Here is a 72,089-nt window from a genome sequence, read left to right as displayed (position 1 = left end):
AAGTTCTGTGATGCTGCAGTCAGACAGTAATGCCCAACAGACTAGAACACAACCTTTACAATGAAACAGGAGGGGAAAAAAAGTGTTATTATATATGTTTATGTAAAAGAGAGAAGGGAACTACTGTATCTTCCATCCGGAATTTTATTAAGAATATTTTATAATGGAATTTAATAATGTGTAGCTATTTAGCGTCTTTTATCTTGGAAGGCTACATATATATTCTCAGTGGAATAAGTGGCAAATACAACAAGTACTTCTGAATTGTGAGATGGTCTTTTCCAGCATGATTCTATGATTCTATGTATTCAGGCTGCTGGTGGCTGCAGTGAGCAGTGGAAAAACTATACAAACTCTTTTCAGTATAATGTTCCGAATGCAGAAACCTGCAGAAATACTTAAATGTGAGTGCAGAAAATTACACCTAAACACATAACTAACTGTTTTATTATTAGAGCATTGATATTTTTTAATCTGGGTCACTAAATGGGATTAATAGAGGAAAGATTTAATTCAATACTTCTACAATGTGAATCACTGAAAATAGGGTTTTAGTTTTATAAACAGAAGTTAGCAATTTCTCTCACAGATATACACTTGTATAAACATTCATACTGTGCAGAAAAGCAGTATTTTTCTTTTAATTAAATGTTGCTGGCACCAATAGTATTTTAATGGTGTGAGAACTGTAAAAATATAAATATAAAACCTGTCATATGAATAAATTAAAATCTTTTAGCAAAGAAGATTTGAAATTGTAGCTTATGTTTTGATGGAAATAACTATGTGAGGTAGCGGATTTAAAGGTCAATCAAACAGGTGTGTATGAACCATCAGTTACAAAAAAAAATAGTGAAAAAAAAAGAAGTTTTTATGACACTATTGAAAAAGTTGTCATTGCAAAATTATTTGTGGAAAAAAATAACCCAAGGAAACTGAGTCCTAGGGGCCCAGAGAAGTTCTTCTCCAGGTACACTGGTGGGGATTCTCACACCTAAATTTGGATTATCTTCATCATAAGGCCCCATGTTAATATTTACTATTCCTAATTGCTTCTGTCTCATTTCCTGTGCTGCACAACTGTTGACTGTGGTTTTATCCTTCTTTAAAAATTACTGTGAGGTTATGGGGAAGACTCCTTACTGTTGCAGGACTCACTGGTATCCCCAAGGAAAATAATATGGATGGCCTATGAGGACAATAGCAAGGAGAATAGGAAACAAGGCAGTTATCAGATATTTTTAAAAACAGTTAAAAATAGTGTTCTGCACTTTAAGAAAATTAGTCAGTGAGTGATAGTGCTGTTGAGGTGATGTAACTCAGCTTTCTGCTTCTTCATTTTCATATTATGTTCTTCTGGAACTGGCAGAGCTGGATTGCTCTTACCTCAAGTTGCTTGTGCAGTATCATTTCCGCTCATTCAGCTGAAATACCTTTTTCCCTTAAGAAGATGCATTACTGCTCCCTTTTAGCTCAGACTCACAACTGTTATGAGGAATTGTTTGGAGTTTTAACAGTTAGAGTCCACATGTGAGGAAAAAACAGTTCCCTCCAAACAAACTCATAGTTCCCTGGAGATTATTCCCTGGATCCAGATTACTAACAGTGGGAGGAAGGCCAACACAAAAGCATAAAATATAATGGAATGACTAAAACATTATGGCATGGTTCTTCAGATAAATTTCCATAACCCAGTATTCATGGATGTTGATTCTTTGTGGCGCAAGATGTGGTATAAGATGTTAATTATTTTATTTATAATTGTTGAAAATATTCATTTAAGTTTCAAAATAAATGTGTTTATGCCTTCTTGGCTTGTTCTGACTTCCATTGTCAGAATTAATTTATTCATGTTTGTGTTCTCTCACACTTGTTCCATATTTCTGTACCATGAACAGGATCTACAATATACACCAGCATAGCACTAAGACAGTTGAACTGTAGCTACAAGTAGATCTGTTATAGAAAATAAAATTGCACACTAGAATGAAAAATGCATGTAAATAACATAAATAGTACAATACTTGGTTTATAATTTTGAGCAGTTAGTAAATGGAACAAGTCATGGAACAAAACATGGAGAAAAGCTGTCTAATTAATCTAAGTAATCAAGATTACTTTTGGTTTCTGAAAAATATTTTTATATCATCAACCTAAAATTGCTCATTCAGAATGCTTCTATATACTCTGAGCTATTATTTGTGCATGTACAGTAAAGGATTAAGTGATATATACTGTGACAGGGAATTGTTCATTTATAGTCCTTGGAGTTTGAAGATGGCAAAAATGTGGCTTTACAATTCAAAATGTGGACAAATCCAGACCTTGTGTATATTCTTCAAAAGAAAAAAATAAAACTATTGGTCACAATGTACAAATTCATCTGCACCATGAACTTATTATCAATGTTTATTGCAATTCGGTTAAAGACAGTATGTAACTACTGGAGAAACATGCCTGATCCTTTTTTCTTTTTAATAAGATTCCTTTCAAATTGTAAGACTATATAATGGATCCTCCCTTTATAACATAAAAGAACAAGAGACATGGATTTACTTGGAAACTGATTACTTCAGCTTCAACACCCTCATGGACCTGCAAGAACAAGCTCTGAGGATAGCAATGGGCAAATACGGAAGAATCATCTGCAATCTCTCTGTCTGGGTGAGGGTGTTGTCTTCTGATGAATTTAAAAACCCCAAATCAAATTATGGCCCAAAAATGGCATTCCACTCACATTCCTCTTGTGAGGCACAAGTGCTTTAGTGTTGCATCAGATTAGAGAACTTGTTAAGACAAAATACAGATGTTTTGTTGGCTTGTTTATGGGGCTGCTATTCAACTGGATCAGCAACTTGGAGACAAGGACAACTCCACATGCTCACTCTTCCACCTCACTTCAGGAGCAGAAGGAGGGAACAAGGTCCAGAAAAGGAAAGAAAAAGTTTGGAATGCCCTTGGCTATCAGGGTCAGGATGTGACTGTGAAAGTACAACTCCATCCGAAGAGATTTTGTTTCAAAATTCAGTGACCTTTGATGTAGCAAGCCCTGGGCTTCAGAGTCTAATTACTTGTTCCTGGCCCCAAGCCCTGAACAAAATCTCAGTAGCACTGGAGAACCTGACTTGAAATTTCCTGCCCAAGTCTGATCCCAAACAAGGGGAATTCCTCTAATAGACACATAGAAATATCTTGCTAATATCACAAAGTAGGCATAAAGTGCTACAACTGTATTGCCTGGTCACAAGTCCATAAGACCTTATATATAAATCTTCATTGGCCCACAGGCAAGTCAGGAACTGAAGAGTTAGAAGAAACTCAGGAGACTGCATGCCCTTTGAGGCACGACTTTGTGAAAACTGAACATTCAACAGGCATTCAAATTGCAGTTTATTTGTTGAATAGAGCTGGGAAGATGGGCACCTGTCCATTGGGAACTGCAGTGACACTGATGTCAGCGACTCTACACATACATAACTGCAGAGATTTCAGACAGCAGTAACCTGAGCTCAGCAGTAACCTCATCTTTCTAAATCCAAACCACCCAGCGTTTACTGGGGGGGTTCAAAAGTGGGCCTGGGAGTTTACTGCTTGGGCTGGTGTCAGGTAGAAACTTTCAGTGGCTGTGACCAAAGCTGGACAAGAATCAGAGGAAAGTAGATTGGTAAAATCCAAGGATTTTGTTATCAATGCACTCAAGTATCCAAACCCTTTTACAAAAGGCTTTCTATCTGTTTTCTCCCAGGTAATATTGTTTTGCTTCAATGTAAAAGTTATTTAAGAAGCACTTTGAAATACAAATATTTTGAAGTAAAGTTCAAGTTTTCTCTTATATTTTAAAGGCTATAAGGAAAAAAACCAACATACTAAGACTCTTTCTAAGCCAACAGAAAGACAAGAATTTTCCACCTTGCTGCTTAATTGGCGATATAATAGTTTAGAATGTTCTTTTAAGAAGTTTGGACACACTAACCAATATTATCCCATCCAAATGGCATTAGTGCTTTGTTATCATTCATTTATACTGCACTCGGTATAATTTCTAGGCATTTGTTATCATTCATTTATACTGCACTAGGCTAATTTCTAAAATGTCTCCAAAATGTAAAACTGGCACTTAGATGAAGACATAAATGAAGCATTTGAAATAATTTTAAAATCTGAAATAAATTAAAGTTATCCTCCTACAAAATATAACACCTCATTTTTTGTAATAGAGATTGGCTTTTTTTTTTTTTTTCTGGTCTGGCATCATCAAGGTGTAATTGAACACATTCTGGATGAAAATGATGTTCCCAAGTTCTGCACATGATGAATTTGCAAGTTATAAGTATGCAAGCGTGAAATCTGGCACTTATCAAGCTGTACATTTGTACTTACAAATTCACTCAAGATTTATAACCATTACTAGCACATGATGTCATCAGCCATTCCACATATTCCCTACCTCATTTTCCCAAGGTAGGATTTAAGTTTTTTTGAGGAATGTTGAACTGGCAATGAGTACTGATAATGAACAACAAATAGCAGGGACTATGTCAAATTATTCTTAATACCAGAACACTATTCCTTTGCAGTTAATACTCTGCAAAATGTTAATGCGTCAGCAACTTTGTTACCATGGAAATGTATTTTCCACAATATTACAAGGTTTTTCTCTTACCTATAATTTCAAAATTTCTAATGCAGCAAGAAGGTTACCAGCTCATGAAACTGCCCTCCAATGAATCATCATAACATCAAATCCTAATCAAACAAAATTCCTTCGAAGATCACTAGAAAATTTTATATAAGATGGTCAGGGAGGTCTTGGCCCATTTTCCTTCTAAATAATTTAGCCATTGATTTATGGTAATGGGCTAAATTCTGCTCAGTCGAATTTTGGTAAATCTGGAGTAACCGTATGGATATCAGTGGGCTTCTTTCTGGACAGTCACCAGTGCAAATAAGAGGAGAAGAATCTGGCTTCTGTGCATAAGGCTGCTATTTATTCAAAATATGCTCCTACAGGCTGTTCACATTCTTCTTTCAAATATTTTAGTTGTGACTCAGGGATTTGAATTCAATGTGAAACAAATCGCAAATAATATCAGACTTGTAATGAATGACAGAAAAAATATGGAGTTCATTCTGAACAGCGATTTGAATAAAGGGCAGAGACATTTTTTTGCTGCCACATAAGGGACAGTCATGAATCATGACTTACACTATACCCTGTCAATGACTTATGGGAATTTTATTTCTTATAGGGAACTGGGGAAACATTTCATGGAAGAATTACTGACACATGCCAACATCTTCTATGACAACGTGTTGTGCAGCAGTAAATGAACAGTGGTTATTGCCCATTAGCAGGTGTGCCAAATACTATATCCACCATGATATAGTTCACCATGGAACACTGCTCCTTCCAGCAGATAATACCAACCTGTGGCTAGTGGTAAAGAGGATGTGTTATTTCAGGCAACTGAAGCTAACTACATTTTAGATGGGATCACTTTGCTTTTTTCCTCCTGGAAATCATGAAGTTATCTCAACTTTTATTTGCTCCTTCTAGTTAAGTTGCTTATAAAACTTAATGTAGGCAAGGAAAGTGTGAGTTTGTCACAGTAAAAGCCCCTTTGTCACAGTTTGTCACAGGAGCCCCTTCTTTCTAAAGCCTCAATTTTAAATGCACAGCATTTGTCTATACTTCCTATATTGACCCTGAACTGGATGAGATCCTCATTCTGAGCAAGCAGCAGTGTTTAAGTAGTTCTTGGTAATTCTCTGAGGTAAATAATTTATTTAATACACTTATCTTTAATTCTGATCACAGATGGTCCAGTGACAGACTTTTAAAAAATAACTGTCAGTGACTGGCTTTAAAAGTTTTAGTACTGAAAACTTAAATATCAGTGAGAGAAAGCTTCTATAGACCTATTCTGATTTTGCAAGCATACTGAAAGATCATGACTTACTGACTTACCTCATCTAATGTTATGCCTCAGTGACAGCAGAAAAGCACTTTCAAAGTCAGTATATTTCTGGGACTGACCTCTAGAGAGTCTGTTGACTATAGAAGGGGATTAGAATGATTCCATTTGTACCATAGTAAGTACTTAAATTTGCTGGAATGAACTGTGACCAAACTGTCTGAAACAAAATTTTATTTATACTGGAAATGCCTATGCTTACAGATATCGATATTTATAGACATTCAAAACTACCACTTCAGAGAAGTGTCATCATCTTTTTAACTCACACCTAGATACTTCCATAATTTACCATGTCATGTCATCAAAATAAAGCGTTATGGTATATCACATGAGATATCGTCTGGTTAGGAAACACAGAGTCATGCAAATAGTGTGGTTTAGGTCTGTAAAGCATGTAGGATTTTCTGGATGGAAAAGCTCACTGTTCACTCAAAAGTTTGGGGGGTTTTGTTGTTTCGTTTTGATTCGGTTTGGGATTTTTTTGTTGCTTTTTTTTTTATTTGCAGTGAAAATGCAAAAGATGTTCCTCAAAACTTTCTTCTGTGAATATATTTGCCAGCTATCTATCTAAATAAGTATGATACTTAGCTTTTTCCCATATAACATATTAAAATCTATTAAACATAATAAGCATGACATACTAACTAACACTAACTGAATTGCAAGGTCTGTGAAGTATGAAACCTTTTCTTACTGTATCTGTTTGAATCACTAGTTCTCTTTGGGTAAATGTGATTGCAACCCACAATACTTTAAAACGCTGAATTCATGGCTCAGATAGCCAACTGCTGTGAGCACTTCAAGACAGCCATTTTAACACTCCTGGGAAAGAGATCTCATTTTATGACCCCTTTTGCTGTGACCCCTTGTGGTTTTGGCTGTTAAAATTCTGCAAAAATTTCCTTCCTTCCTTCCTTCCTTCCTTCCTTCCTTCCTTCCTTCCTTCCTTCCTTCCTTCCTTCCTTCCTTCCTTCCTTCCTTCCTTCCATCCTTCCTTCCTTCCTCCCTCCCTCCCTCCCTTCCTCCCTTCCTTCAAACCTCCCTCCCTTCCTTCCTTCCTTCCTCCATCCCTTCCTTCCTCCCTTCCTTCCTCCAAACCTCCCTCCCTTTCTTCCTCCAAACCTCCAACCCTCCCTCCCTCCCTTCCTTCCTTCCTTCCTTCCTCCAAACCTCCCTAGCTCCAAACCTCCAACCCTCCCTCCCTCCATCCCACTTTTCCTCCTTCTCTCTCTCTCTTATTCATTTTTTTAATTTGAAGCTGGACCTCTACTGTAGAAACCCTCCATTATATTCTGACTGTTCAGCTTGGACACAGCATTGTACAGCTCTGTTTCAGTTCAGAAGAGCAGAAATTCACAGCAGTCAACTCTGTGCTCAGGCTTTCTCTCTGGTCCTCATATTACTTTTTTTTTTCTTTTTTTCTGCATACATCTGGTAAGGTAGTTTTCTAAATTTGTCACTATTAGAGCAATGCAAACTATTTATGAGAAAATCTCCAAAACACATGGAACTCACCTGCTTCCATGTTTCATTACAGATCTGAAATTCAGCCCAGCTTCATCAAACATTTTACAAAGTCCACAAATCTTTCAAATACACCTGGCTGAGGTATAATTCTGCATGTAAGTTATCCAAAATTAATTTATCCAAAGCCCAAATGCATGTGAAATCAAAGGAACTTCTTCAGTTTTTAGGTTTTTGCTCTTTAATTCCTTTTTGCTCTGTGCTGGCTCAGTTTATTTGAGCTCTAACTGCAAAATAAAACTTTTCCTTCTCCCCAAACTTTTACCCAGTTCTTCTCTGTCTGCCAAAAATGTGATCAACAGGAATAGCTCTGAAGACCTCACCTCAGGCAAAGCTCCCATTTCCATTTTCCTCAAGGGCAGCTTAACCTGGCTAAGGAGAGTGATAATGAGCAAGAAATAGTAGAGGCTGCCACAAGTATTTTTAACTCCAGAATGCTACTTCTGTGTAGTCAGCAGCCTGATGTGAAATGCACCAGCAATTTTGAAACTGTGAAAAAGATGATTCCCAACAAAAAAGTTAGTATTTGCCTGCAGTTACTATTTACTGTTTAACATGATGTGGTCAGCACAATATAAGGCACAAATAAATGTAATATCTAACCAATAAAACAGAACATGGATAAATATAACAATAACGTATCTGAAAGTTTAGTGTGTCCAGGTTGATCTGGTAGGGAACTGACTTAGCAAATCAAATTTTTCTGTGTGCTAAAGTACCACACTAAAATACAGACACTTTCTATTCCATTCAGTTCCAGAGAGAATCTTATACCTCTTATATCCCAAAGCCTTTGTAAAGAGCATGATGTCAAGTAAATAGTACCTGTCACATGCCGTTTATCTTTCTGCAGTGCAAGGACATTGTCAATGCATGTGATTGCATTTGGGTAACAGCTTTAGGGAAGGAGAGTGAGAAAACTGAGTGATAAATGTGCTGCATGTATCGAGCAGAAAAAAACGGGTTGTATGAACTCCATGTTATAGACAGGACAACATGGGTCACTGGCGGGTTTTTTTTTAACATTTTTTTTCCTGTGAGAATTAATTCCAGAAACTTGGACCAATCTTTTGAAAGGAATGTTTTCTTCTCTGCACAGACAAGTGTTACCTTCTGGATAGAAAACACTGCTGTGCCTGGGGAGGGGATTTTGCATCCCAGGTTCCCATCCTGGTGCCAGAGAGATTCTTTGAAAGCCTGTCCACAGTGCCAGCTGCAGACAGATTCTCCCCTCCTGCATTAACCCCAGAACCAGAAGGGCGGTTCTGGATAAACTGCCAAATCAGTCCTGGAAGAAGAAAAGTCACGTTCACACACAAAGGGCAGGGTATATTAGCTTGGGCATGGCGCCAAGTACATGCAGCTATACTGCTTCCAGATGCAAACTGGTGAGTCCACAATGTCCCACTCTGCATTTTCATGGACTTACTATTTTGGATCTTTGGACCATGTGCTATTTTGTCCTTACCTATCCCAAGCGCAGGTCATCAATCATCTTGCAGGAAAGGGGAAAGACTTTCAACTCACTTCTTTTTATTTTCTTCTTGTGGAGAGAGAGGACATTATCGGATAATTGCATAGCTTGTGTTGTTGGGTTATGCTACTGCATTTAGGTGCAAATTCCTACAGCAGATGGCTTAGGGTGAAGGTGTATCACGTTACTGAATTCCAGATGGGAGGTGAGAAACTATTATAAACTCAGACCAAGGTCATCATCTACTAAAAGAAGTGGAATCTTGTCAGAAAGCATGAACAGATAAAAAGGGAAAACAGTTGTGCTCTTGTCATTGCTGCATCGAACATCACATTTTTAGAGGAAATTGGAATAGAATGGAATGGAATAGGATAGGATAGGATAGGATAGGATGGGATAGGATAGGATAGGATAGGATAGGATAGGATAGGATAGGATAGGATAGGATAGGATAGGATAGGATAGGATAGGATACGATAGGATAGGATACGATAGGATACGATAGGATAGGATACGATAGGATAGGATACGATAGGATAGGATACGATAGGATACGATAGGGTAGGATAGGATAGAATAGTTTCATTTGGCAGGGACCTACAACAATCATATAGTCCAACTGCCTGATCACTTAGAATCGTAGAATCATTGGAATTAGTTGGAAAAGACCCTTAAGATCATCAACTCAAATGTTAACCTAACACTACCAAGTTCACCATCAGACCATGCTCCTAAGCATCCCATCTACATGTCTTTTAAATGTCTCCAGGGATGGTGACTCAAAAACTGCTATGGGCAACCTGTTCCAATGATTGAGAACTCATTAGGGAAGTCATTTTTCCTAATATACAGTCTAAACCTTTGCTAGCACAACTTGAGGCCATTTCCTTTCATCCTATCACTTCTTACTTGGGAAAAGAGACTGATACCCAGAACTGAACACATTATTCAGGGTGCAGCTTCACCAATTACAAGTGAGTTATGGGCAGATGAACAATCAATTCACTAGTCCTGATGGCCACACTATTGCTGATACAGGTCAGTATGATGCTGCTTTCTTGTACACCTGGACACAAGTTGGCTCATGTTCAGCTGCTGTCAATGTCACTGTCATTGTCAGCAACCCCAGGTCCTTTTCTGCCAAGCAACTTTCGAGCTTCTCTTCCCCAGGCCTGTAGAGTTTCATGGGGTTGTTATGTCCCAAGTGCAGGACTCAGCATTTTGCCTTCTTGAACCTCATAAAAGTGGCCTCAACCCATCAATCCAGCCTGTCCAGATCCCTCTGAAAAGTCTTCCTACCCGTCAGCATATCAACACTACTGCCCAGCTTGGTGTCATCTGCAAATTTCCTGAGGGGGCACTAGACGCCCCCTTTTTAAGGATCTTAAACTGAAGTGGTCCTAGTACTGAGCCCTAGGAAAAACAGCCTGTGACTGGCTGCCATCTGGATTGAACTCCATTCACCACAACTCTTCTGGACTGGCCATCTAGCCATTTCTTTACCCAGTAAAGAGTTTATCCATCTAAGTCCTGACCAGACAAACAGAAGCATATTATAAAGGGCATTGTCCAAATGCTTCCTAAACACTGACAGGCATGAGGCATGGACCACCTCTCTAGGAAGACATTTCCAGTGTTTGAACTCTTGGTCAAGAAATGTTTCTTAATGTCAAGTCTAAACCTCCTTTAAACTATTCCCATGTGTCCTATCAGTGTATACCTCTTAAAATATCAAGTTTAAGATTAGTGCTCCACTTTCTTCAGATTCAGGGATTACCAGCACATTTGCATTATTGGTCTCTCTTGATTTAGAATCACAGAATCATAGAATCATATAAATTGGAAAAGACCTTTAAGATTATCAAGTCCAATCATTAATCTGGCACTGCCAAGTCCACCACTAAACCATGTCCCTACATGTCTTAAATATCTCCAAGGATGGCAACTCAACCACTTCCCTGGGCAGTCTGTTTGAGATTCCAGTCTTTAAGAACTCATTAGGGAAAAAAGTTTTCCTAATACCCAATCTAAACCTTCCCTGGTGCAACTTGAGGCCATTTCCTCTCATTCATTCCTTCTGTTATGAAGTTGCTCAGGCCAGAGCAGCTGGGGTGCACACTGATGCACTGTATGTGGCAGCTTGGTGAGGAAGGAAAGGTGGTATAACGAAGACAAATATTAGCTACACTATCTGGAAGAATTCAATTACATAAACTCGACTGAATCTTTTCCTAAAATGATTTTCAACCAGACTAATTTTCCCAGATGCAAAAATCCAGGAAAATGTCATACTCAAGAGCAAGACTTGGGTCTCATATAGGGGAAGTCTTAGAAGCTTCAGAGAAAACCACTGCCTGAGAAGAGTGTTTTTCTTCACTCTGTCCTTTCATCTTAACATTGGGAGTCCAAGACAATGAAAGCCAGTGCCATTTAATTCAAAACCAAGTCTATTCTCTTAATGTCCAGGAAGAATCCTAGATGTCAAGGAGTAACTAAAACATGGTTTTGTAGAAAAAAATAGCTTTTTGTCCAAGAATGGAGCTAAGAAACCGATGAAAGACAAAACAACAGACAAGAATTGTTTTCTACTAAAAATCATCCAAGCTAAATAACTAAAACCAAATCTGAATCTTAAAATCTAACCACCTTTTAGAAACCAGTTTGAAAAAGGATACAACTAATCAGGAAACCACATCACCAACCTTCAGGCAAAATGAGATATTGAAAAGGTTTCCTTTGGAGAATTATGGTGAAAAAAAAACACAACTGAAAACAATATTCAGAATGTCTCTCTCTGTCTGTAGAAAGATTTTAGCGTTCCAATAATCTCTAAACAGTTAATTTAAATTATGTCCTAATAGTAGCCGAAATTATGTAACAAAAACTATGTGAAACTGAGAAAGCTGATATTTTCCATATTGAAATATTTAAACACAATACTTTCAAAAGTATTTTTTAAAGTTTTATTTTTGTTCAAGTATTAAAAAGTTATTACAAGTGATCTTTTTCTATAGAAAATTTCAAACAGAAAATGGTAATTACACCAGATAAAAATCTGTGAAATTCCGAATCAGCTGCAGAAGGTAGTGGGAGCTAGAGATGTGCAGATGAAGGCCATGATTGTTGGCTTTCATCTTCCATAGGCTTCATTTTGGCTACCTCCTACTAATCTGGTTTTATTATTACAATCTCATCCATTTTATCCTAAAGTCAATAAAATAACAGTCCTAAGCTTCAGTCCCCAGTGACTGGCAATCAGAAGCTGAAGCAAAGATTTTATGACATAAACATTTTAGGCTTTGTGTTGTAAATCCTCAGCTACCCTTAAATTAAATTAGAGATTAAAGGAAGGGGAAGCAGATGTGTAACTAAGAGCTCACTCAGGAGAGGAAGGGGAAATCTCCTCTATCTGCAACATGTACCTGGTTATTGACCACTAAGGTAAAAACTCCTCCTGCTTTAATCTGCTATATTAAATTAAATGGAAGTTGAGGGAATTTAACTCTACAGAGGACTATGTTAAGACATTCCCTCTGTTTTGTCAATATTAAAAGTAACAGCAATTCTCTACTACCTATGTTTTGTTCTTTACATTTTTAGAGTTTACTTCCTGTTAAAGATATACCTGAATCCAAATTACTGAGATTAGAAGGAAGAAATTCAAAATTATCTCATTCCAGGTCAAGGTGATTGAAAGAAAGGAAATAGCACAAAATTAGTTTAAAAAGTATTTTGTGTAAATGACCAACAGACAGTAATTAGAAGTTATGACAAACACAATTTAAAACAGACAGATCATTATACACAATATCCTGCTCCTTTTGAAAGGCACTGTTACTGAAAGCAAGTGATGTTAAAAGCTTACTATGGTTCAGAATAGGAGTACATAATCTATACAGTGTTAGTCATAAAAATTATCAAAAGAACTTTACTGTGTCTGGAGACAACAAACATACCTTTACTTGAGCTTCATAAATTTTGTGAAATCAAAATAAGGAATTGATCTAGGACAAAATATGGTCTCTTGTCCTTCTGTAGTGGTCACACATCCACTCTTCAGGTTCCATCTAGTCAGTTTTCTCCTTTTTTTTAAATTTTTATTTCTTTCCAAACTTATAATACAGCTCAAAAGACACAGCAGTGTTTATGAGACTTCACATAAAATCTGTGTATTAATATATAAATAGTGTAAAACAGTCATTTTTCAGAAGAAATTTTTGTCACGGAATTCAAATAAGATTTGTCATGACCCCAGAAAATTTTTGTGGCATCCTCAGAATAACTAAGACCAAGTGGAATTTAAAGTGAATTATGATTATTTCAGAAAAAATCTGTTTCTACCCAAGGTCTTTCAGCAAGCAGAATATTTGTAGCACTAGGCAAAGCAATTCTTTGTTCAGTTAGTATAGAATACAGTCAGACTTATACAGTAGAACAGATTTCTTCATTGAAAAAATGAAGAGCAAAATTCTTATATATGTATTTGTAAGTATATGGTAATTGACATGGACTTTGGAAACAATTTTTCCAGTAAGAAGTTATCTTTACTTGAGACTAATAGCTGATTGACAGTGAAAAGCAAATAAAAAAGTCACCAAATCCTTTAAAGTCTTATCTTCCCTTTTTACAAAAAAAAAAAAAGCCTTTTTAGACTTTGAAATAATAATGAGGCCTAGTGTAGTTAGTATGAACTCCTGATTTTTTTCATATATTCCAAGGAGAAATTAAAAATTTACATATAGGGGATTTTTGTTTGTTTCCTCTCTATCCCCACCTCCTCCCAATGCCAGGAGAAAGAGGAGGTGAGGTGGTTTTCTGGTTTTGGAAACAAAAAAATCAAAAAACAACTTAATAGAAATTTCCAAAACACTGTTCAGGAGAAATTCTGCTAATCACTTTGGTCTGCTAAATTATACTGCACAGTACTACATCTCTAATTTGGATCTTTAATGTAGACTTTCAATAATTGCAAACCCACAAATCCTTAGAAATTGTGGGCACCAAATTTGTCAGTGAAGGAGATTGTTGTCAGGAGATTAGTGCCAGCTGAATCTCACTGTGTAGCCTGAATCTGCAGCTAACAAAGAGAGGTGTCTTTAAGGGAACACTTCCCCTTATCCTAAGAGGGTAAAGGTGTGCTTAAGACATGCGTGCTGAACCTCCTGGGAAGATGTCATCCCTGTCCAGTCCTTGAAGAGAGGTCTAGGTGTTAAACTAATAGATGTCAAGCTTCTTAATGCCTAGTGTTAGAGTAGGATATATTGTCTTCCATTATAATTACGTTTTGAACTGTGTTTTAAATTACAGAGATGACAAAGCTTGATGAGACCAGAGCTGTTTCTCAAGAAAACCAAACAAAAAACCATCAGTTTAATTCAGAAATAGTCACATTTTAATGCTGCACACTGTTATTTTCCACACATCTACTGCACACTGTATAAATGCATCACAAAAATATGTTTCCCATTAGAAGCTTCCATTGTAAGCAAAGTCTGCAAACATAGTTTAATACCTAGGAGTTGTCACATTTCTGGATGTTTGAGCTGAAGCTGTGAGAACACATGTATCCTCAATGTGAGCTTCTTCTGAAGAGTCAAAAATTGCATCGTTTTCCAAATTTTAGTATTTAAATTGATTTTTTTCTACACACATTTCCATGAGAAACATAAGGGAGAAATCCATTAGCTGGGCCACACTTCTGGACTTGGAAGTAGCTGTCAACCCCTGCACATATTTTTCTGATTCGTCCCTAATTGACCCTTTTCCCTACAGAGCACTCCTTGGGCTCTGCAAGAGACAGGGAAGCAGCACATTCTCCTGACTTCTGCCATTATTTGTAGGGGAAGAACAGTGACAACAGCTCTGGTGCTTTTTATTTCATATGGCCATGGCCTTGCTAAGAAAACTTCACAAATGCTTCTTGAAAGTGCCGTCCTGGGACCTGGAAGCAGCGGTACCTGCTGCACCCAAGATTATAGCCATTCCTCTTGGTGGACAGACACAGATGGAAAGTTGTGATCCTCCATCTCCCATGTATCTGGTCGCAGGTCTGCTTTAAAGATCTCTGCCTTCACTAATTAGCAATATTTCCAGGAGTTACACCCACTTTCTGATAAATTCACTAGGGAAGAGCTATAACCTATTCTGTCTCTGACTTTTGCTTTTATTCTGTCATTCAGATCATACTGGTCATTACTTAGAGTGGGAACATCACTATTTTGCTCTGTAATTTTGTAATATAGGCTGAATAATCTGGAAAAGGATGTCAGAGAAGAAGGTGGATACTGCTGAAAGATCTTGCTGATAAGCAAGGAAAGGCAAGCAAGAATGAACAGAACCTCCATCACTTCCAGCAGCTAAGCAAAGAGGAGGAATGATACAGGGTGAAATTATGAAGATTACCAATCTTGTCTCAGAAAAAATCTATCCAGTTGCCATCTCACCACCTCCATTTCACAATATTACTGGGAAAATTTATTTGTCTTATTTCAAATAAAAAACAGAAGGGGAAGATGCAATAGACCACATCCCAAGCAGATCAGAATAAAATATGGGGCGGGGGGGCGCAGGAATTAAAAATTAGAGCTGTATTCAAGTTTTGAAGAGTTGCAGTTTCAAGTTTTTTGACAAAACTTCAGAGAGGAGCTTGACTGGTTCTCTTTAATGAAAACAATTGTGACAAATATTGTCTAATAGATTGGACCTCACAGACTGTTGCTTCAAATAAATTATTAATTGTTTCATTGCAGTTTCTGACAGAAAGGTAGCAGTTAATGAAAACTACACACTTTTTAACTATTTGTAGCTAAGAACATAGAATCATAGAATAGTTAGGGTTGGAAAGGACCTTAAGATCATCTAGTTCCAACCCACCTGCCATGGGCAGGGACACCTCGCACTAAACCATGCCACCCAAGGCCTCATCCAACCTGGTCTTGAACACTGCCAGGGATGGAGCATTCACAACCTTTAATGTCATTCTTTGCATATAATATATATTGCAGTCTCATAATCAGCTTTAATTAATATTGAAAACTTTTTAACATTGGTATAACTAAAAAACAGCATATTTTGTTATTTTGCTTACTATTTGGCAATCGGACTACCTAATACAGAGAAGCTACAACTACCAAATTCTTTCATATGGGCTACTCAGAGCTAGCACAATGATAAAAAATAAATTTCGAAATATCACACCAGATAGAGCAGTATGAGACATTACCCTGATTCACACAGTAAGAGCTTTTGTCAGATATTAATGTGGAATATAAGCACAAAATATTGAAAAGTAATATAATAATTAATCAAAATGATATTGGGTTTCTGTAGTTGTATGTCCTATACTTCACAACAATTTTTCTGACGATTATGAAATACCAAGGCAAAGACAAAGAAGTAATAAAAATGTCATTGCTTGAATATATTCACCATGTCATTCATTATTTACCAGCTTTGGCAAAACACTGCTAAAAGTGAGAATTGCAGAGAGGTAAAACTGAAAAATGAGGACAGAGGGAGGAGTATAGATCAGAAAAGTAAACTAGGTGTGGTATGTTCCAAAAGTTAGCTAATGATGTAATTTTCCATGTGCTATTTTTCCCATAAGATGCTAGTTTCAAGGACACTGCCTCAAATAAATGCCTGCTAAAGCATACTACAAAGAAGCCTGTGTATCTTGCATGAAGAGCTCAAGTTATAGATGCCAACATCTGTTTATTTCTCAAATACCCACCTTATAATAAATCTAGACTGTTTTTCAGCCCTGGAAAGATTAAAATGTCCTGAACAAGGCATTGTTTGGCAGCTCATAAAAGATGGAGGAAACCTTTCGTCCTCTTGATCCATCCTGTGGACACTTGGCAGCCAAATCTTGCCAGTTTGCAAAAAGTGGGGCAGCACGGGAAAAGAGTTACGAGGGCTTTAGCAAAATTTTTTTGGTACAACAATCCCTTCCATTTCAGACAATCATGTAATGCAAGAATAAGACACTTGGTGAAAGAGCAGTAAATTCAGAACAATCTTTTCTTCTTCTTGGGGGATAAAATATCATAATTCCATTTGAATACTGGAATTTACTGACAAGAAAGGCAGAGAGACAATTGCCATGCTTAGACATAAGAATTAGGATAATTTGTTGACAGATAATATTTGTAGATGTGCAGTCTGTTTAATCTTACCCTGAAATTACTTCTTTAAGGCTTAGCTGTGTGCAGATGTTTGGACACACTTTTTCATGTAATATCATGTATGTGAGGGTCCTAAACAGGTGCAAACCCCTATTGTTCCAGAAATTCAGAGGTGTTATGGCAGTTTACTGCATTTGTGGATCTGGACAAAGATCGTTATACTTACATTTTCTGCAATACATTTTCAAGAACGGGTCGTGCAGTTACTCTACAGCAAACAAGAAAGCAAGTTTTCAGCTTACATAAATTTTTACAGCTCCATGATTTCAATATATACATGGCCAGTTTCAGCTGCTAACATGCGCTGAAACATCAAAATCAAAAGAAATTTTTATCAGTACCTGAAGGATGCTGCTGTTTGATAACCAGTTCCTCAAAATATTACTGGTCTTGTGCAGATGTATGACACATGATAGAAAACCAACCACTATGGTAGAAGGCAAACAGCTCGGCTCAGTGCCAGTTCCCTTGTGTTTTTCTAGTGATTCTAAAGGCTAACTGAGGATACAGTTAGGGGGATCTGCAGCTGGTATAAAGCCATCAAATACAACTAAATGGCCAGGGAATGGGCACGGGTAGTAGTAGTTACAGTGTTTCAGTGATAGGATGTTCTAACTTGTGCCAGGGGCCAAGTTGGGAAGACAAAAACATCAGTCTGCTAAGAATCCATCCTTTGTTGCACTCCTCCCACTGTACATCTCATCCAAACCTGAAATTTTAAAGCAGCAGTGAGTCCAAATCATGGCACATGTGAGTTAGGATCTGAGATGATTTGGCCTACTGTGAAGGACAGAAGGACCACCCACTCTAGTGCTGTGATGACCCTTAGAAGGCAGTGAGAGAACTTTGAGTGGAGTTGGATCAAGGCTCTCTATCTGTTTCCAACTAACTTTTCCCTAATATTTTGAGGGATTATCAGAAACTTTGACTCCTCTAGAACAAAACAAAAATATTCTAGAACTCTAGAAATCTCCAAGTATATATGCATGTATACACAGAATAATGCTATCAATCAAGCTTATAGAGCAGACTCCCAGTTAAACAGAGATATGTCAAAGAAACATATTGCTGATGGGTTTTAATTTACTTATGTCTTCAGCAACCAGAAGGTAAGACCAGCTGTCCATGTGAGCATTCACAGTGTCATGCTCTGTAACTGAAATGTCCTGGCAGCAGTAAAGTTATAAGGTGTCCAGTGATGTGTTAATCCACTGATCACTGCCTGGACTGTATTTGACTGACCTTGCTGGGTAGGAGAATGTCATTTTGCCATATAGAATTAGTAAACTATAAATCTTTCAAGATTGGATAAGGCTGAAGATTAGGGGACAAAAAGCTACATGGTGTAATATGAATACCAAGTCTTTTTCCTTCCTTAATAACCATTTTTGAGTATTTATTACAATGTTTTATTCAGGATGTTGCCATCTAAAGTTGTGTCATCACTTCTATTGAGGAAAAAAATGAAGGTTTCCAGTACTATAATGTGGTTTGAAACTTGTGCCTGCAAAGTCTATTTTGAATTTATTTTTTTTTTTAATTGGCACAGACACTTTTGCATTCTAAATTTAATTTACAATGAGCAATGTCTTCATTATTTTGGCTTGGCTATGTTAGTCTATTTTCATAAAAATAAAAAACTGACAGTCAAGCTTATACAAAACTGAGCAATGAGCCTGAACCTAATCCCAGGAGAAAAGTCTAACTAGGAAGTTTGCAATCAGGCCATTCATCTGCCTCTGAATCATGTAATAAGACATAATCTTTAGAACTGGGTAAGTATGAACACATTCAAATCCCTTAAATGAAGTTAATTCATAAAATCATAGAGTCATAGAATAGTTAGGGTTGGAAAGGACCTTAGGATCATCTAGTTCCAACCCCCCTGCCATGGGCAGGGACACCTCACAATAAAGCATGTCGCCCAAGGCTTCTTCCAACCTGGCCTTGAATATTGCCAGGGATGGAGCATTCACAACCTCCCTGGGCAACCCATTCCAGTGCCTCACCACTTTTACAGTAAAGAACTTCTTCCTTATATCCAATCTAAACTTACCCTGTTTAAGTTTTAACCAGTTACTCCTTGTCCTGTCACTACAGTCCCTAATGAACAGTCCATCCCCAGTATCACTATAGGCCCCCTTCAGATACTGGAAGGCTGCTATGAGGTCACCATGCAGCATTCTCTTCTCCAGGCTCAACAGCCCCAACTTGCCCAGTATCTTCATACAGAAGGTGCTCCAGTCCCCTGATCATCCTCGTGGCCCTTCTCTGGACTTGTTCCAACAGTTTCCTGTCCTTTTTATGTTGAGGACACCAGAACTGCACACAATATTCCAGGTGAGGTCTCACAAGAGCAGAGTAGAGGGGCAGGATCACCTCCTTCGACCTGCTGGTCACGCTCCTTTTGATGCAGCCCAGGATACGATTGGCTTTCTGGGCTGCGAGCGCACACTGAAGCCAGCTCATGTTCATTTTCTCATCAAGCAACACCCCCAAGTCCTTCTCCACAGGGCTGCTCTGAATCTCTTCTTTGCCCAACCTGTAGCTCTGCCTGGGATTGCTCCAACCCAGCTGTAGGACCTTGCACTTGGCATCGTTAAACTTCATGAGGTTGGCATCAGCTCACCTCACAACCCTGTCAAGTTTCCTCTGGATGGCATTCCTTCCCTCCAGGGTATCAACCTAACCACACAGCTTGGTGTCATCGGCAAACTTGCTGAGGGCACACTCAATCCCACTATCCATGTCACCAACAAAGATGTTGCACAAGACCAGTCCCAACACCTATCCCTGAGGGACACCACTCATTACTGGTCTCCAGCTGGACATTGAGCTGCACCACAACTCTTTGTGTGCAGCCAGCCAGACAGTTCTTTATCCACTGAGTGGTCCATCCATCAAATTGATGTCTCTCTAATTTAGAGACAAGGATGTCATGCGAGACAGTGTCAAATGCTTTGCACAAGTCCAGGTAGATGACATCAACTGCTCTACACCTGTCCCTCAGTTCCATAGCCCCATCATAGAAGGCCACCAAATTTGTCAGGCAGGATTTCCCCTTAGTGAAGCCATGCTGGCTGTCACCAAGCACCTTGTTGATTTTCATGTGGCTTAGCATGCCTTCCAGGAAAATCTGCCTCAAGATTTTGCCAGGCACAGAGGTGAGACTGACTGGTCTGTAGTTCCTTGGGTCATCCGTTTTCCCCTTCTTGAAAATGGGGGTTGTATTTCCCTTTTTCCAGTCATCGGGAACTTCACCTGACTGTCATGATTTTTCAAATGTGACAGCCAGTGGCTTAGCAACTTCATTTGCCAGCTCCTTCAGGACCCACAGATGGATTTCATCTGGTCCCATGGACTTGTGTGTGTTCAGGTTTTTAAGATGGTGTTGAATCAGATCCCTTCCTGCAGTGGTCCCAAGGTCATCGTTCTCACAGTCCCTGCGTCTGCCTTCCAAGAATTGGGTGGTGTGGTCAGAACCTTTGCCAGTGAAGACCGAGGCAAAGAAGTCATTCAGAACCTCAGCCTTCTCCAAATCCAGGGTAGCCAGTTCTCCCGATAGCTTCCAGAGGGGGCCTACATTCTTCCTAGTCTGTTTTTTATTTGCAATGTACCTGTAGAATCCCTTCCTGTTATCCTTAATATCCATAGCCAAGTTTAATTCTAACTGGGCCTTAGTTTTCCTAACCTGGTCCCTAGCTTCCCAGACAACATCCCTGTGTTCTTCCCAGGCCACCTGTCCTCATTTCCACCTTTTCTAAGCCTCTTTTTTTCATTTGAATTTTCCTCAGCATCTTCTTATGCATCCAAGGTCGTCTCCTGGCTCTCCTGCTGTGCTTCCTTCTAGTTGGGATGCAACACTCCTGAGCTTGAGGCAGGTGATCCTTGAATATCAACCAACAGTCTTGGCCCCCCCTGCCCTCTAGGGCCATATCCCATGAAACCTTACTAAGCAGGTTCCTGAAGTGGCCAAATTCTGCTCTCTAGAGGCCAAAGTCTGCTCTCTGAATGGTTTGGATTGGAAGGGACCTGAAAAATCATCTAATCCCAACCCTCCTGCCATGGTCAGGGACACTTTCCACTAGACCAGGTTGCTTAAAGCCCCCTCCAACTGGGCCTTGAACACTGTCAGGGATGGGGCAGCCACAGCTTCTCTGGGCAACCAGTGTCTCACCACTCTCACAGTGAAGAATTTCTTCGTAATGTGTACTATAAATCTACCCAGCTTCTATCCATTCCCCCTTCTCCTGTCACTAAACACCCTTGTAAAAGGTCCAGCTTTGTTGTAGGCTCCCTTTAGGTACAGGAAGGCTGCTTTAAGTTGCAGTTACGAGTAGCAGATTCTGTTGATGAGGCACGCATCAATCGTCGTGTTTCAATGGGCTCCATATTCATTCTACTGGTCTTATGCAAAATGAAGAGAATTAGCATTTCTAATGCCAGGACTCCAGCATTAACAAGCCCAACTCTCTCAGCCTGTCTTCACAGGAAACGTGCTTCAGCCCCCTGATGATCTTCGGGACCCTCCTCTGGACTCACTCCAACAGGTCCACATCCTTACTATGTTGGGAGCCTCAGATGAAAACACTTCAGAAAAATAATTTTTAATGCTTGAGATGAATTTGGAATGAAAATGTTACATCCAAATTGTCATAACTTTTTTCCTGCATGGGCTAGATATCCACGGACGCCAACTGAATGTAACCTGCCTAGCACCCAACAAGCAGTCATGCAGCAAATAGGGAGCAGCTCAGGTGGGGTGGCTTATGGTGGGAGATTGGGTGGAAGATTGCAGTGGAAGCAGGTGCTATGGTAACTGCTGTCTTCCAGCTTCTACCAAAACATTTCTGTATTGTTGCAGCACAAGATGATCTCAACATATCATTGTGAATATGGTCTCTCATCCTATGGAATATGACTTTCTGTTGACTTAAACTGCCTTCCTCCTTACCTTCAAAGTACGTATTCAAAGGTAAGTGGAAAACTTCAACAAATTCTTCTTCAGCCCTTTTCTTAAACTGTGTTTGAGCTTTTTGCCTTTTAAGCTCCATCTCCTTACACCATTTGGAAGTAAAAAGTGCCAGCAGCTCATCTGGAATGATAAAAAGAATTAATTTCATCCTGTACATTCATGGCATTATTTTCATCCTTCTCCTTGTTATCTATGCATTTCTGCTCTGGAACTGTGAGCTGTCAGGGGTCAAGATTGCTATTTATATATTTTTTCCATATTTGAGAGAGCTCTTTGCATCCTCCCACATCTCCCAGGTTTTCTCACCATCCAATATAAAACATATTGAAACACTTAAGAACTTTTATGAGGCAATTCTGGGCAGGTAATCACTACAATGGTTTCCCATAAGATCACTCCATTAGCAGTTCAAATGTGCTATTGTGGAGATTTTCAAGCACAGAAAGAACTTCAGAGTGTCTTTTATCCTCACAGGGCTTTCATTCTGTTGCTCTTCCAGTAATGTTTCTGGATGAATAGGAAATTACAACTTATACTGTTTGGATTTTTTTAATAAGAAAAATCCTATCAACATAATTCAGTTTTATCTCCACTGCAGGAACTTTTACTGCCTCTCCACTCATCTTACACCAACTCTCAGAGCTTCTCCTCAAGCAAACAATGTTCTTCAGTGGCTACAAGAGAGTTCGTTGGTCATTCTTCCATCTAAAGAGTTATGTTATGGTCATGTCTTGTGTCTTTTTCATGATACTCTCATATCTCTGGAGTACGTAGCTGGTCCTCCTAAGATAAGATCTGCCGCTGTATCTTAAAGATTTAATAGTTGAATGATCATCAAACTATTGAGTTTAACACGGTCTTTGGTTTCCATCTTTCTCAAAGCCAACATAATTTCAGATCAGTCCTCTCACCTCTCATCCTCAACAGCACCGAGTCCCTGACCTTTCCTTTGTTTCTGAGAAGTATGTCAGCACGAGGAAAATTTTGCAGCTGACAGCAGAGAAAATCATTAGCTGGGCCAGAGCTAGGGTTTGTGGATGAGAAAAAAGTGCACCTAAACATGGTATGCTACCTTTTGCTGCCACACTTCCTATCACTGTGAATCTCAGCAATGTATGTAAAAGGTCTCCAGACTTCCATCATTAAGGTCACTTTACATATTAACTCTCTGGAGAAACCATGACTGCTCAAGCAGGGAGATCACAGACTTTTCAAATTAATTTCTTGCACTCACCTGTTACAAATCTGCAGAATAACAAACGCTACCATGTCAGCTTTCTGACACATAAAACTCTGGCTTTCTGTCATTTCATTATAATTTTCTCTCTGTTCAATCTTACCTTTTTTTTAGGATAACATCTGTATTTGACTAAAGATCATGTCTATTTAAAAATATCAACTTATAACTCTTTTTCTATTATTTTATCATTCTGCTGGAGTTCTGTTTAATTAGCATTTCCAACTGTTATGGGGATCATTAATGGCTGATGGCCCTTTCATTTCAGACCAGACATCAAACTCTGTTTTCACAGTCTATTTTATATTACACTAAAACCTTTGATTACACTTAGAATAACATAATCTGGGTGACAGTGTATTTTTCATTCATAAAGATGCAGAGCAAATCAACACAGTGTTTCTTCTTTTTCTATGCATAATGTGATTTGGTGTACTACAGAGAAAAGATAAAGTAGCAAAGAATTGCAGCAGTGTGCTTTAGACTTCAGCTAGGCATGTTGCTACAGCTAAGTAAAGAGTACTTTGGTACTGCAAAAGTTAAATAAGCATAACAAAAATGTTCTACTGGGTTAGCCCTTCCAATTGCTTAGTGAACACTTGCATTGCTTTGGACCATTGGCCTTTATTTGGCTAAGGCACCATCCTTGAATGTTGGACTAGGATGCTCTTATCAAACGACTGGAATTACTCACTTTGGAGTTGAGTAATGTTACATCTTACTTTTTGGGGGCAATCCATTCCAAAAGAAAAGGACAAAAAATTCTCCCTATTTCCTGCTCTTCATTAAAATAATTGACAGAGATTTACTGGTCTTGGCCTACAGCAATCTGTGTGAAGCCAGTATTAAAACCTGGAAGAGGAAAGAACTACCAATAGTAACTCTTTTTCCCATACAAAGCATGCTACACCAATAACCATTAACAGAAAGTGGGAGGGGAAGCATATCCTTTAGTATGACATTGACAAGGCTACTTCTGTACTTTTTTTTTTACTCCTTGTCACCCTTTGGAATATCAAATGTTGCATCAATAGCAATCCTATGAAAAAATGTAGCTTGATTTGTAGCTTGCAACCCTGAGAGTATAATGGACTTTACTTAAATGTCATAGCTTTCATACACTCTCAAAAGTAAACCAGTTATGTGTATAGATATGTCCACCTCTCTCCTTCTTTTTACATTTTTGAATGTAGTCTTTTTAAAGAGTTACACATCTCTGCTGAGACCATAGTGACAGTTTGAGGCATTGCAATTTTGTGTTAAGAGAAGAAGGACTCAACTTCCTGAACTTTCTACTTTGATATCTACAATGTGGTTGTTTCCTTAAACTCCCTTTGAAATCTGTGCGAAGAAATAGGAGCTATAGGAATGGCTATTCAGCTGGCTAGTTCTAGATATCTAATTTAACCTGAGATAAATCAGCCTGAAAGTGTCCTTTTCTTGCCACTGAATACAATGGGAGTTTATAGGGACCAGTTTAGATGTAAACATCTATATTTGTCCAGATGGAGCCCATCTGGCTCTCTTTATTTATGTGTATTGCCCAGAAGGCATCCAATTTTAAACATTAATCAACTAACAATAGTAACAAAGTCTTTACAGAGACTATAGCAGCAGCAAGCCTTTGCTTGGACGCAATGATGTGTGCTGTCCCTGGTCACATGTTGCTAAACATGAAAACAAAAAAAGAAACATGTATGGGTTCTTGGAAAGTTAAACGAAGGTGGTTTTTTCCTCTTTTAATTTTCAGTGATAAATGAAAACTTTGAAGAAATCAAAATGCATTTTTTTTTTTTTTTCCACTTACATACCACTATTTATCACATTTCTAATGGATGAAAAAAAAACTTTTACAACTGTTCTGGCAATGAACTTCATGTCATGTGCTATTCTGGAGAAAAAAAGAGGATGATCCCGTTGTCACTCACGCTCCAAAAGCAGCATGAATGAAGAGTTGTCCCCATTGTTTAGGACAGTATGTGTTTGTTAGCAAGGTCAGGAATGTAGTCATAGCCCCAGCTCTGTGCTTACACTGTGCAGCCAGCCCTGCACCTGTCACTCTCAAACCACATAAACTGCCCATCCCTATCCTGAATCACTTTCCCAGTACATGAATTCCTTCAAAATCTTTCTGAGACATTTTAAATCATTCAGCATGAAGATAGCTGCTCTTCACTGGACTGAACGACAGCACAACTTCTCTGGCAAAACTGCCCTAACAATGAGGTTTTGTGCTGAGTGTCTTTGAGAGGTATTTATTACTTGAGGCCATACAGTCTTTTACAGGCCAGCATACGCTTTCATTGTTTTATGTGAAGAAAAAAGTTACGCAATGCTGGGTTAATGTAAGCTCCTTGGAAGCAAATAGAGAACTATTGTGTAATAACAGATGTTATTGTGTAACATTTTTCAACATTTACTATAGACCAGCAAATAAGGGCACAGTTTAAATGAAGAACTTTGCATTAACATGTCTACAAGTCAAGGCTGCCCTTTCTTCAAGTGCTTCTTAATACAACAGGACAATTTTATCAAATTTCTAACTCAGACAACTCTGATAAGCCCACTGAATACTATTCTAAAATAGTGTCAGGCACCGTGTGGCATAAATGGGGCTAATATACAGCTGCTAATAATTTCTGAAAGTTTTAGGTTAAATGAAAATAGCTTTTGTTCTTTAGTTAGCTTCAACACTGAAATGCTGTAGTTGACTCTGGGATATCTATGAAGGATAACATTCCCAGGACAGGGAGACAGTGTCACTCATGAAGTGAAATGGCACATACTCCGACAGGAGAAACGGGGATATTTGAAAAGAGGCAATATTTTATTTTTTTTTTTAAATATGCACCCAGATATTTTCCTGCATTTACTGAACACTAGATTCAGGTGGGTTCTCAGTTAAACAAGCTACAAAGAGAATCAAGATCAGCTCAACTTGCATTGAGACACTGGATGAACCTGTCTTCTGAGAACTGTACTGAGTCCTTGGAACACACAGCAATGAAGGGAGGGTTGTTTAAATAAACGAAGACACAGTTTCAGCCGTCATGCTTTTATTAGTAACCCACATACCCTTCTCTTGTGCTGTTTCCATGTGCATGAACTCAAATCTTCTTAGGACATTTTTCAAAGCACCCAAAAAGAGCACGGTGTGAATTTAAATGTCATATGTCTAAAGCAGACATCCTCACAAAACATGCCTAGTTCTGGCTTATTTTTAGTTTCTACAGAGATCAGCTTGGCACTATTGACTTACTGTGAAACAACAGTCATAACTGAGATGGATGGAATTTTTTCTGGACACAGCATTTGCCCATGTTGAATATTTTTAAGTCTGTAGCTTCTGGTAGCACACCGATAAACCTAAATGTAGTAATTTACTCTGCTTCTCAGCTTACAACTAGTCTGCTTCTACCAATTTATTTACAGTTATTTAAGAAACTCTAACATGCATTTCATTCTGTCTGTATTTTTTTCCCTCCACAACCAATATATATCAGGCAGAATCAAAAGGATTTTGACAACTGTCAGTATAAATTTTCCACACTGTCTCCCATGATATCCTCAGAGGCAAGCTCATGAAGTATGGATTGGACGGATGGATGGTGAGGTGGATTAAGAACTTGCTGAATGGCATCAGTAGCACAGAGTTTAGTTGGAGAACTTTAACTAGTGATGTCCCGAAAGGGTCTATACTGGATTATTTAACTTATTTGTCAATGGCCTGGATGGAAGGGACAGAGCACCTTCCCAGCAAGTTTCATCCTGTTTCACTTAAATATACTTTTAGAAGTGTTCAGAACCAACATTGGTTGATTATTTCAGACACATCATCTTCCTCTTTAAAACATTCAAGTTATGATCTTTCAGGTCCTGTTCCTACTTTAATTCTTTGCATTTCCACACCTACAAAATATCATCTGCCACCTTCCTGAGAATCAGTTGAGGGGGCTGAAAGCCTGTAAGCAGTGTGCTTACCCACCCAATGTGGCCCATGCTCCAATAGCTGATGTGAGAGCAAAGTTGACAACCATGTTCTGTCCCTCAAATGGTTTTCTTTCTGTCCAAAATGATGCCCACATCTGATAGTCCAATTTCACCAAATTCAGTCTGAGGCTTTACTCGCTCTATCCTGATGAGCCATATTAGGATTCCCCTTCTTTTCCATGCAACCTTTTCCATACAACCTTTTCCATACAACCTTCAAACAACATCACAGCAGTTGACATAAGAGCCAAAATTATTCTTTTCATTCTGCCAATATAACAAATACTGTTTTCTGTGCTTGATATATTCTTCTACAGTGTCTAATACTATACTCAAGTTTCAAGCTCTTCAGGTATGGGGCTACCTTTCATTACGTGTTTGTACAGCACTTAATACAACTGGGCCATGTTACTGACTGCCAGCTGTGGGTAGCAGATTGAGCAGAGCTTGAACAAGATTGTGGAAGGAAAGGGAGTATCACATTACGCCTATAGTTACATATGCTCTGTGGGACAGTGTCTCATTTCAGCCACAACAGTGTAAATCTGGAATAATTCCACTGGAAAACTGCTCTTCTGCACCAGAACATGGTGTATTGTATCTGCTGTTTGCTGTTAAACATGGGGGATGACTTTTCCATTTATATATCATTTCTTTCAGCTTTAGCATTATTTCACGCTTTGCATGCTAGGCTAGCTATGATTCATACGGCACCAAAATAAATCTCTTCCTCCTGCCCCTCTGCCTTTTTTTTATTCAACAGAGGAGATGTGCTAATTAAGTCCCTTCTTTATTAAAGACAGATGCACACTTTCAGCAGTTTACTAGAAGTGCCATTTTTACAAAAATATGGGAAACTACAAAATAATCACTTCAAATATGCCTACAGGAAGCAAAGAGACTTCTTATCTGCTCTCCAGAAGTACTTCTGTCATACTAGCAGGCAATTGCTATTGGGTTTAACTTAACCGCAGATATATCCTATCCCCATAGACCGCCATCTTGGTCTTACATTCATCCCATGTCTAGGTTCATTCTTTCAAACTGGCCAGCAAATGTTGAGAAGAGATTGTGGCTAGCAGAAATAGATGCTGGGGGCCCACTGGAGCATGAAGCATTCAAAAGGGTTGGCTTTCAGAGTGGACGTGGGTCACAGTGGTAGTCTCAGCCGGCATGGACCTGGACAGAAAGGGCAAGAGAAGGGTCTGGGAGCAATGCAGAGGTGTCTGATGGGGTCCTAGGAGGGTTCATGGTAGACCTGTTGCTTTGGAGCAGGAGGGGACACTGGGCATTTGGGATAAGAAGGGAAAAGTGATGGGAGTTCATGAGTGGTAAGAGGCCTTGGTTTAAAGGCAGAAGCACACAGAAACCTGCTCTCTTCTCACTTCTTATTCACAATTTTTGTCCTTGTTTGATAGGAAACTTCTACTGATAACTTTATTAATAAAGTAACGTCACCAGGTGGTGACAGTGCTGAGTCCTGACTGCAGCTTGAGCTGGTGATTTCCAGAGTTCTATATTGTGTTGCAGAAAAACGTATGTGAGATGCCAGGAGTCTTCAGGTTGTTCTGAAACTCTGAGAAGTGAGGTTCCAAAGGAGTTAATGTTGATTGAAAAACATAAAGTTCCCTAAAATACTCTTTATTTAATAGAGTAGATTTGTCAACCTTAATAAAAGAATGAATAATAATCAGGAATAAATTTGGGGCCTATAAGGATGCTGGGGAGGGACTCTTCATTAGGGACTGTAGAGATAGGACAAGGGGTAATGGGTTAAAACTTAAACAGGGGAAGTTTAGATTGGATATAGGGAAGAAGTTCTTTAAGGGCAGTGAGGCACTGGAATGGGTTGCCCAAGGACGCTGTAAACACTCCATCCCTGGTAGTGTTCAAGGCCAGGTTGGACAGAGCCTTGGGTGATGTGGTTTAGTGGGAAGTGTCCCTGACCATGGCAGGGGGATTGGAACTAGATGATCTTAAAGTCCTTTCCAACTCTAACTATTCTATGATTCTAATAAGGGATAATATCACTGACTTTTTTTAAAGGTAATTTCCCCCCAGACAGAGAAATGTCTCCTAAAATGTTGTTAGTTAACTTAGATAACAAAACTGGGATTTTTTTTTCATTCTTTTTCTTTTCAAATTTCAAGGTATTCTGTCCAGTGACCTTGAGAGAGAGAGGAGTGTCATCCCACAAAGAAAGGCACTTTGGTAATCCTATTTGTTTATTTTGTGCAATATCCATTTGGCAAGTCAGTGAAAAAAATCACAACCAATCACAGTAATTCTTCTAAAAACAGAAGAGCAAATGATATTTCAAAGAAAACAACAAAATAATGACAACAGTTTCAACGTCTAATTAGGAATTCTAACTGGTTTAATGATATTCTGAGATTTTCAGAGACAGAGAAAACAGCAAGGCCTCCCAGAGTGCACTACCAAATTACTTCTGAAAACAGTAGTGATGTATAGGCATATGAACATCTTTGTGAATGTGTCTTGAATGTCTTGGTGCCAGTTATCTTCTCTGATCTGTGCAGCTTTCAGTGTACAAACCATACCTATGCAAGCATTTTATACATATTATTTAACTATAAAAGTTAAAGTTTAAACTATGTGCTCTTCAGAAAGCATGTGGAAATCTACAGCCAAAAAAATATTGGCTATGGCCAAATGTTAGAAAGAAGGTCCTAAGATCTATAAATAAGCAAAACCTAACAGATTAGCTGAGAGGAGCAAATGCAAGCCTTTGCTGACTCAAATATTCACTCCTGCTACTAAATAGTGCTTTTATCAAGCGATAAACTATATCCACTGTCAATGTCTCTATTCTTGACTCCGTGTTATGAAGATCACTATCTAGGAATAAACATCCTCTGAGATAAAACAAGACTGTGAGCTTTGGAGACAATAGAAAGATTGTCCCCCTAGCTGAAGACACTAATCCTTAAGCATTTTAAAGAATGTAGTGTATTCTTCAGATTGTACCTAACACAATTACACTTTGTAAAAAATTGGTTCCTGGTAATACAGGGGATGGAGGGATATGTAGAGTTCTAGGTTTTTTTCTTTCCTTTCAAAAGACCAAGTGGCCACGTTTTGCCCTCAGATTACGTTTTATTGTCTTCCCCAAAGCTGCATGCATGTATATTAAGGGATATTTTTCCATATGTTTTAAGAAGCTTGGTAGAGTTAAATATATTTTTGTTCAATTATTGTCTTTGATGCAGATAACCAGCATCAGATTATTGCAGTTTACACAAAAAAAAAAAAAAATGAAGACGGTATAAACCTAAGCTATATATCAAGAATATAATAAGAAAAAAAAAGTCATGTTAGAGTAACTACTTTTGCCAGTAATGCAGCTGGCAATGCAGCTGTGACTTTGCAGAAAATAACTTTTATCTACAGTCTCCTTATGTAGAGCAACAATTAAGTAAAATAGAACCATATGGTATTACTGATGGGAAGGGCTTCTTTGAAATATTTATATTTAAAAAGAAAAAGAGAAAGAATATGAAAGTGTGTCTTCATATGCACTGGTTCCACTAGATCAATGTCAAAAAGTGAAGGGGGCAATACAGCAGCCTGAGACTGATAAAACATAATTGGCTCTGCTCTGCCTGTGGCACGTGCAGAATTTATGCTGTTGTGTAGTTTGAGCTACTTATATAATTCGACACGTCTAACTGCTTCCAGCTCCACTTCTGTCACACCCACTGGTGCTTCCTGCTTGCAAGCTCCCTACCATACAGTGCACAGGGTGAATTTATCTGCCGCAGAACCAGAGTCAGGCTCAGCTGAACTGCTCATGGAAAGCAAGTACAGGTATCCTGCAGGTTTTGGAGGGCAGGGTGCATTCAGTCCACCCAAGGCACCGTGCAAACCTGGAAGGTGCATGTGCACTCTGTGAGGTGCTGATGATCACTGTTAGGCAAAGGCATTTAGCTCTTCAGTTATCTGAGCCCCATGGGTGATAGACCCTGTATTGCTAAAATACAGCTTTTCAAGCGATTGAGGCTTCACCTTCATTGCATGTCAGTCATAACCTGCCCGCATGGTATCTATATTATACATCTGTACTACAGATGCATGGTACAGAACAGAAGGTGACTCACTATGGATTTACCCATCACATTAGAAAGATGGCATGGTGGAGTACAATTTGTATGAGGCTGTGCTGGTTTTTGATAGGATAGAGTTAATTTTCTTCATAGTGGCTGGTATGGGGCTATGATTTGGATTTATGCTGATTAGTGTTGATAATACAGGGATGTTTTAGTTACTGCTAAGAAGTGCTTATACAGAGTCAAGGCCTTTTCTGCTCCTTATCCCACCCCACCAGCGGTGGGGTGCACAAGGAGCTGGGAGGGACACAGCTGGGACAGCTGACTAAACTTATCCAAGGAATATTCAATAGCTTAGGACATCATGCTCAGCATATAAAGCTGGAGGAAGAAGCAGGAACAGGAGACGTTCAGAGTGATGGTGTTTGTCTTCCTAAGTAAGGGTTTATGCATGATGGAGCCCTGCTTTCTTGGAGATAGCTGAACACCTGGCTGCTGATGGGAAGTGGTGAATGAATTCCTTGGCTTGCTTTGCTTGTGCACACAGCTCTCGCTTTACCTATTAAACTGTCTTCTTCTCAATTTATGAGTTTTCTCATTTCTATGCCTCTGATTCCCTCCCACATCCCACCAGGAGTGGGGTGAGTGATCGGTTGTGTGGAGCTTAGTTGGCAGCTGGCGTTGAACCATGACAGAGACACATCTAAACCTATGGTGAAGTAAACATCTTTAGCATCCCCAGTTGTTAATAAGAAGTGTGCTCCACACTGTAAACTCTTGAAGAAAATGGTTTGCTTTCTTTAAAAGAGAAAGTGGAAAGTAGGTCTGACCGAAAACCATTTTCTAGATTTTCTATTTATAATTCCCATTTTAGCAGAAATTTGAAAAAATAGCTTTTTTTAACCAAGCTGTGCTGCTCGGTTGATACGCTGGAGGGAAGGAATGCCATCCAGAGGGACCTCAACAGGCTTGTGAGGTGGGCTGATGCCAACCTCATGAAGTTTAACCATGCCAAGTGCAAGGTCCTACACCTGGGTCGGAGCAATCCCAGGCACAGCTACAGGTTGGGCAGAGAAGAGATTCAGAGCAGCCCTGTGGAGATGGACTTGGGGGTGCTGGTTGATGAGAAAATGAACATGAGCCGGCTTCAGTGTACACTCGCAGCCCAGACAGCCAACCGTATCCTGGTCTGCATCAAGAGGAGTGTGACCAGCAGGTCAAAGGAGGTGATCCTGTCCCTCTACTCTGCTCTCGTGAGACCTCGCTTGGAGTATTGTGTGCAGTTCTGGTGTCCTCAACATAAAAAGGACATGGAACTGTTGGAACAAGTCCAGAGAAGGGCTACGAGGATGATCAGGGGACTCGAGCACCTCTCATATGAAGATAGGCTGAGGTAGTTGGGGCTGTTGAGCCTGGAGAAGAGAAGGCTGCATGGAGACCTCATAGCAGCCTTCCAGTATCTGAAGGGGGGCTATAGGGATGCTGAGGATTCACTATTCATTAGGGACTGTAGCAATAGTACATGAGGTAACGGGTTAAAACTTAAACAGGGGAACTTTAGATTGGATATAAGGAAGAAGTTCTTTACTGTGAGGGTAGTGAGGCACTGGAATGGGTTGCTCAGGGAGGTTGTGAGTGCTCCATCCCTGGCGGTGTTCAAGGCCAGGTTGGACAGAACCTTGGGTGAGATGGTAGTATGAGGTGTCCCTAGCCATGGCAGGGGGATTGGAACGTGATGATCTTAAGGTCCTTTCCAACCCAAACTATTCTATGATTCTCCATTTTTATCAAAGCAATGGTTACCCTTGGAATGTCAATTTTCAATATAACATATATCAGTCAATTCAGTGATAGAAATCACTGATATTAAATTTTGAGGGCTTGTTCATGTGTGCAAGTGAATTTGATGTAGGTCCTGTATGGATATTAGCTTTCCAGAAGTAAGAGGACCTTATGAGAGTCTTTTGGCACAGGATGTCATTCACCCATTCTGCCCTCTGAAATGATGTAGCAATGGTGTGAATAGCAAGTAAGTGGAATAACCCTCCTTGCAGCCATCCATGTTGCAAAGTTACTACAAAGCTGACTGGCAGGCTGCAAGTATTTGCTCTCATAACAGGTCTGTCAGATCTGAGAATATCACGTGTGTCTGAGACAATCATTGAATGGCTTTGGTTCCTGTCAACTTGAGACTTACACAACCTTGTTCCCATATGTTTTGCATTATTTGAAAGAAAGCTGGATCCATTTTGCTTCAGATGAATTATAAAAAAGTTAAACATGTATAAGTCTGAGAAAGAAAAATAATTTGGTATTTTGTCTTGCAAGACTGGCCTCCTGGGATGGGGTGAAAGGCATCTCCCCCAACAGGAGCAGTGCTGTTATAGGCTAAATATTAAACTCTAAATGCCACCACAGTATGTAAAGGGTGAGAACTCACCCTTTTGGTCCAGTCTGGGAGTTAGGTTTTTTCTCATTTTCAGGTATAAGAAAACTCCTGGATCAGCTCTTATTTTCTTTCTTCTCTGTTGTATCAGCTTCATTGAGGCCCATATAAGTTTTCAGCATTTGGAACTATTCCCTCTTTCACCTTAACCAAAATTTCATGACAAATCAGTAAACGTGTAGGCCTCTTTGGAACACAGAAAGCCAGCTTTCTGTAAAATATCTACTCTGATTTTCAATTGATGTGAAAAAAAAACATGTTTGCAGTGTTCTGTGAGGAAAATCTAACCCCCAAAGTGCGTCAGAATTTAAAATTGCACTGGGATTTTAGTGGGTTTTTTTCTTTTCCAGAAGGGCTCTATAGCCAAGGAAACCAATAATATTTTGCTGGAATAAATTTGTTTATTTTGAACTCGGCTGACTCAAACAGTAAACTTCACAGCTTTGTTTTTTCTTAATTGTGTTGTGCATGTTTTGCCAAATGTTCTTGCTGATAATCAGAGCAGTGGTCACTTCTCTGATTCTGCTAGGAGATGGGTTTTAGTTGGAGATCTGTAGATGCTCAACCAAACTATATGATTGAGCATAAGAGAGTAAATCTGAAGCTGAAATCTTTGTCTATCAGAAGCAGGTGCCATTAGATTTCATACAGTCTACTACCAAACATCAGTCCTGGCATGACTGGGGCCCTGCAGTGCAGTGCAGATGAGCAAAATGGGAGCAACCTTTACAGGATGGAAATGCAGGCATTTTCCATCTTATCTGAAAGGATAGGTGAAACCCTTTTGGCTGCAGTTAGGCATTAGGGAGAGATCTTGCCAGTTTGCTTTTAGTTTTATAAAGAAAGTTATTTCAGTATAGCTTGCTCAAACTGCAAAGTGGGATTATTAGCTGGGAACTCTTATCTGTAGGAGGTCAAAAGTGAAAATTGTAACAGAAAAAAAAGGAGTCTGGTTGCAAGAAGCATTTAAATATTTCATTTTTTTTCACCCTGAATTTAGGGTTAAAAGTTAAAATATCAAAATTTTTCTTTAAGGGAGAGGCTCCACTTACTGTAAGTCATTTAGTGATCAGCATTATGTTTTTATATACATTGCTATTTCTGAATTGCAATGCTTCAGTTTGGTTTATTGAACAGAAAGGTATGCCTGGTGTTCAAAATCAGTTCCACATTAACTGCATCACTCCCAGAACCTTATTGATCTATGTAAGCTTCATCACTTAAAAAACCTCTGCTTGTTCCACATGGATCAGACTTCTTGGCCACAGTGTGTTTCCTGCAATGTAGTATCAGACTTATTAAAAGGAGACCTTAAACATTAAATTTTAAATATGAATGTTTTCTCCAAGCCAAAACATAAGAAAGTCCGGATTGGACTGACCAGAAGCAAAATTTTGATCTTTTGGTTTTCTCAATAGATTTTTTTTTTTTTCCCAGTAATGTTGAAATTTACTTATGGAAAAGTGAACAGTACACTGACAAAAATGGCTCATGAGCTCTCATGTAAACCATGTGTATGAACTAGCTAGGCACTAGATTTAATATATTAGACTGGTTAGTTCTTTGGAAATTTGGGGTATATATATATATATATATGTATGTATTCATACTCATTTATAACATATGTATGGAGTAGATTTTGTGATACTTCTTGTAGTTACTTAAGGTTAAATCACATCAGAGATAAAAAGGCCATCTGTGTCCTTGAAAGAATATGGGTGAATAGAATCAAGACTTTCTCATTATTCTGAAATGAGAAACTCCATCAAAATTTTGCTGGATAATTTATCATGCTGACATTACTGTTTCTGAAATGTTTTATTTTCATAAGAGACTTTTAAAACTAGTTTTTATCTCTCTCTTGGTAGCAAAAGACACTCTGAAACTAGTGAATGTATGTTAGAAAATGTTTACTTGAACTTTCTAAAACAAACTCTTCATCTTGGGTGTAACAGAAATGCTCTCTTTTTATATTACTGTTCCCATGTCACTCTCCAGCAACTGGCCAACCAAAACACCTACTTACAAAGATGAACTATACCATTGCAAGCTCCTTGGCTACCCTACCATTGTATTTCAGTCGATAAATTTGCATTTAGCTTATAATTTGTTCAGTATGCCTTACTAATTTGACAATATTTATTTTGGCAAGTAAAATAGAAGGCAGCTGCTTTAAATGTCCTGCTAAGTTCTTTGTTTTGTTTTGAGAGGTTTCTTTTTGTCTTTTTCTTTTCTTTTTTTTTTTTTTTCCCCTTTACTTTTTCCTTCACAAAAGGATCTAAGATATGAAAAAGCTTCAGTGTCGTGGACAGGGCTGAGTTTCCTGTTTATGAGTCACCATAAATATGAAAGGTGCTGGTTGACATTTCTCAGCTGAAGGATTCAACACAACTCTGTGTTGAGAGCAAATCCCCAAGCAGGGTGGTCTTGCGTTGACTTGTCGACCTTGTACATTGTTGAACGGAATCACTTTTAAAGAACAGTAGTTAAAGGAAAAGTCAGCTTCTCTAGCAGTTCTTCTTACTGTTACTATGTTTAGAAAAGGCTGCTATTGTATCTTTGCTGCATAGGAGTGATTTTTGAGTCACGGTTTTTAAAGCAAGAGCAATTAGCAACATACACTTGCATTTACTCTTCATTTGCAGAGACCTTAATATCCCTCATTTCCCAGTGTTTTTACGTTGCTTCTTAAAACTCAAGTAACCAAAACATTGTGTAACTGTTGTTAATGGGCAACCAGATAAACACAAGTGAAATTTTTGGTGTCTTATTGTGTGCGCACATCTGTCTGGCATGTCTCTCAGCCACACCAGTGCTTTCATTACAGGGATTTCTTAGACAATTAATTACAGGTGCAAAAATGAAAATGTAGGTATGGTTAATGTCTGCTGAAAACATGGAAGTTAGATAGAGGAGGTGTATAGAAAGTGTATACATGGAGGTTTGTGCTAAGATATGACTGAGTCATAAATAAGTGTAAGTAAACGAATGCATTATTGGTAAGAGTGTCACTCAACTGCCCACTCTCCAGTCTGTGTAAGGTAGAAATGACCTGTGAGTGTGAGTGAGTTTTCTATCTAAACTCCAGAATTCTTAGTTTCAGCATTAAATAGACCTGGGATAGTGCCTTTTGTGGCAGCACAATGCTGCAATATATCAGTAATGAAATCAGCAACAGGTATAAAACATACAGGAACATACACAAGAAGACAGAAATGATGAGACACTTCCAGAAAGCTCTGAGAAACACACTGCTTCTTGTGTATTTTATTTAAACACATGAAATGAATGTTTCATGTCAGTGCCCATGGCAATAAAAAAAAATTACTGACAGGACTTTAACATTCCTTGGTTTTATTCTGCGTGCTCAAGACAAAAAAACAAAGCATGTATGTGTATGTTTTGTCCACACTACTTTGAAGGTGTGCACTTCTCCAATGAGACTATAGTTTAGAGAATGGAAAATTAAGAAGGTGGAATAAGGAGGAAGAGGTGGAAAGAATTATTTCCGTAAAAGAAGATTACAAAGGAGATCAACAGATGGGAGTGTGTGGAAAGCTAGGTTGGAGTAATGATTGACAATGGCTAGCAACTGTCATAGTTTTTTTCTAGTTTCTGAAGTCTAGCTGTTGCCTTCTTTAAAAATTGGTGGTGGTAAACTACACATAGACAAAAAGAAATGTGTGGTTACTGTCTGTCAGTAAGGGTGTAAGTTTTCTGCATTTAATTACTAGTAGCTTTGGAAGACCTACTTTTTATTTTCCTTTTCTTCTTTTTTTCCCAGATTATGTCAGCTAGCATATGCAGGCAATATTCCAAAGAACCAGGGCTTTGCTTCCTACTTAGCCATTGTCTGGCTGAATAGCTCAAGCACCAAAATGTTATAAGATTCTTCCTGATCTTACCTTTCTTACTTGCACTTGTACTTTAGATAAACCTGGTAAACATACATTGCTGAATGAGAAATAAAAAAAAAAAAAATCTAAACTTCTTTGGGTGTTCATTTGATATGTATAACTTTGTAAGTAAATGTATTAAGAACATGGAGATAACACGGTACTACCCACAAAATCCTCACTGCTATTATAAGTCCATTCTCTTTGGTGATACATGTACTGTCATTCGAACAGATTGCAAACTATAACTCATAGGACAATTTTCTTGAAAGTAAAATTAACTTTTGGATAAAAGTTCACAGAGCTAGGACCCATGATTTTAATATTTTCAGGAATGGTGGGAAGGAGAGAAAGTACGTTATTTCCTTCCTTTTTTTTGTTTTCTTGTGTTCCCTAATAAGCCAGGTCTCCTATTCACTGTTACATATGTTTGTTTATACTGCTCTAAAATAAATTATTTTTAAAACACTACTTCAAGAATTCAGCAACATCAAGGATTCATTCCTCCTCTCATGTGCTTGAAAACAAATACTCAGTGAAATGGTGCCAGGGTCAAATAGCTTGACTGCCAGCATCTGCTTATGTCAAGACAAAACATCCCAGGATACTTTCATATTTTGAAAGAGGTAATCTGTTTTACTTTCCCAGCTTCTGCCCAAATCTTACTTTGATTTATAAAGCCTGAGTAAGTGGGTAATAGTTTTACACAAACTCCTGCAATATATTCACAGCAAAGGAGAAAACATGCTTTCAAGCCAACAAAAGGCTTAGAAAGGGGTAGAGTTCTACCCATTCTATTTTGGAGATCTAAACTGCTGTTCGCATTCCTGCTTTCCACCCTGAGGCAGAGTATACATAATACAGTTCAAATAAATATGAGGGAAAAAATTAAATGCATTTTATGTGGAAGGCACTTGGTTTATGCAGGAATATTAGGCTGCAAAATTTTTTTTATTTCTCATGTTAGTTATTCTATCTTTTGTACATTCTCCGATTATGTCCCTCTAGTTAAACATAGGGGATTTTTTTTAAGGGAAATCATAATTATATATCTCTGGCTTGTAATCTGAATCTAGCATTCTTTAGTTTCAAATATCTTTTATCTAAATGTAACACGTTTTGTTCACCAGTCATTTTATACCTTATAGTTAGACACTACATTAAAAAATTCCATGTAGAAGAAGAGTCAAATTCCAGTCAAATTTGAAATATTCTGTCAATAAAAAGAATTATATGCAATTTATTTGCATTCTGTATTTTATTGGACAAATTGTGACTCTTGTGAAATAAGAGCAAGAAATCCCCTAACTGTGGAATATTTCCTGGTTTTAAAAGATTAGTTCAAGTTTTTTATAATTGTTACCAACTGCTGAATTGAGCAGAAATATAATATGGATAGGATCCTGCAAATATTTGAGGGAAATTATTCAGAGCAGTTTCTGATAACACAATTCTAGAGAAAGAGAAAATACATTTCTTTTGATGGTCTGACAATGATAACACGTAGCTGTGAATCCCTGCATGCTCTATTGATATGACCCATAAAAGGCCCATGGTTCCATCTCTTGTTTGTATTCTTCATTTTATTATCATTCTCTCTCTAAGGTCAGCAGTACTGGTCTCACAGAGACCATTAGCATGCTTTTGCTTATTTAATTCACTAACTGCTGAAGTGCATGCTGCTTTTAGTGGCACTCATACAACTCCAAGCACTGAAAGGTTTGGTTTCATGTACTTGAACTCAAGTGACACAAATATTTCGGTGGTGAATCAATACTGGGAAAGGATGGTCAGTAAGGTAGGGAGTGTTTATAGAAGTTGTTTCATCACTACTAGTAAAACATGTCTTATTGTTAGTTCAGGAGGTGCTGGTATTTAGCTCTTTGAAGGAGGCTTTTGACAAGCCAACAACTTTCAGGCTGCTAGTAAAATAAAATTTTAAAAATTGCACAAGGTTAGAAATGTAGCTTTTTGCAAAATGTCTGTGGATTAACCATTTAGGAATTCTCATTTCCATTTAAAAAAGAGATTTCTCCTGTTCCTTCATTATAAGCAACACTGACTGTGGAAATGTTGATCATAAAGTACATTGACTATTTCATTTAACCTGATTATAAATTAATATTTGATCCTTCCTTACAAAAGCCACATTATAACATTTTTGGGAGCACCTGGAAGTTGATCGTTGTCTCACATGACAGTGCTAGCTGGGACAAGAATAGCATTCCTGTACTACTACTACAAAAAAAAAGATCCTAAACCTACATTCAAATTGAAATGCCAGTAGCTGTTATGGCAGTCCTGATTCAGAAATGGCATTTGAGGGAATCTATTCTGCTCTACAACAGCCATTTCCCTACCATATAATAAATAAATAAATAAATAATTCCACACCAAAGACAAAATTATTTGCATTTTGTAGCATTTCTTCAACATAAGATGACCTACTGAGAGTAGATAGATAAAAAGAAGGATAGCAATGCTATATAATATTTCTACATTTCACTGTTATACCTGGACTGAATGAATTGGCAAATGAAAAGCTATTTTCAGTTTCCTGTTAACACCATGAGTGCTTCTGAGGAACTGAAGCCCTTGAAGCACACTTTTGGCTAATCTTGGGTAATATAGCTGGCAGAAGGACCAAAAGAAGAATACAGTTATAAAAACACAAGGAGGCCTTTGCCAAGAAACGCAAATAAAAAGGAAATATTTTAAGAAAATAAACAAAGCTACTGAGTAAAACATACACAGGGAGGAAAAGGGAACAAAAGAACATTTGAGTCTTGATGTCTTAACATTTTGTGGCAACATATGGGATAGTCCAACTAGAGTGTGTGAAACAATGTTACAGCTGTGTAAGCTATGAGATATCCATACATGCCTTGAGATCAGCAAGCCATCAGGAAAGCCCACCTAGTTTGCCAGTTTTGCAGGTCTGCTCTGATTCTACTAAAAATAATAAGTTCCATTCAGTCCCATCCATGTGATTGCAAAAGCTACACAGTGAGTCAAGGGGTTGTTTGCAAAGCCTGCTTTAAATAGAAACTTGTATTCTTTTTCTAAGGTGCAATGGTTTATAGCAATTTCCTGAGGCTATAAAACATATATTTTAAAAGAAGACAATCTTCTTCTGTTGCACCTAGCCTATGCTGTTCTAGTCTTACTGTGGCTATCTGCCAAGGACCAGCAAGTGGCTATTAGAAACAGAAACAAATATTCAGTCAATTGTACTGCAGACCATGTCAGGTGAATAGTGTTATATAGCAGACTAAGGGAGGAATGAGACCAGCAAATAACATGGCCAAAAAGAAATACAAAAGACTCAGAATCTTCACATGCCAAGTTCTTCATTTATCCCCATGGTTATGACTTCCAGGCTGTGGCTGTACCATCAAAGAACATGATCTGGAGCCCGGTCTCATATTGTACATGTTGCCTAGACACTGCTTTACTCTGTGGCTTCTATTTAGAACAAGCCATCTATTCCCTTTTCTTAAACTCACTCCATCTCTGGCTCTGCGGACACAGCTGCCTCCAGCTTGTTATCTCATCCTTCACTGGTGTAGGCTTGACCTCAGCTGCTCAAGGAACCATACAACATCCACATCATCATGGACCAGACTCAAAGTTTGCACTTTTTCTCCAGAAAGTTATGAAAAAAGGCACATTGCTTTAAAGATTAATTGAGATAAATGAAGATCCAGGATCATTATCTTCTTCTTTCATTTCTTCAGGCTATATGCATAGGATATCAAGCCAGGATGGAAGCTTGAATGAAAACAGAGTATGGAATTAAAGACAAAATATACATGTAGCTTCTGTTTGCTTTAATTATGTGAATATAAAGAATACATAGAAGTTTCTTTTTAGTGTCTTACAAGAAGATTTGATTTTTTTTTCATTTTTTGCAGTAATTTATATATAGATGCTATTATATTTTACAGAATTTCAGCTGACTTTTTTTCAAAGTAACTCAAGTATGATTTTAAGATCCTACATGCTCTAGACTTCAGGGTTCTGAAAAATTACTATTTGCCACTATCCAGTACAGAATATCTTATAGCTCTGATGTAGCAGAGATCCTCTAGATTTATCAAAAGAACTTTGCTGAGGAAGTCCATTATCAAAATCTCTGTAGTAGCCAAAGAAAATGAGAGAGAGAAGAAAAGTAACTCTTTGGAAGTTCATATCTTATTCTTTAATCTTTCACTTTTCTAAACTATAAATGAAGTTTTGTTGCATAACAGTAGGAGAAAACTGGTGTCTAGGGAGGCTCTGTTGATACAAGAGTGGATCAGCACCAATATGCTTTCAACTTTATATGAGCATGCCCTTAATAGTCCATTTTTTTTTAGATCACACAGACTGAATATAGAATTTTAAATCCAGCATGCTAAAAAAAAAAAAAAAACAACAAAAAAATAACCATGACAAATAGCTAGAAGAACTACGAATAGAAAGGTGGGAACGATGTGGGACTCAGGAGAACTATTTCTGCATCACACACCTCCCATATGAAAGTCACAGACATTTTTAGCTATGTTAATTTAGTTTGACATTTTTTTCACAAAAACATTCATTTTAGAGTAGTTTTATAGTAAATTTACCTATCTGAATTTGCCATCATGCAAAGTTGCAGTATGCCATATTTCTTCACTGTCAGAGAGTGGAAATTTAAGATTGGATTTTTAGTTTTACCAGAGACTTTCCATTGATAAATAATTTTGCTTGTGGTGGTTCTTTTTCCTGTAAATGAGGGTAACAATACCCTTCTGCCTCACAAGGAGGATAAAAATATTGAAAGACTGAAACACTAAACTTAGATGACAATAAGAAGCTTAAAAATTAATATTTCAGTTTAATTTCTTCTTGTTTGCCATTACATTGAATGCATGGAGTTCTTTAATTTATGCAGGAATGAGATTCAGCTGCTTAAACACAAGCAACTAGTAGCACTTGAGCTCTTTGTAGATACCTAACTTATGTGACATACGCCAAAGCTGGCAGATATGTTGCAGATCTTATAGAGTATTTGTACCCTTCTGGAGTGGCAGCCTTGCAGGTTGTCACAGGGCATCACAAATGGTGCAAGATGCAAACCCACTCTCCACAAGCAGCAGCAGGCACTTAAGTACCCAACTCATCTGTAGACTCTTATAAGGAAGAATCTTAGCCTCAAACTGAATGTTGCCCTGGGTAAGTTTTTGAGCCTTATGAAAATGCTCCTATTACTGACAATGAGGTCCATATGAAGACCTCATTGTTAGCCTGCAGGAGAAAGGATGGTCAAATCATTTCATATACTTATGTAGAAAATTTGCACAAACTGACCTTGCTCTGAAGTTGGCATTGTAGTAGAAAAGTAGTATGATAGAAAAGAGGTTGAATCAATGCCAAAGATAATAATTCATGTCAATATATATTTCACAACCATGAGGAACACTTATTAACATTGACCATAGTGATTTTAGATTAATTTTTGCTGTTGATGCGTGCAGCTACAGAAAACATGCAAAGTCCTAGAGAGGTCAGTATGTGTATTTCCATTTCCACTGACGTCTTAGGGCAAACATTCTAGCTGTGGCCCTACTTAAGACTTACTAATTTCATTTAGCCTTCTGTATAATATGGGCCAAAACATTCAGTTCCTTTCCAGTTCACAATTTTTATTTTAGACACAGTGCATCTTTTGAACACATAAATTTCAAATGGTAAGACCTCTATGCAAATTGTACCAGTTTAATGACACTCACTGTCAAAAATGTGTGTTAACTTTCTAGTGTGAACTTAAGTTCAGCATACGAAATATTCAACAAATTGTTCCTTATTAGAAATTAGAATCTTCGCAAATTTTTCATACTCATAGCCCTCACTTTTGTCTATTTAATTGTTTCAGCTTTTTCAGTGTCATTAAGAAACATGTTTTCCAAATATTGAATGTTTCTGAGCTTGCTTTTATAGAGTCTTTCTAATTTGCTGACAAACCTTTAAACTACAGGGGCTCAGAATTCAATTCATTTGCTTGTTTCTGGTACACCTATGGAAACTTTACCTATTACACTTGGCCTCCACCTGCAGTTCCAGAAGGAAAGAATTCTCCTTTGGTCTGCTATTCCTTTATGGACATCTTGGATACACTGGGCATTAGTGGCTCAAAAGGCACCAGGTGCCTCTCTTTAGGTAACTGACCCATGTTAAAAGCTTTGTAAATACTACCTGCAGAATAAACGTAATATGCCACATCTGTATTATTACGCTGTCTGAAAACAGCCCTTACTTCCCAGCTATAGCTGAACAAGGGCTTGACTGGTTACCTGTAAAGACCAGAAGTACCTTCGGAAAGAGGCTGTCATTATTTTACAGCTAAGGTTCTCATTCTGTTGTTTTGATGTCTCAACTTACTTCAGTGGGAAAATTATCTAAGATAAGACTTTTACTTGAAAGATTAAAGATTTATCACTATTGTTTACTTACTTTTCCGCTTATAATTGTGGCATCCAAAACCATCGTTACCAACAGAGTTTTTTCTCAGTTATTTCTATCTTGCTTTGTATCAAGACCACTATTTCTTGCCTTGTCCTAAGTGAAAAAGAAGAAAAAATTATTGCCCAGTTCTTTGCAGCACAATTGTACATATTTGAACACTGTTATCATGTCTCCCATTAGTCTTCACTTCTCTAGACTAAACAAATCCTCTACTCTCAATCTCTCCTCAGAGGTAACATTTTCTAGACCTCCGATCTCTGGGCTGGACACCCTCTAATGCCTAAATGTTCTTCGTGATGTGTGGGTTCCCAAGACCCAGAAAGCTTTAGAAAGGCTTTACAGCATGGAGTAAAGGGATTACAAGTCTTACACTGAGCCTATCTTATGTGTACTTTATATATGATTCTTGCTTCTTTTCATAAGGCTATGATATGTTCCCAGCATCTCTTACTGGAGATGGCCAAAAACAGACTGTAAAAGTATTTTAAGGTGGAGTAAAATGTCAGCTGAGAATTTTTATTAGTATTTGGCAGTAGTATACAGTTGACTCACATACAAGACCATGACCATTTCTCTTAGAGCTTGAGTTATATTGTCATGACATTATGGCTTTTAGTCAAAAGAAAATCATCAAGAAAAAATAAAAAGCAGAAGCTGTAAAAGACTTCAGTAAGACTGAAAAATGCTGTTTACATCACAACTACAATTATTCTAAATGAAATGTCCTGAGTATCAAATAAATTTTTTCCCTGAATGTAACAAAAAAGTTTCCCTATTCCAGAAATAAGTATATTTGCATATCTTATATTGAATGTCAACAGGAATATTTGCTTTCAGATAGTACTAAAACCTTCTATCATCTGAACAAAGGAATATGTTATTTTTATATTATATTCTTAGTTTTAAAAATACTCTGCCTCTGAACGTATTTATGTGTATTATTTAATTCATCTTGAGTGAAATTAAGAAATGAATTTATCTCTTAAGTCTCTTTTTTTTAAAAAAAAAGGAAATTTGCACATGGAGAAAGGGAAATTTCCTGTGGAATGAAAGGTAAGTCATTCACCTATTCTATACGTATTCATTTATTCTTTAGACTATTGTGAAGAACTGAAATATAGCAACATTTCTACTGGTATGATTGTTGTAAACGTTTTTCTCTGACATGCATAGTATATTATTCTTTATTCCTATTTAAGTGCAGATTACTTTAACGTTCATTTATTCACATAGAATAAGTACAATAGAATTTGACTCAACACATATTTCCACAACTATTTTAATGTGAAATGGCAAGCTTAGCCCAGCAGTCCTCATCCTTGTCCTTCAGGCACTGATACGTATGGCTGGTTAACTATGTCCATATGAGTGGTCCCACCAACTTCAGACAGGACTTTCAGACACTCTGAAGTCACATAACTCAATCCTGCCTGTCACTGGGAAGCATTATAGATCTGACAGGGAGGACCGAGGGCTGAACCTGCTACACACTGAACTCTTTCTGGTCAAGCAGAAAGTAGGGGAAGGTTGTGTTTCTTGATGTGCCAGCTGAGTCTCAGACTCTCTGTCAGGGGTCACTGTTCTGGGTGTAGGAATTCCAGCACCCAACAGTCTACATTAAAGTACAAATAAGTAACAAGAATAACATAAGCATGTGTTTTGGTTTAGCATTTAGACACTTAATGCAAAACTGAGCCATTAATAAACAATGGCTTCTTGTTTCTTAAAATCATAGCATCCATAGAATGTGTTGCTTCCTCTGAACGTTTAGAAATAGAATTACAGAAATTATGTTACAACTTGTCTCAGTTCAATGGCAGATGAACCTGAATTAAGGCATCTCTTAACACATTAAAGGGAAGAGTACTACAGTAGATAAGTTACAGACTCTGAAGCAGAAAATACATTCGACTTTTGAGGATCTATCTGCTTACAAGTAATTATAAACTAATTTTACTTGCAAGTATGAATGGGTTACAAACCACCATTCCTTTAAGTAAATTTAAACAGTACCTTTGATCTCTATCAGTAAGTCTTTTTCTGTTAACTAATAACACATTGCAGCCAAATCTTTCACTGCCATCTGTTCAAACGGAAACATGTGGTATTAGAGTTCTAATACTGTGCCCTTGGTAAAGATATACCTTAGAGATTTCTTTTGGAAAATGTCATAGTTAGCAAACAATTTGTGGGCAGTTAATTTGCTCCCTTGCTGGGATTTGCATTCCTATGCGTGAAATGTGCTATTCTGATGGTAATGTTAAATTAAATAAATGTACACAGGATCATATTTGCATAATATGGATTGTATTTACTCTGTGGGAAACTTGACTGTCCTGCACAAGGCCATTATTAAACAGAACAGAGAGTATATGGATTTATTTTTGTTGTTCTAGAGCTCTTCCTGTACTGTAAAATTGTAGAATGAAACATCCTCTTCTTGCATCAGTTCAAGCTTTATTACATCGCAGAAATGAAAAACACCTTCAATACATGCAAGCACGCATGGAGCCACACACACTCATCTTGCAGTCCAAATTCTCAGGGGGTTATGCTGGTTGAAAAATCTCAATGTATTCACACTATAAACACATTTCCTTTTGTTTTTTTTCCTTTTTCTGTTCCCTAACAATCACAAAACAAACTATTCTGAGAACATCTTCAAAAAAAAAAAAAAGAAAAAAGCTGGACTGTGAGACACTTATGGTGAACAGTGTGTTTCTTCATGCAGTAAAGCTTTTCTCTTGTGAGTATGGCCATCTTGCTAATACATAGAGCAATAAGTATCTTTTGCAATCAAAGGTTATCAGTAGTAAAAGCTATTCATTTTAGCATCATACAGCTTAGTGAATGTGTTTGACAAAAGAGAATGAAGATTAAGCGATGAACAAGAGCATTTTGCAAACACTGCTAAGTTCTTGTTTTAATAGCAAGAAAAAATGTTGGTTTTCAAGAGATTTATAAATTGATTCTGCAGGTCACCTGACCATTATCAGACTGGAAGTTCAAGTGATGGAGAAAATATTTAAAAATTATTTAAAACTTTTGTGGATTAAACCCCACAAACTACATGCCACAGCTCCAGTTAGAGTTCTGGTTCTTGCTTTCCAGACCTACTTCATGTATATGAGGCTCTGCAGCCCTTTCTTTTACATCAATTGTTTGGGCCCAGCCCTGCACCTACCAAAACATTTATGCTAGGCAGGTCAAGGCAGACTCAAATCAGCATCCTGCCTGCACCCCTGGATGAAGATGATTACTAGCAGGAGAAATTGAGGGAATAAAGATAAACATGAAGCAGTGTTTCTTTTGTTACATCTTAATTCTATTTCCCAGCAGTCAGAAACTTAGAGGTTTCCAGAAAGTAAGGTTTGTACCTGCATTTCCACATCTAATTTTTCCTTGATTTTCAAATAGTTTTTAAACCCCTCTATACTTTTTATTTGTCTATCTGTGCTACTTATTTGCAGCAATGAGTTCCATGGCTTAAATACACCCTGCAAGGCCGTGTTTCTTTGGCAGTCTTTATTACAAGTTCGTGACGTGAAAGCAGGACATATCCTTACTTGCCATCACTAACTTTCTTGTGGGAAACTTCCACACATGTTTTTAGAATGCTATTAACAGTTTCACAATATCTCAGATAGCCTTCCTTTTCTAATACTGTAACTCTGTGGGGTAGCAGAACTTTTACCTACACAGATTAGACGGGATGACTTTCTCTAATGAGGCACCACTCATTACCTTGCCACTTCCTTGCAGGCTGGTTCCTGGCCCCTGCTACGTTTGCCCATGTAGCTGTGTTTCTTTCATGCTTGGCAGGTACTCTATCAGGCATCTCCACAGAAATACTTCTTGTTTTGTGTAAATTAGGAAGTGAAGAGTATAGCACCGCTGGGGTGCTACTTTATGTCTTCAAAGATGTCACAAGATTTACTAAAATTATAATGTTACTGAGAACACATTATTCTTAATGTAAAGAGTGTGGTTTGGGGATTTTACATGAGAATAGACAGAGAGTGTTTTCAAGAACTCAAGTTTTTCTTATTAAATAAATATCCTAATAAACGCATAAAATGCATAAAATCTTATGAGGAATATAACTGAAAACTTCCTTTAGTGAATATCATTTCTGCAACGTTTCCACATAAGGTTTTCTTATTTTGCATTTTAGTGATATCATTGACATTTACAAACAGAAATTTTCAGCAAGAGTACAGTTGAAAAAGCCACATATTTCTCAAAGCCAAGCTGACCTCATGCAATGTTAGATTGAAGTTACATTTATATGACATGCTGTTTTGTTTGTTTTCGGTGGGGTTACCATTTTATAGCAACATTTGGAAATCATAAAAGGATAAAGTGAGGACCCTCTGTCTGTTTATACTAACACTGTATATTCATAAACAGGAATGAATCAGTGAATAAAAATCCCTTGTTTTATAGTTTTGTTTATTTTTACTACATTTTATGTATCCCAATGAGAAGCATTAAGTTAGTAATCATGTAGTGTGCTATATTATGTATTAACAGAACTATATGTAAAAAAACTCTCCAGTTTACTTGTCTGCCAAAGAGATTACAATAAATCATCAACAAAATAACCCCTCCCACAGTATTTATTATAAATGGGCTAATATCACAAGTGTATTAAGTATTTATGGTATTTTCTGAAGTCATTTGTCAATCTACAGAACGTGTAGCAAAAGAATTAAGATCAGAAATGTCTCTCAGATCTCAAAACCCTCAAATTCTGGCACTATTCTTAGTACAATTTCTTACCTGAAAACTTAAAATCAACATCTGTGTCTCTCAAGAACTATACTGATGTATAAATTTTTTCAAGAGACCTTGTGAAGGGGATCATAGTGTATATCAGAGACTCTATTCTGTCTTTGTGAGCAATATTCAGTGAGATGAAGAATCCATACAGGCAAAGAATAAAATTCAGTCTGAGATAGAATACCTTGGCAATCCTCTGTGCATGAGAAGCATATAGAGTCGTGACAGTTATATATGTACTAGAAACGCAATGGATTTAGGTAAACCTAAGGACATGAGAATAGCAGAGTTTTGTTGATTAAGCTCAATGTCCTGACATTGCCCATATAAGAATTTACACTGTTTCATTTGAAGCAATTTAATATAAGGTAATAAATCATTAACTACTTCATACACAAATAATATCTGTTCAGATTTACAGACTGAACTCTATCGAGCTGTCAGAATAAAGCATTCATTCTTTGAAGGATGTTTTGCTATTAATCTATCGATCTTGAGCACCATGCTTTGAGGTACACAGCAATGACTTTTTAACAGTGAACAGAAAAACCACGTAACAGCTTTGATATAAAGTAGAAAAGGAGCAATACTGAAACCAGATGAAACCCTGTGGTTGCTTTTAGAAAATGTGAATGCAATCTCCCAGAATACTAAAACTGTCAGGGCAAACAACCTTTCATAGTTGAAACGCACTGCTGGATCTTTAACTACAAGATAGCTGTACCTCATTTCAGTGAAATGCTGTCCAATTTTCACCAGGCATTGGAATTCTATTTCAGCAAGAAGATGTTTTTGTTTTTTTTTATTTTTGTAAACTAACATTTTGGTCCATTGAAAGAAGGCAAACACCAAAAGTGATTTGATTTGGGAAGAAAAAAACCCTGTGTTTGAGAGTGGAAAGTCACTTTTTTATAGTTCTGACTAAATGTGGTATCTGATCATTCAAATAGAGTGCAGGATCACTTACTGGATGATGGAGCCAATTCTTACCTCAGAGATATGGAATAAATTTACTCTTGTCCGCCTGGGTAATCTAGGAACCTGTGATGTTCTCATCACTGTAACACTTGCAGTAGTATTTGTTGTCATTATTTTTTTTTTTCCCTACAATGCATCAACTACAAATAACTCATTTTGTCCTCAAATCATGCATTTCTAGTCTGTCTTCAAATCATCAGATTTTTTTTTTTTTGGGGGGGGATCAGTAAAAGTGAGCATTCATGGAAATTTAATTTTAAAATATGAATCTGAATAGAAATATATAAGGAATAAAACCAGATGAGATTATTCCAATCAATTATAGCTTAGCAATGCAAGACAATGTGAATTTATATATCAAAGCTTCATAACAAATAATTTAAGCACAGAAAAACATGTTTACTGACATTCTTAGGAAAAAAATAGAAAAATTGAAAAAGTTCATTGTAAACTGTTTATTTAGCTTCAAATGAAAACCTAAAAAATCTGCTATCTCTGACACTTGTTCTTTCACACATAACAGAAAGATCCTTATTAATTACCATGCACAAGTCTATATATACTTTGTGTGCGAGAGAGAGAGGATTTTTGTCTCATTTGGCGCAAAAAGGCATTCAGCTACAGTTAACCTCCCTTGCTGATACTTTGTAACTTTTGATTATGCCACAACAGTACTATTTCTTGCTCACAAGAGCATGAACTTTTGGGATACGGTACAGAGATTCCCAAAGAATCCCTGATGGACCAATGATTATAGGGCTGGAAGCAGAGCTCATTTGTTCAGGCAGAGCACAGTGCCACCTGAACAGCATTACCTGCTACCTACTGCCCTGTGCTGGCTAGTACAGAGCTAAGGTGTGTGAACTGACATTGTCATCCTTCCGTGGGATATGGATATCGCCTCCACTGGCTTGACAATACCCTGGTGCAAAGGAGTCTTTTAAAAGGGTATGACTATGTAATTTAAATTTTAAATTATTTCACAGGGCCATAGTTACATAAAGTGTCTTTATTTTTAACAAATTCAAACTATCAGCACAGAAACGTTAAATTCATTTAAAAAAAGAAACTAATGCCATAATTCTGATCTTTTGGTTCCCTGATAGTTAAATTCCATTGGAGCTGCTGCAGATTTATAAGGGTATGTTAACAAAAGGAATCAGGCTATAGACATACTTCACAATCTCTCTCACACATCTTTTTATCTTTCAAAATATTTGTATTTTTTACAGACAAATTCCACTTGATGTTGGAGGGAATAAAAAGTTTCCAATACATCTTATTCCTCCAGACTTATTTTGTTTCTGGCAAATGTAGAACAATGCTCAGAACTGACCTGGAATTGCAAGCATTTCTTATTTGAAAAGAATGCCTACATTTTTATATGAGTCTGTGTAATAGGAAAACATGCATTTTGCATCCTAGTTCAGTAAAGCACTCCAGCATTTGCTTAAAATTAGCCTTAAGCATATGAATCCTAGCATAAGTAAAGATACCATCTGAGTAGAACTGACAAATCAATGGGTCTAAGCTGGTCTATAACACTTTTGCCTGGCAAAAGTTTGTTTAGTGATCTTTGATACTTATAATGATCCTACAAAGTTATAGACTTTTATTTATTGCATCAATTTCCTCAGTTTCCCTATCATTAATTTCTTGTGCGAGCTTGAGACAGTCATTAATCATCAACTAGTAAAGGTATCTAATAAAATCTATAAAACTGCCTTAACAAGCTGGACATCCTTAAAGATGCTTTTAGTTTTATTTCTTTTACACTTTGAAAATCTGACCCAACAAGTCTGACACCTCTTAAGCTAAAAGTTATTATGATACTCATAGATGTATCTAAGTAATGCTCACCCATTGATCATTAACATCATTAACCTTTACAAATTTTTCATGAGATTGGCCACAGATTATTAAAAAAAGGCAGTAATAGATGTGGCAGAACAATTTTAAACAAATTGTCTTTCTGTTAGCACTGCTACAATTAGAGTCCAACATTTAGAATCATTGCATGCTTTAGTTTGGAAGGGATTTGAGTAGTTCAGTGTCACCTCAGAGAACAGCTAGCTTCAACATAAGAATAATTTCCAAAGTATTTTGGGACTTGTTTGCTCTTGTTTCACTGAGGATTATGTATAGCTATAATAGATAACTATTCCCCAATATCTAGTAGATACAGGGGTGACTGTATCATTGCTACTTGTATATGCACATAGCTCTTATTTTGTAAACTAACCCTTGGGTCCCTTGTTACTCTTCCTAGTAGTATTCTACAATGTCTAGCCTTAGCAGAGAAAATGAACCTCCCTTTTGCAACATATAATCCTCAAATTGTATTCATATTATTTCCCTTTCTCTAATGCATTGCAAACCCACTTAGAATGCTGCTCTCCATGTTTCTGTCTCTCTTTGATTATTAGGTCAAGGGTAATTTTTCACCTGATGCCTTTGTATATTTTCCAAGACGAATCTCATTTGGCCATTCTTTCTGACCATTATTCTAATATCTCCACTGATCTGTTCCAAAACTTACTGATGTCAATTGTAACCTTGGATCTGTATCCAGGTTCCTTTGTACTATCTGTCTTTCATCATCTTTTGTAACTCCACCCTCTTATTCATTATAGAGGACTTTCATTAGTGGGTGGCTTACTTCTTTTAGATCATTAATGAAAATGTTAAATAAAACCATACTGAATAAAGATCCCTGAAGTACCTCACTGGAAAAAGACCTTCCCATAAATCTATATTTTAATGTTTTGTCTTCTCCTTTTGTTTATAGTCCTTCAGCCACTTTTCATTCTATAAGATAGGGCTCATACCCCAGGCAATTTAAATTCATTCAGCATTTTCTTCAAATAGTTTCCGTATCCTGAGCCAAGCTCTTCCCCAGTTCTTCATTCACACACTTATTGATGTCAGAGGGATTACATACATGCAATGCATGAAAGAATCTGGTCCTTCTCCTCTCCCCTCTTCTCCACCACCTCCCCCTCCACACCATGCTTTCTTTTCAATTATGGATTTTGAGCTTTATGATAATCTGGAATTTGAATATTGGTATATTTGTTCTCTGCATTGTCTGTGAGCATATTGCAAACTGTTAACCAAGTAGATAGAATAATCTGATTAAACCAACAGAAAATATTTTCTTCGCCTCTAAAATGTGGGCTTAATTTATGATAAAAAACATGATGGAAGTTGTAGTCCCTTTTATATATATATATATATGTATAAATTTCTTAAAGAAAAATTCTTCTTCATTCTAGAATCTAAATTTTATGGCAATAGTCTTTCTTGAAGCTGAATTGATCTTTTAGGAAACTTATGTTGATATTCAATTTAATTGAAATTTGGAACTTTCTGAAGTACTGGAATGCTGCTGGATTTTTTCCCCTAACTTCTTGTATGAGTTGGAACAACTTCATTTTTGGTACGTGGATCTGACATACTGCAGAAGATGCATCTTGAAATATTTTTAGTGACAATCTGAGGAATGGAATCTGAGTCAGAAATCATAAAAATTACTATAAAATCAGCCAACAAAATGCCTTTTAAATTAACATCCTATCTGGATACTTAAATGGTATCCCCAATTACTATTAGCAAAAACTGTCTAAAACCAGATCTAGCTGGAATAGCTGAGGAGCCTGTTGGTAAAGTTCCTAGGTCGCTGATTAAATCCAGTACAGACCAGTAACGACTGAAATTTATGTTTGGAAACAAACATGGAACATTTTGTTTGGTTCAGGTTAGTATCTGGTACAAAGGTGACAATATGATTGAAAAAGACAGACATATCTTGAACTGTTGTTACCCTTGGGAAGATCTCAACAGAACACAACAGAGGGGACTTTCTTGTGATCACAACAAAGAAGTCACAAGTTACAGGATGAAAAATATTAGCAAATAATCTTGCCCAGCTGTAGTCTGCTCTTTCCCTGCTATGCTCATCAACACATATCAGTTGAATTAGGTAAATAAAATCACCATCCGTGGGTCTTCAAAGGTACCTGACTCTCTTCCTGAACTATATCAGGAAACCATTTTATGCAAAATGCTTCATTAGGAGCCTTAAATTAGAGTGCAAATCACATGCTTAAATTGAGGCAACTAAATCCAATCTGTAAAAGAAGTTTTGGATATGTATATTCAGAAGAGCAATGCTAATCCACAGGCGCTGTGCTGGTTTCTGTCATGTCCCCTGGATGAGACTAGCTCAGAGGAGCAGATATGTGCAATGTCATTTAGGCTGCAGAAACTGATTCTCTGCCTTAGTCCTATGAAGATGGTGGTTTGCTTACTTTGACAGAAGCTATTTGACACAATCACTGGTTACCACCATGGAAAGGTGTAGCCAGGTCCAGACAAGTCCAAGCAAAGGAGAGCATCCAGGATCTACACCTATGTCAGACAAAAGTGATGAGAGCCTGCCAGTCCCATACAGTAGCAGAGGTCATTTGTTAGCACCTGCAAAGTATTCCAAATAAGAGACTGCTTCACCCCTGAGTCCACTTTGCACACATGTGTGAAAGATTCATAGGGTCAGGGGAGGAGAAGGCAAGCAAATCCCTGTGCCTTCATGAGTTTAGTATTCACTAATTCGGCATGGTAAAAACTGTGATTCTAGTCACCACAGCCTGAATAGCTGTATTTTATGATACCAACCATTCAACAAGTGTCAGAACAAAAAGAGACAGAAGAAAAGCATTCTCTTTCCTAGATATCCTACCCATAAGGATCCTCATATTCAGAAGGTAGGTAAGCAGCACCTCTGCTACCATCTCCTCAAACTCTTTCTTCAGTTTTAAAGTGCTCACTCATCTGATGGGATGGAATTTAAATTTTATTAAAACTTAAATACAAGCTTGCTTTATATCTTTCCAGACTGTACCACTCATAGAATGACCAGGAAGTCATGATATGCCAAGTTAATCCCCCTCAACCAGAATTGGAAAGCAAGTGTTAGATAGAGGGAAATATGTGCTTAGACCATTACTTTTTCAGGGCTTTGCAATGAGCACCATACTCCCTGGAGCAACAAAATAAATCATGCTTTGTTTAAAGTGACTAATCTGCTACTGCCATGGGGTCTCAGAGGAAAAGAATTTAGGATTAAATGCATTTGTCACCGGAAAGATGCATTCTGGAGGGGACAAAATAAAGAACGATATAGGAAAATGTATCTGTCGTGCTTTTGATCTTCAAGATTTCAGACTGTATAAAAAGCAGAGTAGTAGAGGCAAAATACATATATTACAATTGGAGTATATCTGACCCCTATGAAGTCACAGAAGGCCATGCTTTTATTAGCCATAACTAATGGACTTATTTTTTGTGCATGTAGTCATTAAAGTCAGGGATCTAAATGGTGTAAGGTTTAAGAGCTGGTGGATGAAGATGGCCTAGAAGGATAGCAGAGGCCAACACATAATTGCTATTCTAGACTCCTCTCCGGTATCAGCTATGATTTCTTTTCTTGGAGCTATTGGAGATTGCTTGTCCACATCTGCCATGTACAGGTCCAATCTCAATGTTAGGTTGAAAGATGTCTGGAAGAGCAATGGCTATTTGGAAAGAGGTAGAGAAGGTACTATGGTGTCACCACTCACCAGCTGCAAGAAAAACACACATGCAAGAATGTGTTCCTTCTGGTTTATTAGAATTCAATTAAATTTTGGGAGCCTTTTAATACTGTCTTTAAATTCTTCTCCTAGACCCATCTTCACTAATGGATTAGCTGTGTCATTCCAGGAGCTGACTGGGGATTTTGTGTCCCAGAGGCATTGATTTAGCTAATCTTCCCAAAGATGTCACTTTTGAACCAAATTCATCATCTGTATTTTTTAAGGAAAAGAAAAAAGAAGTGTGTGTTTGGAGAATGGGGAGAGAGAGGGAGAGAGAGAGAAAGAGAAAGGAGAGAAAGAGAAATATAGAGAGAAACAGTTCCTGGAGCAGGTATAAGATAAATATACCAAGACATGAAACAGACACTGATCAGGTACATAGCAGGGTGCCTGTTTAATGTCCATTTTGTAACTATTGCTTGTACAAATAGAAAGCAGTGGCTTCACACACAGCCTTCACTTTACCTGTTCCGATATTGAACAGACCTACTTTCCTACAGGAGACAAGAAGCAGTGGAAGTACAGGTGCTGAGTAATAATAGCCAAAGAAAAAATCTGGGCACACAAAATAAAACCTGTGAAACTTGCCTCTGCTCAACTCACAACTAGGAAAAAAATAAACCAAATCCTTTATGTTTTACATCAGGTGCAAGAATCCATTTATATGCACATGTATTCACACAAGACTATATATGTATATATGTATGGATGTATGAAAGATAAAAAAAAAAAAAAGGAATGCAGGTTGCAGCTTATGTCATTTCACTAATTTTGTGGGATTTCAGTACCAGCTTAATTCTTTTCTCCACTGACATCTTGATACCAACACTCTAGCAATATATTACCTTTATAACTGATAGCTTGAAATGAAGTTTCTAAAACCTCCTACATTATATCAGTTAGTTGACCTGTGGCTGTGGAGAAAAGAAACCAGAACTATGTATTTCAAGTAATGCCCAACACATGGCAAATATCAAGTGAGGAATGCAAGGCCTATGCTAGTGAAGAATGCAATAAATATAGGCCAGATCATAAACACTGCTATAATAAGACAATTGAGGAAGAAGATTTGGAAAGATAAAATTGATTTCTGTACCTTTGCTTGCACAACTTCTTCAGGAAACAATTGGACAAATAAGTTGAAACCCATCACGGCCATGTTCAGTTCAACATAAGCTTTTGAGTTCCACATTCTTGACTTTGAAAAAGGGAAAATTATTCTCTCCACAGCATTCATTAATCTGCAGAACTCTGGCTTGTGTTATGCAGGAAATAAGTGTTAGATGATGACAACGCTACCTTTGGTTTTGAAAATCTGTTAATTTTGAAATGACCTGAGCCAGAGGCTGTATGGTGCTTAGTTATCAACTGGGGATAAACCACAACAGCTTCATATCATTTAAACCTATTAGTCCACTTCTTATTTTGCTTCAGCTACCAACCCTGCTTAGTAAGTCTATTATTGTGGGCTAAATGGGGATACCATCCTGCCTCTTCACAGTTTTATTTTTTTTCTGTCCAAGGCTAATAATTCGGAAGTTATAGTCAAGGTAATTGTCATTGTGCTGGAATAAGAATTATATAATTCAGCCCTTGGACTGTAAGATCTTCATGGTAATGTTGTCATATCCTTTATTTTGTTTTGTTGCCAGTTTTCTTGTATACCAATACAAAAATGTTAATAAAACTGATTCAAATCCTCTTTCATTTGCTATAGGGAATGTTGCACCAACTCAAGTGTTCACCCTTTTTGCAGTTTTCCTGATGGTAGAGGAATTTGAAGGCATCCCAGATCAATTTTATGATAGTTGAACATGTATTGCATGACTACATATGAAATTACATTTACTTAGAAGGGTTTGTGATTGTTTTAAGACATGTTAGAAGAAGGCTTTATATCAAAAAGGGCATTGCATTTATCAGAATGCCAATGAGGGTTTTCTTGCCAATCTGGCAATATGACCATTCCGAATTTCATCTCCAACACATTTTTAGAGAATCAATAATATTATCCATTAACAGTTCCACAGTATAGTAGCTGCTGACAAGCACTGAGATTTTCAGTGAAGGTCCTGATACCTTTAAACCTATACACAAGAATTTCTTGTATATTAATTGAAGGTTTCTAGTGACAAGATTAAGAGATTGGATAACCAGACTCTGTTTCGGCTTTCCACCTCATAACTGATTCCCTGTATATGCTAAATGACAGTACTGTAAACCGTCTGTAATAAAACTTACATAGCATATACACATAGAGTGAGGGTTAATTTTAATCTTTATAAAATGCTTTGAGATTCTCAGATGAAGAGCAGTCACAATGCCTGGAAAATATCAAACCTTTACTATTGTTAAAAATAATCAAAGAAATAGACAAGATATGCTGCACACAGAAAACACTTCCAAATTTATTTCTGGTTTTACACATGCAACCTTTTGCTTCCAAGGGCAAACTATCCAGTATAAGTAACATCATGGAAGGCCCATTGACCTGGTAGATTAGAGGTTAGGTGTACAGTGTTCATCGTTCAGTGTGTTATGTGTACCCAGCACCCAGAGAAAGTGTGAAATAACTGTGCAGTTAGGTAGCAATGGCTTTCAAATTATACCTAATTAAATACATAGAACAAGTGAAAATGCACATTCAGTGTGACATTTCTGGGCTTCTTTCAGATCACATATGTATTATTTTGTAAATACATCCCATTCTGTTGATTCAGGGAGTTTTCATGGACTTGCAGTATTTCAAACTCTGCAAAGTCCTAAGCTTCTTCAGTATTAAGGCAAAGCTCATGATTTCTGAGCTGCGGGTTCAGCCCCTCCCCTGCCTGTGGGAAGCATGGATGGGCAGCAGAAACCTGTATTCCCAAGCCTTAGGGTTTTCACCGAAGCTCCAGGATGAAAAAGTTTGGGTGAGGACTCATGACACTTAATGTCAGTGGAAACTGAGAACTTACATCACTTCACTAGGAACTGTCACTAGCACTTCAAGAAGGGACATGAATCATCTCTTGGTTTTAAGCTGGCGTGAAGAGACAGGGGGAAGTATCTGCCTCTTCCCTTTGAGACAAAATGATTAAAGAGAGTAAGGGGAGAATTCAGCAAGAAATTTAGACACCCTAATTCAATTCTCTATACATAGGCATATATGACAGGAGCCAGGTGCCTAAGCTCCTTAAGTGGTCAATGAAGATACAGTTAATACAGTCAAAGGAGCACAGAGAGTGATTCAGCTAACTATGGGCTAGGGGCAGACTCAGTTGCTTAAACGCAAGTTCCTGGTGCCTTTTCAAATGCTGTAGGGCACCTGACATACCTGTTCCCATATCATGTGATATCTCAACCATCTGGCCTGGCAGCTGGGTGGCAGCAAGTAGGGTACCCACAAAAGCATACATGCTTTAATATGTGCATAGCAGGTACATGGATGAAGCAGGTAAAATCCCTGCCACCTTTTAATTCACAAAGTCAAGGGAAACTGCTTAAAAGATACTCCCAAGAATTTTTAATCCTATAAAATGGATATGAAGTTTTACAGGACACTCATTGAAAATTGTACCCATCCAGCTCTTGTGGCTGCTGTGCCTGCTGCTACAGATGTTTTAGAGTTCCATTATGCCCAATAAATCCTGACTACTATGCCATTCAATATTAAGGAGTGAGATTCAACAGCAGTCCATTTCTCTTACAGTGACTGACTAAGCAAGGGGAAGTTTGAGCTGGATTATATAATAACGAAATGGCCATGGACTGTCAGAAAGCCGAGTTTCTAGAAAGCCATTCCAGTTGTCTTGCAGCTTTGACACATGGACTGTGGAAATATGTTTCCTGTTCCAATTATATAAAACTGTCATTTGCACATAATCTTTCCACAGTTTGGCATTTAAAAAGCATAAAAAATTGTGCAGGCAACTGACAATACCATCCTACTCAAACAGAGCTACCTTGCTGAGTGCGGAATGGCTAAATAATTTCTGGCCATACATACATAATATGTAATTAAAATTGCTTTTCAGGAGAACAATCTGTATTGAAAAGAAATTGAGCACATGGTGTTTAGTTTCTCTGAAATGCTATATTCTTCCAATTTTTTTCCATCATTCACTGACACATGTGGAACATGTGAGTTTATAGCCTCCCTATCAGAAATTTGGCTTATGGTCCTTTTAGCCATAAGCATGTTTAATCTTGTTTTTGAAGCATACTGAGATCCTGACCTTCATTATTGACTTTTCCCCAGATTCTGAATAGCATGGGTATCAAAATACAGGGTCAATATATTCTGATTCAAATACATTAAGTGCACTGTCTGACCATTGTGGAACAGGATTGAAATCTGGGCAGAAAATAATAAATGGTCACTCAAAAAATGCAATTATAGCAAGTGCAGAAGACCACATAACATCAGCAACAATGTTTATTTTTAGAAATACAGAAAAGCTTCATACTCTGCTGCTTGTAGTCAGCAAGCTGTTTAATAGGGACCCAAAGTACAGCTGCTCAGTTAAATTTTCACAGTCCTGTGGGTTGTCCTTATTCCATGGATACCTCATGATTTCTAGCTATCAGAATACATTGCACCTCACTAAAGCCACAAATTATTAACATTTTCATAGCCTTTGTATTTGCAATATTTTATCCCAAGTCATAAGTGACAAAATCATATGGTTGTTGGACAAATTTGGATAATACATAATCTAAATTTGACTAAAGGAACTGAGAAATAAGTTATTCTAAAACTCAGAATCAGATGTCCTGTAAGGATGGGATGTCAGTAACTTTGCAGGCTGAACTCTGCTGAGGGAGAAAACATCCATTTAAGACAAATTCAACTCTCATAGGTTTCTCCAGGACAAGGCTACTTTTTCACTTGCTTTAGTTCTGAAGATGTTGCTTTCAGACCAGGAGGTTTTAATGCAAGTTGTAACTATAGGAACTTGCAAGAAGCACAAAAAATATGTTTCATCTCCAGATGAGGGAATATATCCTAATTAGTTATGTCTGCTCTGGTGTCTGGCTACCAGCTGACAGGCTCGACAGCTGATCTCTCTGAACCAATCCAAATTAGAAAAAGATTTGGGTTAGGGTCACTTTTTGAGTGGGCAAAGGTTGGGGATGGTTGTTATTTAGATTGAACTAGTTCATTCATCTCTAATTACCCATATGTCAATACAATAGAATCTCTTAACATAATATGCTGTGAGCTAAAAAACTTTCTGGTTTCCTTCTACCTGCACATTTTCATGGGCTGCTGCCAGAAGAGGAAGGCAATATGCCCTGGGGCAAAGTGGAAGTTCTGGACACTTCTGGAAGAGCTCCAGACTGCACTATGAGAACCAACACTTTGGATGTAAAACCTTCAAGTTTTGTGCACTTCAGGTCAGGCTCAGACAGTTAACCAGAAGCTTATTTGTATGCCTGTGAACAATAGAGTCTACATGAGGATTTGGGATTTTTATACTTCAGACGTGCTGTCACTATCCCTGTGCTGATTTAACTTTCAGTATGTACTTGAAAAACTCAAGAGGCTGATATAAAATGCAATAAAATCAGATTAAAACCTCCTATCAGATCCAAAAGAAACTGGTTTAACTGTTTATCACATAGATTCAGGACAAAAAACCTCAGGTGACTGCACAGTTAGTAATCATTATTTAATGAGAACATCCAGTTTTGCTTATCTTATCTTCATCTTCAAAATTCAACACTGTAACTTCATTATTAATTTTGCATAGAGACTTCTGAACAAATCTGCGCGATTCATAAATGAAAAGAAACACGTCTGAGAGTCAATCTAATGGAATCATTAGAGAAAATTCTGCACTGGGTATAGAGCTCCTGAGCCCCCAGAATGTTGAAAGAACTTCTCATCTCCTTTAAGTTAGAATTCTGTTGCCAAGACAGAGGACAACTTGTTTTTCAGAATAACTGTGTTACCATCATTGTAATTTCACTAGCATTAGCAAGAACAATTAGTTTCATTACATGATAGATGTTTTTTCTCTACTTTTCCTTCCTGCTTGGAGAACTGAGTGTGTGTGAATATTTGTGGGACCAGTATGGATGATGCTTAGATCAAAACAGGGTACTTGCATTGAGCAGGTAAATTAAACAGTGTGTGTCATCAGCGCTTTTGTAAGCAGTTCCTGGGCACTGTTGGGAAGTATCCATGGGTAAGGGATGATTCCCCAGAGGCAGGGTGGTTACAGTCCTCTGAAGCCTCCAAATGCTGAGGACTTTAACAGCTTTTTGTGCTGCTTACCTCAGAGCCAGAGAACAGTCTGCAGTCTTATTTGTATGGATATGGTGAGAAAGTCCTCAGAAGGGCCTCTAAAAGCAATACATGCTTTGCAGCCCTATTATGAATAAAAGGCAGAATAAATTAGTATTTATGGACTCATATCACATGAGAAGAGCAAAGCATTTTCCAGCAAAGCATTTCCACTTTTACATTGGCTGACTCACTCCCCTGAGCTCATACAGAAAACACAACCGGGAAGTACAAAGCAGTATATTATATATGACATATATAAAAGCCTAGAAAGGATCCTTCATATAAGATTTTTCCCTTTTCACAGGTGGATGACTGGGCAGTATTGTTTTACTACCTTCCCTTAGTTCCTCACATCTGTCCACTGACATGCTTTCCAACCCTTCCCTTCCCTCCTCTGACCCACTCCCCTATCTGTATCCCACAGCATATGTGTAGGATGTGTATAAAGTTAGCTGTTAATAATAAAAATCTTGTCCACACACTTTAATAGAAGTATGCCCCATTATACTACTGACTATTTACTCTCCAAAACATAATCTTATTATCTTCCTTCTTGTGTTGTTGAAGGTAACAGGGGTCACCAATATAAATTCCAAGCATGTAGATATTCTGGATTATCATCTGGCAGACATTACAAACTTCTCCCTTCATGATTATTTTCTATGTGGTTTATGGTCTTAGACTGCAAACTAGTTCCACTGATTATGAATTACAGGATGGGGAAAGATCTGATGAAAAAATTCACCTTTAAGTGGCCCAGAATTTTATGTCTGTGAGAAAACACATATTTTTCATTGCTAACAGATGCAGCTCAGACTACAGCCAAACAACCACACATAGCACACAGATACACACCTACGTCACACACATTGCACATACACATGAACACATACCCTGTATTATTACAAATTCAGCTTTCAATTTATCACCATAAAAAATAAAATCCAAATAAATAGTGAAGAGTCCAAAAATTGCAATGCTTTGCTGTGCAGCTGTCTGGCATTTTCAAGTGGCAAAAATCAAGTGCCATGACAGCAAAATGGGTCACAATAATGAATGACATTTGCAGATTTCTTTTCATTTTGCCAGAACTCCTAAATGCACTGCTACTAGCACTCTGGTACTCCTTAAGACCCACTTCAGCTGCTGGAAATGTTACTAAAAAGAATATCAACTTCTGTTTTTGACTGGAAACTAATACTCAGGTTCTATATTTAGATGCCATTTCACAGCTAAATTTTTCAATGTCTACATATGAAAAATGGGGAATAATGATATTGACCTTTGTAGAGCACTTTGAAATCCAAGGGAAAAAAAGCTACAAGAAAAGCTGGCATTATTATTATTTTTCTCTTACCATATGTGGAGGAAAAAAGAATTAAAGTTGATAGAAACAAAGAGTAGATGTGTTTTGACAAGTTTGTATAGGCTCACATTATCTCGGTGGAGGGTGGAATTTACATGGAATGCTTTGCCAATTTGCAAGAACAAATGCTACAAAATCTTAAAAACAAGAGTTTATTCTTCACACCACTGGCAGGTTTAAAGTCTGAATTCAAAGGGGGATTGTAGACCAGTTAACACCCTATTTTTATTTAGTAGTTTTATCCAGCTTTTGCAGGCATGTAGATAGAGTTTGGCTTCTGGAGTCCTCCTATATGCATGTCAAGATTTGAGACCTGATTTTCCCGTTTTAAATTGGGCAGCAGTCCTGGAAACCATAATAAGATGCAGCACAGTTGACAGACTTTCTCGTGGAAAGTCAAACAAAATGCTGTAGAAACTGCTATAAGCAGAGAAGTGGTAAAAGCTTTCAGCATCTCCCAAAAGCCCTTGAATGGTGCTCCTTTTCTACCTTTCTGTGTTTGTTTGTTTTTTTTTTTATTTAGTATAATTTCATAAGCTTTTTTTCATCTCACTACCATTCCAAATGAAAAGCTGGCTCTTTGTCCAATTTAGTTGTCCAGATTCCCTTTATCATAAGCAGTCAGTGACAGGCACATCTAGAGTACTACTTGGACCTACCTGTCAGATACATATGTCTTTGGACAGGTTAAACTTCCCTCTGAAAAACTTCTTTTCTTTCCATTGGCTATAAAGGATGCCAAAAAAACAAGCTCATGCTATAGTTTGGGGAGAAAAATCCCACTCCCAGTTGCTCGTAATAACATCAAGATCTTCACAGAAAGCATATATAAACAATGTCTTGGCCCCCCAGTCAGGAAACTCAAATCAAAGTGATGGACATACCAGAGAAGTGAGGATATACCAGGAATGGCAATAGGTATGGAAATAACAGAACACAATTACTCATTTTAGGAATCCATCTGGTTAGGTGTGTTGTTTCATTTAAATGATGTGCAAACTCACTCACTTAATGGCCCTCATTTATACATTTATATATGTCATGTGAGCACTACAACACACACGGTTTTAATTTTAAAACCTAAAGCACAAGTAGCAGACCTCACCTTTGCTGGATGCAAAGGGTGTCAAAATCGAAAAGTTCAGCTTGTGCCCCTTCCAAGGAAATATAATACATATGCATCTGTGCACCCCGAGGTCTGCACACAGCTGCACAATGTTTTATGAGATGTTGCAGTGGCTTCTGCTAGACTTCCTGACGTAAAACTACAAACAATCAAACCTTCCTTCCCCCACATCCCATTCTCCCAAGCAAATGCCTGAGAAAAGAGATTTTTTTTTTAAGCCAAATATGTCCTTCAAACACTTTTGCTCTCAACGCAGAAGATATCTCAGTATTTACAGAAGAGTGTGATCTTGGGTATTTCAGCTTTGAGTAGAAGGAAGTCAAACTTCTTAGCTTTGGTTCAAAACAAAAGTTTCTCTCAATAAAATCTAAATCAACCTTAAGAGGCAGAAATAAGTATGCTCCACTAAGCAGAAAAGCATGAGCTGACATTTAAAATCTGCACACCGCTCTCTCAGCCACCCAAGAGAGAAATGATTCTACATTAATAGAAGAAAAATGCAACCCTGAAAACTGATATCTGTGGATTTACACCAGGACAACTGCAACACAGCACAACACCCTGGCACTCTCCTTGCTTATACTCTAGCTTTTTCACTCAGCTTGCCTAATTTTTTAACTAGATCCAGGTCAATAAAACGCAACAGAATAGAATACAACCTTTTTTTTTTCATTTTGCCAAGAAAATATGAAATATTTTTTGTGATAAACAAAAATATTTTTTAATTGGTGTTGATTCTGGAAAGTGGTTTGTTTTGGTTTTGAACTCTAAAGACTTTAACTTGACATTTTCAGAACAAAAGAGTTTTATTCAAAGTGATGTTTCATTTTTATAAGTGGGTTTAATTTCACTAGAAAGGAACAAACATGAGTAAAACACTAAATTAAATTAAATATTTGTAACTTTGCATGCAGCTCACAAAAAAAATGACGAAGAATTCTTTCTAATGAAGTGACTTGAAATTATTTTTTAAAAACTACCCAAAATATGAAAAAAGCTCAGGCACTCTCTCAACTACCTCATACCTGATTCCAAATAAAAACCAGTATATACCTTACATGCAAAAGCTACTTTAGCATTTATTTTCTTGTTTCCAGAAAATGAACATGAAGCTGTCAGTACAATATATTCAACATCCTAGAGCAGGGTGCATTAGGAATGAAACTAGTCACCGTCAGGGCTGCTTTGAGCCCTCTGTCAAATTGACATAGCCACATTTTTCAAAACAAATGCAGTAACACATTTATTGTACTTGTTATCATATAGAGAATCGATAAGGAACTCCTTTTATCATGGTCATAGCTTCGTCATTCAGAAGCACCAAATGATCAGTCTTTCAGAAGTTTCACAGTGCCATGGTCTGTGTAGTCTGAGATTTCAAAAAAAACCTTGGATGGAAAGTCTGAAAATTCAAAGACAGCTGAGTGGGAACAAAGTAGCTAATTCCATCAGCCATACCTGAAAATTCAAGTCTGAGTGCTCTTACACAGTCATTTGCACTTTCAATCAGTGGTATCTAGAGCAATAAACTTCTAGATGGAAATCCTTTGCTGGTGGCCTTTCTGTTGGAAAATGGTGGGGGTGTGGATGGTGGCAGTACTGTGAATGACATTCCCTCAGTAAAACCTCACTTAGCACAGTTCCGGCATAAAACTCAATGCATGCACAAAGTCATAGTGGAGTCCTGCTATATGAATGTATTCAACAGTCTGATTTTAAGGGATATATGATCACTCTTTTCAAGTGTTACCCTGGAAACAATTTGCCTCTTGGCAGACGCTGCATACTTACACAGGAAACTAAATTTAAATCCTTAGGCATAACATCTTGGTCATGCCTGCCCTTTTGTTTGAACTCCTTTAATGAAACCCTTGCCCTCACACTTGGCTGTACTAAATCCAAATATGATCTCTGCTTCCTCCTTATTATTAGTTCAGAGGGAACGCTCTAGTAGTTGTATGCAGGGTTATCCATTACCTAAAAGGAAAACGTGCCAACTTGGAGCTCTGTTCATTGACTTACATGATGTTTACCCAAGGATTTTCATGCAACTGACTTATAATGGCCATGTAATTTGCCTCTTCTGAACAACTTTACAGAGCTGGTATTCATCATCAACTCAGGCTTTTCAGCATACAACAGGTGAGCCAGTTCATAGGTGGCTTGGGAATAAACAACAGAACAAGGTGGAGTATTTAAAAAAAGTGAACTAAGAAAATAGAACTGGTGCAATCAATCAAAAAAAAAAAAGATTCTTAAATGAGTTTCAGAAGAGGGTGACGACAAATGAATGGAAATGTTATGTACACAACATAGGCTCATACCTGGCTGAAGGCATATAGTGCAACTGGAAATTTTGGGAAGAAGTACCTGCCCACCTGCCTGCTTTCTTGGCCAGCAAGAGCAGCGCTTTCCCCATGGATCAGAGACCAAGGCAGCACTCCAACTTTGCACACAAACACAGGTGTAAACAAACAGGACAGGGGATAGGAAATCATCCTGTTATTCCACAGTGCTTGTAAGCTTGGACTCACACTGCAAACTCTAACAACCATCATTTCTCAGACTCCTACAGAGTGGCAGGGCTGGTACACAGCCCAGGAGCCTACACCGTCCTTTAGTGATGGCAGACTGCCAAAATTTGTGTCACAGTGAGCATGCGCAACATCTCGCAGGTCTTCTGGGGGGAGCTAAGACCTCCTGCATTAATAAGAGGGTTTGGGAATATTTTTTTCCCTGACTTTTTCCTTTTCTTTTTTTTTTTTTTTAATTGATACTGAAATTATCTCAGTGGGCCTGAAAACATGGGTAAAAGGAGACAAAATTGGATACAAGTCTCAGAAGGATGGCATAAGGATTTAACAGTACCTCTCAGACTTAAATCCACTGATGAGGTAGATGCTGGCAGAGGACTGTGAGGAATTATGCAGCTTTCCCTCCCTCTTCTTTTTCTTCATAAAACAGCCTGTATGCCAGAGAGTGCCTGAGACATGAACAATGTTTTTGTTGGGAATGGATGAGTTTTAGAAGTGGGGGGAAAAAAAATTTTCAAAATTTACTTTTCATCACTGTGTAACACCTTGAAAATATTTTGGCAAAAAAGCCAGGTGTTGTGCAGTTCCAGGATTCTATCAGAGGTTCAGTTTCTTTGGCGGGTAGAATAGAAAATGCTACCAGCACATTGGAGGAAATATGAATAGCTCTAGCCAAACACTGTAACCAGGAAAAAGAGAGTGCATGTGAAACTTTTTGTGTCTCATCTAAACAATTATTAGGCATGAATTAAGGAAAGTTAACCTTTCTTTTACAAATTCATCACAATTTAGGGCTCTGTTGTGCTGGGAACTTTTGAAAGACATGCCAGGAAGCAGTTGTTGTATTTCAGTACTTAATGCAAGTAAATGGGAAGTACAAAGGATGAAAGAAAAGAATTCCACACTCATTTTGCATGTCATGAGCTGGAAAATGATGTCTTGCAGAAGGTCTCATAAAAAGATTGTGATAATGAGGAATTGCGTGCAAAGCTCTCAAATCCCATTCTAATGCTACTAAGACAAGCATTTTCTTCTGAGAAGTATGCTTTAGCTTCCTCATTCACATAGCAGGTACTAAGCCACTAATGTCAAAGGAATTATTTTTGTTGAATTATACAAATAAGAATAAAAGTCAAACCTAGCCAAAAGCATAGTCACTGAACCAGGATCACAAATATGGGCTAGTGGCTCTATGATATTTCAGTGATACAAGGCAGCCATAAAACTAGCTTAACTAATGTGAGGCTTCTGTGTGTTACCAGAGAAGTACAGAGCAGCTGGTACATCTATAGGAAATCTATATTTCAATGTTTTACCATTTCGACCCTCTAGCCTTTCTGACTTTCTCATCAAAGATTAGTACCAATTCCAGATGCAGTGAAAATATATGGAAAATAAATTACTGGAAAAAAAAAGAAAAACTAAACATTTCATAGCAGTAACCCAAACAGGTTGTAACCTCTGTTTCTTAACTTAGTATGCAAGCAGATCTCTACTGCTGTGGTTTTAAACTCACTACAATCATATTTCTCTGTAAGGAAGAGATAGCAATATTGAGTTCTTATTAACATCACACCATGCTCCACAACTCTGAAACCAAGAGTTTCTAGGCAGAAATACATGAAGTCTAGAGCAGGCTTAGAACTCTTTAACTGATCATAGATATTGAAACAACTCCAAAGATTTCAAATCCCCTGTCTCTCATGTGTACCAGACTCAGGTAGCTTAATTGTACACAATTATCATTGATTAAAAATCATATGTACCTATAAAACATACTTGGAAAATAGCTTCACACTGTCCGGTTATGGTCTAAATGATCTGCAGTGAAATGGGTTGAAAATTCTTTTCAAAATGTAAAATATCAGAAATTACAACTAAAGTGAGAAAACGTTCATCTTATTCACAAATTTTTTTCACATATTCAGAGCAATAGAATATTTTTTGCATCTATTTCAAAAATAAGGGAAAAAGTCTTCAAATTCTGTGTCTGAGGTTGTTTTCCCATATCAGTCCATGTAATACTGTAGTAAAGCTTTAGACTGAAATCTGAAACAGTTGGAAAAGGGCAGAAAGAATTTCCTTAAACAAACTTAAACAAGACAGAATTTCCTAGCAGTGAGAATGATTAAATATTGGAATGACTTACTCACACTGGCCTATCTGTAAGAAAAGGCAGTAGATGGCTCACAGCCGGTGCTCAGAGAGGGAAGATCTGGCTGAACATCATGGTATGTATTTTTCTGGCATGGGAATCTCTGAATCTGAAGTCTTCTCCTCATCTCTTACCTTTTGTTATTCCATGATAAGATAATGAGGCAGAACACACCATCAGAGAGTTTGAGGGTTATAATAAATTAGGGGAAGTCAGCGACAAACTGAGTAGCAGACATTCAGAAGTAATTTGATAAATACAAGGGCAGGGTCAACAGAAAACCTCCTGAAGTACAATGCAGAGAAGTGCAAAGTCCTGCACCTGGGACAGAAAAAGTTCATGCACTAACACAGGCTAGGAGCATGTGGGATGTAGCCCTGGTGGGAAAGTTGGGAACCAGACTAAATATGAGCATGTAGAGTACTCTCATCATGAATAATGTGAGCTTAGCTATATTTAGGAGTAAAGTGGTTAAGGGACCTAGGGAGTTCACTGTCCCCTTCCATTTGGCACTGGTGAGGCCCCACATGTGTCCCATTTTGAGCTCCCCAGTACCTAGAGGATGGAGCTGGGATTTAAATATTATATGGAACAATTCTTAGGGGAATAGATGCTTGGATTGGAGATAGAGATATTTAATGTTTTGGAATAAACAGGAGGTCCAGATGAAACAGTTCTCATTTGTCTCTTCTGTCCTTAATTTCAATGTAATCTGAAATAACCAGCTCTATGAAGTCAGTTCATTTCACTGATGGTTTTGGCAGAGTTCCTCTCCCACCGTGTTGCCTGGAAACATGGCAAAGTAAAATGACTGTTGGGCTGTCACAGCTTTAGGCCTTATGACTCTAAGGGATGAATGCCAAGGCAATCATCATGCTGGGGAAGTTGCACACTTTGCAAGCTCTGCAGCATTACGTGCCCCTGTTAAAGGGAAAACTCATAAGGTCAGAGAAGACACGGAAGGAAGGAGCTAGTAAGCAATTAATCCCACCATTTAATCTGTACTGGACTACAACTGCCTGTATTTCATTTGAGCAGATGCTATCTGATCAGATAATCTAAAGACAGCAATACAAACTGAGAAATAAAACAATGGCAGCACAATAACTCCTCTTCAGCAGAAATGTCATGAGGGATTCTGCAGACTAGCCCACTCCACCTTGACTTGTCTTGCCTTATCTTTTTTAATATCGTCTTATTTTGTCTTTGTTTTTTTTATCTTAGCAAGATGCTCCTGTATGGGCTAGCTGAGAATAAATCAATCCTAATTTTTCCACCAGGTTTTCCAGCCTGTATTAAATTCATCACTCATGGATAAATACTCTGTTATCCTTCTGCAACAAATTAATTGCAGGCTGTTACAGAATGAGTGATGTGGGTACAAATTCTGTGAGTCTCTGCTATATAAAATTCAATATAGCTTTGCTGTTGCGATACTACTGTGCCAATATACTTAGCAAAAAATACAGAATATGTGTACACCACACAGGAAACTTTCAGGTCAGTATTGACAGTTGCATATCATGTATATTTCAAAAAACTTGAAAAGACACAGAAAGGATTGTTCTGAAGTATTTCTGCTACCCTGTGTACTTTATAAGCTGCTTCGGGTTCAACATATGGTGCATTTTTCTAAAGTAATTGTAAATAACTGCTTCTGATTGCTTTCAGAACTGCACCCAGCTCATCACTGTAATCCTACCATAAAATGTATGTCAGTCATTAAAACATGAACCAAAAATCTACAAACATGTGAATGTCATGTTCTGTTAACCTGGCTTGGCTTTCTACACATATGGTGGATGAAGGAGTGGAACAGCTATGGTATAATTAAGATTCAGTCCTTCAAATAGCTGCATAAGCTTAATGATCATTCTTTTGGGGGATGACTATACTGAGGTCTGCACTATGACTGCAATTCATACCAGTTGTTGAAGCTGATTTATCTTTAAATTAGCTCATTAGGTACTGCTAGGAGAGCAATTATCCCAGTACAGAACACAGTATGGGTAAATTCCATGAATCTTTACCCAGTCCCCTGTGGGTTTTGCATCTTGCACTGAATCCCACAATTCTATCTACATTTCTAGTAGTGTCCAGGCTAGTTTACTTAGAAATGGCTTGTGTCTGTATGTATAAATTGTAGGCACAGTACAGAAAAATCCTCAGGCAGTGAGAACTATTTAACATAATTAGTCTTTTGCAATAGTACCATAAAAATGTTTTTACACATGCATATGGACCTCTCCTGGTACAAACAGATCCCAGCAACTGATATAGTTGAGACTCTGAAGTATATGACTTCTTGTACTGGAGGGAGCTCTGTGCTGAGATATTTCAGAAACTGTGGTTAGTCTCCACTTAGCTTAAAGCTGTATGTTGTGAATCTGCAGCCTTGGTTGAAGTCAGCAGGAACTGCATGTGTGTAAAAGAAGAATTTGGCCCATTAGGACCTAATATGGCACATCAAAGGAAGATAGAGCTGGCATCTTTTGAAGAACATTCTGATATTCACATGCAAATGAACACTGTGGGTGGCATTGAGCTGGGTATGAATTGATTGGAGCATAGACAAGAACCAGAGCAACTGCAGCTAAGAGGAGGTCTGCAGACCACCCCTGGATGCTGTAAGACCACCGGTTTCCTTCAGAAGAAGGAAGGAGGCTAGGGTAAATGGAGACTACAGAGCACTACAGGCTCTTGCAACAGAAAGTAATTTACTGTTACCAATGGGAGCTGTGGCTAGGGAGAGGGGCTGAGTGCAATTTTTTTGTTCATACTTGGAACTAGCTCCTGAGAACTTACTGAGAAAAAAAATCAGTTGAGCAAACTTGGTAAAGTGATGAAAACGTGCAGCTCAGGCATGGTAGGTGCTCAGATTCTTGTCTATCAGTTTTTTTTCCTGTCATTTGAAGATCATATCTTGTCGTTATGATGAAATTCACATAGTGTTGTCTGATGTTACAGCTTATTCTCTTT

This window comes from Pezoporus wallicus, unplaced genomic scaffold (assembly GCF_028554395.1).
Source record: "Pezoporus wallicus isolate ANWC-B61680 ecotype Strahan unplaced genomic scaffold, APGP_CSIRO_Pwel_v1 contig_161, whole genome shotgun sequence".
Lineage (NCBI taxonomy): Eukaryota > Metazoa > Chordata > Aves > Psittaciformes > Psittacidae > Pezoporus > Pezoporus wallicus.
This window is presented reverse-complemented; position numbering follows the sequence as displayed.